Genomic DNA, 59,864 nt, shown 5'->3' with positions numbered 1-59,864 from the left:
TCAAATCTTTGGCAGATAATCTGTCGTCAGATCTGTTGGTGGAATAGGGCCTTAATAGCAACTCGCCACCACTTAACTTGTTTATAGAGCTGCTAAAGAGAGCCCAGCACTGTTGTCTGCTTTCTTCGGTAGCTTCTTAGACAATGGAGTCACAGTCGCTGATTAATTCAGAACAAAGCTGTCAGGCCCTATTCTTGAGATTGCAGGGGGGTCTCAGTGTTCAGATATTCCATCTCCCGTATTAAAAAAGATACTATGGTCCTATTAAATGGAGCGATTATCTGCAGAATTAGGGCAATTCAGGCAGATATCACTCCATGTACAGTAATAAAGACAGTGATCCGTCAAAAAAAACACCATTGGGCGATCGTTGTCTTTCACAAAAAAAAAAACATCATCAGCTGACTGCACATTGCTGCGTGTAAGGGTCCGTTTACACACAAAGATTATCTGACAGATTATCTGCCAAAGATTTGAAGCCAAAGTCAGGAATGGATTTGAAAAGAGGAGAAATCTCAGGCTTTCTTTTATGACCTGATCTCTTCTTATAGTCTGTTTCTGTTTATAATACTGTGGGGCCTGTCACTTCCGAGGCAGGCTCAGAATCTTCAGCAGGGGAAAGGCAGAGGACACTGGGGAGCGTGGAGAGGTAAGTAACATGTTTGTTATTATTTCCTATATAAAGCAAGGGCTGCACAGACCTAGTTAACGCACGCATGATAATTAGAGATTATCTTTTTTTTCCAAAAGCAGTTCGCTCGATCGTGATCCCGGGCGCATAGTTGCGATCCCGGGAATATGCGGACAGGATATTCCAGGGAATCAATCTGGAATATCCTTGCCGCATATTCTCGGGATCGCAACTATGCACCCGGGATCACAGGCATCACGATCGAGCGCAGATGCCGTCGGACCAAAAGTCCAACGTTCGGTGCATCTCTAATGATAATTGAGCCATGTAATACGGACCTTACAACTGGGGAAGCAACCTGTGTCAGCAGCCCTAGAGTCATGGCACAGTGCAGCAGATCAGCACTAGCTCTGCTGCGCTTCAGCGCTAGGAGCACGGCCTGCTTCCCCAACTGTAATGTCTATTATATGCTAACTGCGTAAATTGTGCAGCCCAGCTATTGGTAGCAGCAGAGGAGTTGTGCCACCTATTGCCAGTAAAAAGTATATATTTTATTTACCGCTTTGTTCTGCAGCTAGTTTGGGCCTTAATGACTAAGCTCATTTTTCAAAATCTATCTATTCTCACTTTATGCCTGATGCTTTAATGTAAGCTAGCAATTCAGGGGTTCATGACTTATTCTGCTTTGTAAGTGCCAAATTTATTGTTTTTATTGTGAAAAACATCAAAATATAAAAACTTGGAAAAAGTATCATTCTTTTTTATATTAAACTTATAATATTAAGCCTTAGGTAGAAAATAACATAATAAATGTATTCTCGGGGTCACTACGATTACAGCGATGCCAGATTTGTTATATATAACTATTACCACTCTAGCACTAGAATAGAAACTATCTGCCTGAAAAAAACTTGCCACATTGCAAGTTCCATAGCTTTCTTATATTTTGTGTGACAGTACTGGTTTCAAGCAAATTTTTTTTGTAGGAGGATGTATAGTTTTTATTAATACCAAGTTTTACATATATATTTAGACGGAATCCAAATGGCAAAAAAAGAGATATTGTCCTCGCGCAGACCATAAGTAGATTTCTGGTTTATTGGTACATAAAAATCCCCAGGTAACGCGTTTCGAGAGCCCTCTGCTCTCTTTATCAAACCTCCAGGATGATTCAAACAAAACATAGAACATGGTATATAAATACCCCCACATGTATACACATAGGCCCGCCCACATACTCCAATAACGGAAGTCCGGCTATGATCGGTAACAAAATCGTACCTTTGACCTACTCAATAGGTCAGAGTCCATAGGTCTGCAGGTGTAAATATGAATATACAATGCAAGACTTCATATGATCCTCATTACCTTACTTAGTTGTCACATATTCTCCCGCGGCGTCCTCCCGAGTTGCCGCTTGGAAAACAGGACCTTTGCGCGTGCGCACTCAGATCCTGTTCCCAGGCAACCGGAGACGCCACAGGTCCTAAACGTACCAGTCTCGAGAGAGGAGGGGAGAAAAAGGGGATTAACCCCTCCTACCTCTCGAGGCAGATGGAGATGTACCAGCTTACAATGTGAATGTGTGCAAGCGGAGCAAGATGATGGAAGAGTCAATATGCAGGTAAATAAATATATAAATAAATAAATAAATAAATATGTATGTAAAAAAAAAAAAAAAAAAAAAAAAAAAAATGGAAATAAGTATATAGAAAAAGAGAGAGAGGTGACTACCCTTACAAACTCTCGATATAAAATATGCAAAAATGAAAATACAAAAATAGGTGTGTGCATATACACATATAAGTATATAAAAGGATCACACGTATGTTCCTGGACACTAATACACCAACATATAGGTCTGTTCTAAAACGGATCACTTCCATATATAGATATAAATACATAATTAAATATATAAATATCCAAACATAAAAATAAAATATAAATAATTTATAAATAAATCAAAAATAAAAAATAAACTGGAAAAGAAATATAGGTAGTGCATACCCACACTGACATATATTAGTGCATTGCCCTGATTTTATAGGTTACTCTCAATGGCTTCATTTAGACCCCAGGGGATGAGTGTAGAGATCTTGTATATCCAATACATCTCTCTACGTCTCAAAGTGGCGAAACGGTTGCTTTGTCCAGGGGGGATATGTTCTATCGGCACTATAGAAAAACCATTGAAGGACCCATCTTGGCATGTTATAGCGTGTCTTGACACACTGTGTTTGTCAAATCTATTTATGACATTGGACCTATGTTTGTTTAAACGGGTACGTAGGCTCATTTGTGTTCTACCTACGTATTGTAGCCCGCAGGGGCACTCCAATAAATAGATGACGTATGTGGTGGCACAATTCATAAAAGAATTTATTTTAAAATTGTCGTTACTAGTGTTGCTTTGAAAATCCTGTTGATTGTGTTTGATGGTAGAGCAGCACTTGCATCGCATCGAATTGCATCTATAACTACCCACTGGTTTCATGCCTATCTCGGATTTTGTAAATGAGTTTATAGTTCTCAATTTGCTTGGGGCTACATGATTTTTAAGAGTACGGGCTCTTCTGTATGTAATGCCCGGTTTTTTTGGGATGATATCTTTTAAAAATGGATCATTCTGCAGTATATGCCAGTGCTTGGACAGGATTCTTCTGATGTTTATAGCAGAATGGTTAAAAGTGGTAATAAAATTGTTTTTATAGTTTATATCCTTCTTATTCCTCTGACTGTTTTCTTCTTTCCCCCTTAGACAGACATCCTGGGATATATTAAGAGCTGCCGAATATGCATTATTAATAACGTGTGTGGGGTAGTGTTTTTCTTTGAAACGCCTCACCATTGTTTTACTTTGTGTTTTGTAGTCCTTAATCTCAGTGCAATTTCGCCTAAGTCTTTTAAATTGTCCATAAGGTACTGTTGTTTTCCACTTTTTATAATGTGAGCTCTTAAAATCCAATAGACTATTGCAGTCCACTTTTTTAAAAAAAGTTTTAGTGCAGATGTTGTCATTCTTGGCATATATAATCAAGTCTAAATATTCGATACTAAAATCAGAAATAGTATGTGTAAAACCTAGACCCCAGTCATTTGTATTCAAATATTGCACAAATTCCAACAGGCTATCACGATTTCCATCCCATATAAAAATCAGATCGTCTATGTACCGTTTGTACATGATGATATTATTCGACCACTTATTGGGCATATGTATGAATGTTTTTTCAAACTCGCCCATATAGATGTTAGCAAAGCTGGGTGCAAATCGCGTGCCCATCGCCGTGCCTTGGCATTGGATAAAAAATTGCCCCTCAAAGTTAAAAACATTATGTTTTAAAATAAATCTAATGCCATCTAAAATGAAATTTCTCTGTTTAGTTGACATCGATGGGTCCCCCGAAATATGCTGTTCAGTGGCTAGTACTCCTCTATCGTGTGGAATGTTACTATAGAGTGCCGCCACATCCAGGGTCACCCACAGATAGGTAGGTTGCCATACAATGTTTTTTAGATGTTTAATAAGGCTCGCGGAATCACGCAGATATGAGTCCAGTCTGTGAACATATTTCTGTAATAATAAATCAATATACTGAGACAAATTACTAGTCAATGAATTGATGCCGGCTATAATCGGGCGGCCTGGAGGATTTAAAGTGTCTTTGTGCAATTTCGGAAGATGATAGAAAATAGGGGTTGTAGGGTTCACAATTTTGATAAAATCTTTTTCTTTTTTAGATAAAATCCCTTCCATATAAGCATCATCTATTAATTCATAAAATTCATTTACAAAATCACATGTGGTGTCTTTTTTAAGTGGTTGATAATAGTCACAGTCAGATAGAATACGAAGGGCCTCCTTAACATAATCCCCCCTATTCTGAATCACGACCCCCCCTCCCTTGTCAGCTCCCCGTATAACTATCGTGTTATTTGATGTCAAACCTCGCATAGCTAGCCTTTCGGCTCTCGTGAGGTTGTTACTTTTTACCGCATGGGAGTTAATACCCCTGAAATCTGTGGCCACCAGAGAAAAAAAGGTATCGATGTTGTGGCCCCGTGAGTGTAGTGGGTAGAAAGTAGACTTAGGCTTAAGATCTGTATGGATGATAGGGGGTTCATCAATAGAACCATCATGTCTAGTGGAAGTCACATTGCTATTTGGGGCTCCATTAGCTGTGTCTAGACTACCTTTCATCGAGAAATGTCTACTTAAAGTTAATTTTCTAATGAAATTGTTAAGATCTAAAAATAGACTAAATTCATTGATCTTATCAGTGGGGCAAAAAGATAGCCCTTTTTCTAGGAGACTAGTTTCAGCTCTAGTCAGGGGGTGGGAGGAGAGGTTATAAATTTTTACTTGATTTGTTTGTTTCTTTTTGGAGTTGGCAACGTTTTTGTTTTTTCCTCTTTTTCCTCCTCTGGTTCCTCGTTTGGATCTATGTTTTCGTTGGTAGCTTTCCTTTTCATGCCCATCGGGCTGAAGTACTCCGTCAATTTTACCCGGTGTGATGGTTCTTTGACATGATAGGTGGCCATTGGGGAAATGGCCACCGGCAAATCTAAAAAAGAAGGGGGTTCTTGAATACTAATATCCACAGATCTATGCCTAGGGGTATGGCCTGGTATAGATGGTAAGCTGTGTGGTACGGGACAGGGCATGGGACTATTATGGGTCATATCGTCAGTAGCCACAGTAGTTCCAGGAGTGTTACATATAGTGATCAAGGAGTCATTAAATGGACTATTGGTCGTCCCTGATTCTACACTATCAGTAGATCTAACCCGATCTCGAATGGGTAGTACAGAAGAAAAGGAAGTGGGTGGTAGAGCTAGGGATGATAAATGTTTAGCATCCGCAAAAAACTCCTCGTGAGTGTTCGCAATGGCCCCTACCGCTGTCACATGCGGTGATGGTGGTACAGAGGGATGCTCTTTGGAGAGTGTGTGGGACTGTCTGTTGTTGCCTAATGTGTGACCATGCGGGTGACGATATGCTCTAGAACTGTGCTGCCGACTTTTATTAGTGGTACGGCTATAATTGTTATGATTGTTATAGTGGTTGCTGTAGTTGTTGGATTGTTTCGGTGCCCATTTGGTGTTTCTAAATGTCCGACTAGGCTGATCCTTCCCTCTCTGATGGTATTTAGGGGGAGTCGACCTAGATGACTGGGTAGCAGATGGCTGTTCTGACAATGATTGGATAGATGGTATGGAGTGTCTGGAGGCTAATTCAGATGGTATGGCTCCCCTATCCACCCTCTCCTTAAGCCAAAATTTGACATTGTTGTTACTATAGTCATCCCTATCCCTTTGCAATTTGTGGCCCTTCTTCTCCATAATCTCCTTCTCAATGTTAAAGATTTTTACTGACAGTAGTCTTTCAAATCTCCCAAATTCTTGGTGAGTTCTGAATTTTTCCAAGTCACACAACAGACCATTAACTTTAACACTAAACTCATTAGCTAGGTCAGTTCTTTTGTTGACAAGACGAACTATAAGACCTCTAGCGCACTCATGTAAATAGTCCTCCCAGTCCTTTTTAAAAATCTCATCATTATCAAAAGAGGCTCCACAGCGGGAGCGTAGTCCTCTGGGGATAATGTCCTCCACAAGATAGATGTTCAAAAAACGTTGATCGATGTCATGTCTAACTTCATCTTTCATATATGATTCCAGTTTTACAAACATTTTCCATAACTCATTTGACGAAATATCTGTATCAGTTTTTGGTTCATGACATTTAGTGGTGTATACATCACCTGACCTCTCATTGGGACCACGTGTGTATAGTAGCATAAGATCATCTCTATTCGTCCTCCGGTTATAATAATATTCCATAGTGTTGCTTTAGAGTCGCTTCAATGCCCCCAAATCTCACTGAGCAGCTCGTGTCCAGTGTACAGATTTGTCGCTCCGTCACAGCAAAAAGAAGTACGGATGTTTCTATGAAAATATAGACAAAAAAAGGCACAAGGCAGAGCGCCTCATAGCGTAACACCATAAATAGAAATGGCCATAGGCCTATAGGTAAGTATACAGGTATTTGCTCACCTGATGTAGTTGTGATAAGCCACAACTACTATGTAACGTATCAAGGAGACTGGAAGAAGATGGTCGCTGCTGAGGACTCTCACCCGCAGACTCAAAGTGTGCGTTAGCATAGACGGAATCCAAATGGCAAAAAAAGAGATATTGTCCTCGCGCAGACCATAAGTAGATTTCTGGTTTATTGGTACATAAAAATCCCCAGGTAACGCGTTTCGAGAGCCCTCTGCTCTCTTTATCAAACCTCCAGGATGATTCAAACAAAACATAGAACATGGTATATAAATACCCCCACATGTATACACATAGGCCCGCCCACATACTCCAATAACGGAAGTCCGGCTATGATCGGTAACAAAATCGTACCTTTGACCTACTCAATAGGTCAGAGTCCATAGGTCTGCAGGTGTAAATATGAATATACAATGCAAGACTTCATATGATCCTCATTACCTTACTTAGTTGTCACATATTCTCCCGCGGCGTCCTCCCGAGTTGCCGCTTGGAAAACAGGACCTTTGCGCGTGCGCACTCAGATCCTGTTCCCAGGCAACCGGAGACGCCACAGGTCCTAAACGTACCAGTCCCGAGAGAGGAGGGGAGAAAAAGGGGATTAACCCCTCCTACCTCTCGAGGCAGATGGAGATGTACCAGCTTACAATGTGAATGTGTGCAAGCGGAGCAAGATGATGGAAGAGTCAATATGCAGGTAAATAAATATATAAATAAATAAATAAATAAATATGTATGTAAAAAAAAAAAAAAAAAAAAAAAAAATGGAAATAAGTATATAGAAAAAGAGAGAGAGGTGACTACCCTTACAAACTCTCGATATAAAATATGCAAAAATGAAAATACAAAAATAGGTGTGTGCATATACACATATAAGTATATAAAAGGATCACACGTATGTTCCTGGACACTAATACACCAACATATAGGTCTGTTCTAAAACGGATCACTTCCATATATAGATATAAATACATAATTAAATATATAAATATCCAAACATAAAAATAAAATATAAATAATTTATAAATAAATCAAAAATAAAAAATAAACTGGAAAAGAAATATAGGTAGTGCATACCCACACTGACATATATTAGTGCATTGCCCTGATTTTATAGGTTACTCTCAATGGCTTCATTTAGACCCCAGGGGATGAGTGTAGAGATCTTGTATATCCAATACATCTCTCTACGTCTCAAAGTGGCGAAACGGTTGCTTTGTCCAGGGGGGATATGTTCTATCGGCACTATAGAAAAACCATTGAAGGACCCATCTTGGCATGTTATAGCGTGTCTTGACACACTGTGTTTGTCAAATCTATTTATGACATTGGACCTATGTTTGTTTAAACGGGTACGTAGGCTCATTTGTGTTCTACCTACGTATTGTAGCCCGCAGGGGCACTCCAATAAATAGATGACGTATGTGGTGGCACAATTCATAAAAGAATTTATTTTAAAATTGTCGTTACTAGTGTTGCTTTGAAAATCCTGTTGATTGTGTTTGATGGTAGAGCAGCACTTGCATCGCATCGAATTGCATCTATAACTACCCACTGGTTTCGTGCCTATCTCGGATTTTGTAAATGAGTTTATAGTTCTCAATTTGCTTGGGGCTACATGATTTTTAAGAGTACGGGCTCTTCTGTATGTAATGCCCGGTTTTTTTGGGATGATATCTTTTAAAAATGGATCATTCTGCAGTATATGCCAGTGCTTGGACAGGATTCTTCTGATGTTTATAGCAGAATGGTTAAAAGTGGTAATAAAATTGTTTTTATAGTTTATATCCTTCTTATTCCTCTGACTGTTTTCTTCTTTCCCCCTTAGACAGACATCCTGGGATATATTAAGAGCTGCCGAATATGCATTATTAATAACGTGTGTGGGGTAGTGTTTTTCTTTGAAACGCCTCACCATTGTTTTACTTTGTGTTTTGTAGTCCTTAATCTCAGTGCAATTTCGCCTAAGTCTTTTAAATTGTCCATAAGGTACTGTTGTTTTCCACTTTTTATAATGTGAGCTCTTAAAATCCAATAGACTATTGCAGTCCACTTTTTTAAAAAAAGTTTTAGTGCAGATGTTGTCATTCTTGGCATATATAATCAAGTCTAAATATTCGATACTAAAATCAGAAATAGTATGTGTAAAACCTAGACCCCAGTCATTTGTATTCAAATATTGCACAAATTCCAACAGGCTATCACGATTTCCATCCCATATAAAAATCAGATCGTCTATGTACCGTTTGTACATGATGATATTATTCGACCACTTATTGGGCATATGTATGAATGTTTTTTCAAACTCGCCCATATAGATGTTAGCAAAGCTGGGTGCAAATCGCGTGCCCATCGCCGTGCCTTGGCATTGGATAAAAAATTGCCCCTCAAAGTTAAAAACATTATGTTTTAAAATAAATCTAATGCCATCTAAAATGAAATTTCTCTGTTTAGTTGACATCGATGGGTCCCCCGAAATATGCTGTTCAGTGGCTAGTACTCCTCTATCGTGTGGAATGTTACTATAGAGTGCCGCCACATCCAGGGTCACCCACAGATAGGTAGGTTGCCATACAATGTTTTTTAGATGTTTAATAAGGCTCGCGGAATCACGCAGATATGAGTCCAGTCTGTGAACATATTTCTGTAATAATAAATCAATATACTGAGACAAATTACTAGTCAATGAATTGATGCCGGCTATAATCGGGCGGCCTGGAGGATTTAAAGTGTCTTTGTGCAATTTCGGAAGATGATAGAAAATAGGGGTTGTAGGGTTCACAATTTTGATAAAATCTTTTTCTTTTTTAGATAAAATCCCTTCCATATAAGCATCATCTATTAATTCATAAAATTCATTTACAAAATCACATGTGGTGTCTTTTTTAAGTGGTTGATAATAGTCACAGTCAGATAGAATACGAAGGGCCTCCTTAACATAATCCCCCCTATTCTGAATCACGACCCCCCCTCCCTTGTCAGCTCCCCGTATAACTATCGTGTTATTTGATGTCAAACCTCGCATAGCTAGCCTTTCGGCTCTCGTGAGGTTGTTACTTTTTACCGCATGGGAGTTAATACCCCTGAAATCTGTGGCCACCAGAGAAAAAAAGGTATCGATGTTGTGGCCCCGTGAGTGTAGTGGGTAGAAAGTAGACTTAGGCTTAAGATCTGTATGGATGATAGGGGGTTCATCAATAGAACCATCATGTCTAGTGGAAGTCACATTGCTATTTGGGGCTCCATTAGCTGTGTCTAGACTACCTTTCATCGAGAAATGTCTACTTAAAGTTAATTTTCTAATGAAATTGTTAAGATCTAAAAATAGACTAAATTCATTGATCTTATCAGTGGGGCAAAAAGATAGCCCTTTTTCTAGGAGACTAGTTTCAGCTCTAGTCAGGGGGTGGGAGGAGAGGTTATAAATTTTTACTTGATTTGTTTGTTTCTTTTTGGAGTTGGCAACGTTTTTGTTTTTTCCTCTTTTTCCTCCTCTGGTTCCTCGTTTGGATCTATGTTTTCGTTGGTAGCTTTCCTTTTCATGCCCATCGGGCTGAAGTACTCCGTCAATTTTACCCGGTGTGATGGTTCTTTGACATGATAGGTGGCCATTGGGGAAATGGCCACCGGCAAATCTAAAAAAGAAGGGGGTTCTTGAATACTAATATCCACAGATCTATGCCTAGGGGTATGGCCTGGTATAGATGGTAAGCTGTGTGGTACGGGACAGGGCATGGGACTATTATGGGTCATATCGTCAGTAGCCACAGTAGTTCCAGGAGTGTTACATATAGTGATCAAGGAGTCATTAAATGGACTATTGGTCGTCCCTGATTCTACACTATCAGTAGATCTAACCCGATCTCGAATGGGTAGTACAGAAGAAAAGGAAGTGGGTGGTAGAGCTAGGGATGATAAATGTTTAGCATCCGCAAAAAACTCCTCGTGAGTGTTCGCAATGGCCCCTACCGCTGTCACATGCGGTGATGGTGGTACAGAGGGATGCTCTTTGGAGAGTGTGTGGGACTGTCTGTTGTTGCCTAATGTGTGACCATGCGGGTGACGATATGCTCTAGAACTGTGCTGCCGACTTTTATTAGTGGTACGGCTATAATTGTTATGATTGTTATAGTGGTTGCTGTAGTTGTTGGATTGTTTCGGTGCCCATTTGGTGTTTCTAAATGTCCGACTAGGCTGATCCTTCCCTCTCTGATGGTATTTAGGGGGAGTCGACCTAGATGACTGGGTAGCAGATGGCTGTTCTGACAATGATTGGATAGATGGTATGGAGTGTCTGGAGGCTAATTCAGATGGTATGGCTCCCCTATCCACCCTCTCCTTAAGCCAAAATTTGACATTGTTGTTACTATAGTCATCCCTATCCCTTTGCAATTTGTGGCCCTTCTTCTCCATAATCTCCTTCTCAATGTTAAAGATTTTTACTGACAGTAGTCTTTCAAATCTCCCAAATTCTTGGTGAGTTCTGAATTTTTCCAAGTCACACAACAGACCATTAACTTTAACACTAAACTCATTAGCTAGGTCAGTTCTTTTGTTGACAAGACGAACTATAAGACCTCTAGCGCACTCATGTAAATAGTCCTCCCAGTCCTTTTTAAAAATCTCATCATTATCAAAAGAGGCTCCACAGCGGGAGCGTAGTCCTCTGGGGATAATGTCCTCCACAAGATAGATGTTCAAAAAACGTTGATCGATGTCATGTCTAACTTCATCTTTCATATATGATTCCAGTTTTACAAACATTTTCCATAACTCATTTGACGAAATATCTGTATCAGTTTTTGGTTCATGACATTCAGTGGTGTATACATCACCTGACCTCTCATTGGGACCACGTGTGTATAGTAGCATAAGATCATCTCTATTCGTCCTCCGGTTATAATAATATTCCATAGTGTTGCTTTAGAGTCGCTTCAATGCCCCCAAATCTCACTGAGCAGCTCGTGTCCAGTGTACAGATTTGTCGCTCCGTCACAGCAAAAAGAAGTACGGATGTTTCTATGAAAATATAGACAAAAAAAGGCACAAGGCAGAGCGCCTCATAGCGTAACACCATAAATAGAAATGGCCATAGGCCTATAGGTAAGTATACAGGTATTTGCTCACCTGATGTAGTTGTGATAAGCCACAACTACTATGTAACGTATCAAGGAGACTGGAAGAAGATGGTCGCTGCTGAGGACTCTCACCCGCAGACTCAAAGTGTGCGTTAGCATAGACGGAATCCAAATGGCAAAAAAAGAGATATTGTCCTCGCGCAGACCATAAGTAGATTTCTGGTTTATTGGTACATAAAAATCCCCAGGTAACGCGTTTCGAGAGCCCTCTGCTCTCTTTATCAAACCTCCAGGATGATTCAAACAAAACATAGAACATGGTATATAAATACCCCCACATGTATACACATAGGCCCGCCCACATACTCCAATAACGGAAGTCCGGCTATGATCGGTAACAAAATCGTACCTTTGACCTACTCAATAGGTCAGAGTCCATAGGTCTGCAGGTGTAAATATGAATATACAATGCAAGACTTCATATGATCCTCATTACCTTACTTAGTTGTCACATATTCTCCCGCGGCGTCCTCCCGAGTTGCCGCTTGGAAAACAGGACCTTTGCGCGTGCGCACTCAGATCCTGTTCCCAGGCAACCGGAGACGCCACAGGTCCTAAACGTACCAGTCCCGAGAGAGGAGGGGAGAAAAAGGGGATTAACCCCTCCTACCTCTCGAGGCAGATGGAGATGTACCAGCTTACAATGTGAATGTGTGCAAGCGGAGCAAGATGATGGAAGAGTCAATATGCAGGTAAATAAATATATAAATAAATAAATAAATAAATATGTATGTAAAAAAAAAAAAAAAAAAAAAAAAAAAAAAAAATGGAAATAAGTATATAGAAAAAGAGAGAGAGGTGACTACCCTTACAAACTCTCGATATAAAATATGCAAAAATGAAAATACAAAAATAGGTGTGTGCATATACACATATAAGTATATAAAAGGATCACACGTATGTTCCTGGACACTAATACACCAACATATAGGTCTGTTCTAAAACGGATCACTTCCATATATAGATATAAATACATAATTAAATATATAAATATCCAAACATAAAAATAAAATATAAATAATTTATAAATAAATCAAAAATAAAAAATAAACTGGAAAAGAAATATAGGTAGTGCATACCCACACTGACATATATTAGTGCATTGCCCTGATTTTATAGGTTACTCTCAATGGCTTCATTTAGACCCCAGGGGATGAGTGTAGAGATCTTGTATATCCAATACATCTCTCTACGTCTCAAAGTGGCGAAACGGTTGCTTTGTCCAGGGGGGATATGTTCTATCGGCACTATAGAAAAACCATTGAAGGACCCATCTTGGCATGTTATAGCGTGTCTTGACACACTGTGTTTGTCAAATCTATTTATGACATTGGACCTATGTTTGTTTAAACGGGTACGTAGGCTCATTTGTGTTCTACCTACGTATTGTAGCCCGCAGGGGCACTCCAATAAATAGATGACGTATGTGGTGGCACAATTCATAAAAGAATTTATTTTAAAATTGTCGTTACTAGTGTTGCTTTGAAAATCCTGTTGATTGTGTTTGATGGTAGAGCAGCACTTGCATCGCATCGAATTGCATCTATAACTACCCACTGGTTTCGTGCCTATCTCGGATTTTGTAAATGAGTTTATAGTTCTCAATTTGCTTGGGGCTACATGATTTTTAAGAGTACGGGCTCTTCTGTATGTAATGCCCGGTTTTTTTGGGATGATATCTTTTAAAAATGGATCATTCTGCAGTATATGCCAGTGCTTGGACAGGATTCTTCTGATGTTTATAGCAGAATGGTTAAAAGTGGTAATAAAATTGTTTTTATAGTTTATATCCTTCTTATTCCTCTGACTGTTTTCTTCTTTCCCCCTTAGACAGACATCCTGGGATATATTAAGAGCTGCCGAATATGCATTATTAATAACGTGTGTGGGGTAGTGTTTTTCTTTGAAACGCCTCACCATTGTTTTACTTTGTGTTTTGTAGTCCTTAATCTCAGTGCAATTTCGCCTAAGTCTTTTAAATTGTCCATAAGGTACTGTTGTTTTCCACTTTTTATAATGTGAGCTCTTAAAATCCAATAGACTATTGCAGTCCACTTTTTTAAAAAAAGTTTTAGTGCAGATGTTGTCATTCTTGGCATATATAATCAAGTCTAAATATTCGATACTAAAATCAGAAATAGTATGTGTAAAACCTAGACCCCAGTCATTTGTATTCAAATATTGCACAAATTCCAACAGGCTATCACGATTTCCATCCCATATAAAAATCAGATCGTCTATGTACCGTTTGTACATGATGATATTATTCGACCACTTATTGGGCATATGTATGAATGTTTTTTCAAACTCGCCCATATAGATGTTAGCAAAGCTGGGTGCAAATCGCGTGCCCATCGCCGTGCCTTGGCATTGGATAAAAAATTGCCCCTCAAAGTTAAAAACATTATGTTTTAAAATAAATCTAATGCCATCTAAAATGAAATTTCTCTGTTTAGTTGACATCGATGGGTCCCCCGAAATATGCTGTTCAGTGGCTAGTACTCCTCTATCGTGTGGAATGTTACTATAGAGTGCCGCCACATCCAGGGTCACCCACAGATAGGTAGGTTGCCATACAATGTTTTTTAGATGTTTAATAAGGCTCGCGGAATCACGCAGATATGAGTCCAGTCTGTGAACATATTTCTGTAATAATAAATCAATATACTGAGACAAATTACTAGTCAATGAATTGATGCCGGCTATAATCGGGCGGCCTGGAGGATTTAAAGTGTCTTTGTGCAATTTCGGAAGATGATAGAAAATAGGGGTTGTAGGGTTCACAATTTTGATAAAATCTTTTTCTTTTTTAGATAAAATCCCTTCCATATAAGCATCATCTATTAATTCATAAAATTCATTTACAAAATCACATGTGGTGTCTTTTTTAAGTGGTTGATAATAGTCACAGTCAGATAGAATACGAAGGGCCTCCTTAACATAATCCCCCCTATTCTGAATCACGACCCCCCCTCCCTTGTCAGCTCCCCGTATAACTATCGTGTTATTTGATGTCAAACCTCGCATAGCTAGCCTTTCGGCTCTCGTGAGGTTGTTACTTTTTACCGCATGGGAGTTAATACCCCTGAAATCTGTGGCCACCAGAGAAAAAAAGGTATCGATGTTGTGGCCCCGTGAGTGTAGTGGGTAGAAAGTAGACTTAGGCTTAAGATCTGTATGGATGATAGGGGGTTCATCAATAGAACCATCATGTCTAGTGGAAGTCACATTGCTATTTGGGGCTCCATTAGCTGTGTCTAGACTACCTTTCATCGAGAAATGTCTACTTAAAGTTAATTTTCTAATGAAATTGTTAAGATCTAAAAATAGACTAAATTCATTGATCTTATCAGTGGGGCAAAAAGATAGCCCTTTTTCTAGGAGACTAGTTTCAGCTCTAGTCAGGGGGTGGGAGGAGAGGTTATAAATTTTTACTTGATTTGTTTGTTTCTTTTTGGAGTTGGCAACGTTTTTGTTTTTTCCTCTTTTTCCTCCTCTGGTTCCTCGTTTGGATCTATGTTTTCGTTGGTAGCTTTCCTTTTCATGCCCATCGGGCTGAAGTACTCCGTCAATTTTACCCGGTGTGATGGTTCTTTGACATGATAGGTGGCCATTGGGGAAATGGCCACCGGCAAATCTAAAAAAGAAGGGGGTTCTTGAATACTAATATCCACAGATCTATGCCTAGGGGTATGGCCTGGTATAGATGGTAAGCTGTGTGGTACGGGACAGGGCATGGGACTATTATGGGTCATATCGTCAGTAGCCACAGTAGTTCCAGGAGTGTTACATATAGTGATCAAGGAGTCATTAAATGGACTATTGGTCGTCCCTGATTCTACACTATCAGTAGATCTAACCCGATCTCGAATGGGTAGTACAGAAGAAAAGGAAGTGGGTGGTAGAGCTAGGGATGATAAATGTTTAGCATCCGCAAAAAACTCCTCGTGAGTGTTCGCAATGGCCCCTACCGCTGTCACATGCGGTGATGGTGGTACAGAGGGATGCTCTTTGGAGAGTGTGTGGGACTGTCTGTTGTTGCCTAATGTGTGACCATGCGGGTGACGATATGCTCTAGAACTGTGCTGCCGACTTTTATTAGTGGTACGGCTATAATTGTTATGATTGTTATAGTGGTTGCTGTAGTTGTTGGATTGTTTCGGTGCCCATTTGGTGTTTCTAAATGTCCGACTAGGCTGATCCTTCCCTCTCTGATGGTATTTAGGGGGAGTCGACCTAGATGACTGGGTAGCAGATGGCTGTTCTGACAATGATTGGATAGATGGTATGGAGTGTCTGGAGGCTAATTCAGATGGTATGGCTCCCCTATCCACCCTCTCCTTAAGCCAAAATTTGACATTGTTGTTACTATAGTCATCCCTATCCCTTTGCAATTTGTGGCCCTTCTTCTCCATAATCTCCTTCTCAATGTTAAAGATTTTTACTGACAGTAGTCTTTCAAATCTCCCAAATTCTTGGTGAGTTCTGAATTTTTCCAAGTCACACAACAGACCATTAACTTTAACACTAAACTCATTAGCTAGGTCAGTTCTTTTGTTGACAAGACGAACTATAAGACCTCTAGCGCACTCATGTAAATAGTCCTCCCAGTCCTTTTTAAAAATCTCCAATTTTATTACCACTTTTAACCATTCTGCTATAAACATCAGAAGAATCCTGTCCAAGCAATGGCATATACTGCAGAATGATCCATTTTTAAAAGATATCATCCCAAAAAAACCGGGCATTACATACAGAAGAGCCCGTACTCTTAAAAATCATGTAGCCCCAAGCAAATTGAGAACTATAAACTCATTTACAAAATCCGAGATAGGCACGAAACCAGTGGGTAGTTATAGATGCAATTCGATGCGATGCAAGTGCTGCTCTACCATCAAACACAATCAACAGGATTTTCAAAGCAACACTAGTAACGACAATTTTAAAATAAATTCTTTTATGAATTGTGCCACCACATACGTCATCTATTTATTGGAGTGCCCCTGCGGGCTACAATACGTAGGTAGAACACAAATGAGCCTACGTACCCGTTTAAACAAACATAGGTCCAATGTCATAAATAGATTTGACAAACACAGTGTGTCAAGACACGCTATAACATGCCAAGATGGGTCCTTCAATGGTTTTTCTATAGTGCCGATAGAACATATCCCCCCTGGACAAAGCAACCGTTTCGCCACTTTGAGACGTAGAGAGATGTATTGGATATACAAGATCTCTACACTCATCCCCTGGGGTCTAAATGAAGCCATTGAGAGTAACCTATAAAATCAGGGCAATGCACTAATATATGTCAGTGTGGGTATGCACTACCTATATTTCTTTTCCAGTTTATTTTTTATTTTTGATTTATTTATAAATTATTTATATTTTATTTTTATGTTTGGATATTTATATATTTAATTATGTATTTATATCTATATATGGAAGTGATCCGTTTTAGAACAGACCTATATGTTGGTGTATTAGTGTCCAGGAACATACGTGTGATCCTTTTATATACTTATATGTGTATATGCACACACCTATTTTTGTATTTTCATTTTTGCATATTTTATATCGAGAGTTTGTAAGGGTAGTCACCTCTCTCTCTTTTTCTATATACTTATTTCCATTTTTTTTTTTTTTTTTTTTTTTTTTTTTTTTTTACATACATATTTATTTATTTATTTATTTATATATTTATTTACCTGCATATTGACTCTTCCATCATCTTGCTCCGCTTGCACACATTCACATTGTAAGCTGGTACATCTCCATCTGCCTCGAGAGGTAGGAGGGGTTAATCCCCTTTTTCTCCCCTCCTCTCTCGGGACTGGTACGTTTAGGACCTGTGGCGTCTCCGGTTGCCTGGGAACAGGATCTGAGTGCGCACGCGCAAAGGTCCTGTTTTCCAAGCGGCAACTCGGGAGGACGCCGCGGGAGAATATGTGACAACTAAGTAAGGTAATGAGGATCATATGAAGTCTTGCATTGTATATTCATATTTACACCTGCAGACCTATGGACTCTGACCTATTGAGTAGGTCAAAGGTACGATTTTGTTACCGATCATAGCCGGACTTCCGTTATTGGAGTATGTGGGCGGGCCTATGTGTATACATGTGGGGGTATTTATATACCATGTTCTATGTTTTGTTTGAATCATCCTGGAGGTTTGATAAAGAGAGCAGAGGGCTCTCGAAACGCGTTACCTGGGGATTTTTATGTACCAATAAACCAGAAATCTACTTATGGTCTGCGCGAGGACAATATCTCTTTTTTTGCCATTTGGATTCCGTCTATGCTAACGCACACTTTGAGTCTGCGGGTGAGAGTCCTCAGCAGCGACCATCTTCTTCCAGTCTCCTTGATACGTTACATAGTAGTTGTGGCTTATCACAACTACATCAGGTGAGCAAATACCTGTATACTTACCTATAGGCCTATGGCCATTTCTATTTATGGTGTTACGCTATGAGGCGCTCTGCCTTGTGCCTTTTTTTGTCTATATTTTCATAGAAACATCCGTACTTCTTTTTGCTGTGACGGAGCGACAAATCTGTACACTGGACACGAGCTGCTCAGTGAGATTTGGGGGCATTGAAGCGACTCTAAAGCAACACTATGGAATATTATTATAACCGGAGGACGAATAGAGATGATCTTATGCTACTATACACACGTGGTCCCAATGAGAGGTCAGGTGATGTATACACCACTGAATGTCATGAACCAAAAACTGATACAGATATTTCGTCAAATGAGTTATGGAAAATGTTTGTAAAACTGGAATCATATATGAAAGATGAAGTTAGACATGACATCGATCAACGTTTTTTGAACATCTATCTTGTGGAGGACATTATCCCCAGAGGACTACGCTCCCGCTGTGGAGCCTCTTTTGATAATGATGAGATTTTTAAAAAGGACTGGGAGGACTATTTACATGAGTGCGCTAGAGGTCTTATAGTTCGTCTTGTCAACAAAAGAACTGACCTAGCTAATGAGTTTAGTGTTAAAGTTAATGGTCTGTTGTGTGACTTGGAAAAATTCAGAACTCACCAAGAATTTGGGAGATTTGAAAGACTACTGTCAGTAAAAATCTTTAACATTGAGAAGGAGATTATGGAGAAGAAGGGCCACAAATTGCAAAGGGATAGGGATGACTATAGTAACAACAATGTCAAATTTTGGCTTAAGGAGAGGGTGGATAGGGGAGCCATACCATCTGAATTAGCCTCCAGACACTCCATACCATCTATCCAATCATTGTCAGAACAGCCATCTGCTACCCAGTCATCTAGGTCGACTCCCCCTAAATACCATCAGAGAGGGAAGGATCAGCCTAGTCGGACATTTAGAAACACCAAATGGGCACCGAAACAATCCAACAACTACAGCAACCACTATAACAATCATAACAATTATAGCCGTACCACTAATAAAAGTCGGCAGCACAGTTCTAGAGCATATCGTCACCCGCATGGTCACACATTAGGCAACAACAGACAGTCCCACACACTCTCCAAAGAGCATCCCTCTGTACCACCATCACCGCATGTGACAGCGGTAGGGGCCATTGCGAACACTCACGAGGAGTTTTTTGCGGATGCTAAACATTTATCATCCCTAGCTCTACCACCCACTTCCTTTTCTTCTGTACTACCCATTCGAGATCGGGTTAGATCTACTGATAGTGTAGAATCAGGGACGACCAATAGTCCATTTAATGACTCCTTGATCACTATATGTAACACTCCTGGAACTACTGTGGCTACTGACGATATGACCCATAATAGTCCCATGCCCTGTCCCGTACCACACAGCTTACCATCTATACCAGGCCATACCCCTAGGCATAGATCTGTGGATATTAGTATTCAAGAACCCCCTTCTTTTTTAGATTTGCCGGTGGCCATTTCCCCAATGGCCACCTATCATGTCAAAGAACCATCACACCGGGTAAAATTGACGGAGTACTTCAGCCCGATGGGCATGAAAAGGAAAGCTACCAACGAAAACATAGATCCAAACGAGGAACCAGAGGAGGAAAAAGAGGAAAAAACAAAAACGTTGCCAACTCCAAAAAGAAACAAACAAATCAAGTAAAAATTTATAACCTCTCCTCCCACCCCCTGACTAGAGCTGAAACTAGTCTCCTAGAAAAAGGGCTATCTTTTTGCCCCACTGATAAGATCAATGAATTTAGTCTATTTTTAGATCTTAACAATTTCATTAGAAAATTAACTTTAAGTAGACATTTCTCGATGAAAGGTAGTCTAGACACAGCTAATGGAGCCCCAAATAGCAATGTGACTTCCACTAGACATGATGGTTCTATTGATGAACCCCCTATCATCCATACAGATCTTAAGCCTAAGTCTACTTTCTACCCACTACACTCACGGGGCCACAACATCGATACCTTTTTTTCTCTGGTGGCCACAGATTTCAGGGGTATTAACTCCCATGCGGTAAAAAGTAACAACCTCACGAGAGCCGAAAGGCTAGCTATGCGAGGTTTGACATCAAATAACACGATAGTTATACGGGGAGCTGACAAGGGAGGGGGGGTCGTGATTCAGAATAGGGGGGATTATGTTAAGGAGGCCCTTCGTATTCTATCTGACTGTGACTATTATCAACCACTTAAAAAAGACACCACATGTGATTTTGTAAATGAATTTTATGAATTAATAGATGATGCTTATATGGAAGGGATTTTATCTAAAAAAGAAAAAGATTTTATCAAAATTGTGAACCCTACAACCCCTATTTTCTATCATCTTCCGAAATTGCACAAAGACACTTTAAATCCTCCAGGCCGCCCGATTATAGCCGGCATCAATTCATTGACTAGTAATTTGTCTCAGTATATTGATTTATTATTACAGAAATATGTTCACAGACTGGACTCATATCTGCGTGATTCCGCGAGCCTTATTAAACATCTAAAAAACATTGTATGGCAACCTACCTATCTGTGGGTGACCCTGGATGTGGCGGCACTCTATAGTAACATTCCACACGATAGAGGAGTACTAGCCACTGAACAGCATATTTCGGGGGACCCATCGATGTCAACTAAACAGAGAAATTTCATTTTAGATGGCATTAGATTTATTTTAAAACATAATGTTTTTAACTTTGAGGGGCAATTTTTTATCCAATGCCAAGGCACGGCGATGGGCACGCGATTTGCACCCAGCTTTGCTAACATCTATATGGGCGAGTTTGAAAAAACATTCATACATATGCCCAATAAGTGGTCGAATAATATCATCATGTACAAACGGTACATAGACGATCTGATTTTTATATGGGATGGAAATCGTGATAGCCTGTTGGAATTTGTGCAATATTTGAATACAAATGACTGGGGTCTAGGTTTTACACATACTATTTCTGATTTTAGTATCGAATATTTAGACTTGATTATATATGCCAAGAATGACAACATCTGCACTAAAACTTTTTTTAAAAAAGTGGACTGCAATAGTCTATTGGATTTTAAGAGCTCACATTATAAAAAGTGGAAAACAACAGTACCTTATGGACAATTTAAAAGACTTAGGCGAAATTGCACTGAGATTAAGGACTACAAAACACAAAGTAAAACAATGGTGAGGCGTTTCAAAGAAAAACACTACCCCACACACGTTATTAATAATGCATATTCGGCAGCTCTTAATATATCCCAGGATGTCTGTCTAAGGGGGAAAGAAGAAAACAGTCAGAGGAATAAGAAGGATATAAACTATAAAAACAATTTTATTACCACTTTTAACCATTCTGCTATAAACATCAGAAGAATCCTGTCCAAGCACTGGCATATACTGCAGAATGATCCATTTTTAAAAGATATCATCCCAAAAAAACCGGGCATTACATACAGAAGAGCCCGTACTCTTAAAAATCATGTAGCCCCAAGCAAATTGAGAACTATAAACTCATTTACAAAATCCGAGATAGGCACGAAACCAGTGGGTAGTTATAGATGCAATTCGATGCGATGCAAGTGCTGCTCTACCATCAAACACAATCAACAGGATTTTCAAAGCAACACTAGTAACGACAATTTTAAAATAAATTCTTTTATGAATTGTGCCACCACATACGTCATCTATTTATTGGAGTGCCCCTGCGGGCTACAATACGTAGGTAGAACACAAATGAGCCTACGTACCCGTTTAAACAAACATAGGTCCAATGTCATAAATAGATTTGACAAACACAGTGTGTCAAGACACGCTATAACATGCCAAGATGGGTCCTTCAATGGTTTTTCTATAGTGCCGATAGAACATATCCCCCCTGGACAAAGCAACCGTTTCGCCACTTTGAGACGTAGAGAGATGTATTGGATATACAAGATCTCTACACTCATCCCCTGGGGTCTAAATGAAGCCATTGAGAGTAACCTATAAAATCAGGGCAATGCACTAATATATGTCAGTGTGGGTATGCACTACCTATATTTCTTTTCCAGTTTATTTTTTATTTTTGATTTATTTATAAATTATTTATATTTTATTTTTATGTTTGGATATTTATATATTTAATTATGTATTTATATCTATATATGGAAGTGATCCGTTTTAGAACAGACCTATATGTTGGTGTATTAGTGTCCAGGAACATACGTGTGATCCTTTTATATACTTATATGTGTATATGCACACACCTATTTTTGTATTTTCATTTTTGCATATTTTATATCGAGAGTTTGTAAGGGTAGTCACCTCTCTCTCTTTTTCTATATACTTATTTCCATTTTTTTTTTTTTTTTTTTTTTTTTTACATACATATTTATTTATTTATTTATTTATATATTTATTTACCTGCATATTGACTCTTCCATCATCTTGCTCCGCTTGCACACATTCACATTGTAAGCTGGTACATCTCCATCTGCCTCGAGAGGTAGGAGGGGTTAATCCCCTTTTTCTCCCCTCCTCTCTCGGGACTGGTACGTTTAGGACCTGTGGCGTCTCCGGTTGCCTGGGAACAGGATCTGAGTGCGCACGCGCAAAGGTCCTGTTTTCCAAGCGGCAACTCGGGAGGACGCCGCGGGAGAATATGTGACAACTAAGTAAGGTAATGAGGATCATATGAAGTCTTGCATTGTATATTCATATTTACACCTGCAGACCTATGGACTCTGACCTATTGAGTAGGTCAAAGGTACGATTTTGTTACCGATCATAGCCGGACTTCCGTTATTGGAGTATGTGGGCGGGCCTATGTGTATACATGTGGGGGTATTTATATACCATGTTCTATGTTTTGTTTGAATCATCCTGGAGGTTTGATAAAGAGAGCAGAGGGCTCTCGAAACGCGTTACCTGGGGATTTTTATGTACCAATAAACCAGAAATCTACTTATGGTCTGCGCGAGGACAATATCTCTTTTTTTGCCATTTGGATTCCGTCTATGCTAACGCACACTTTGAGTCTGCGGGTGAGAGTCCTCAGCAGCGACCATCTTCTTCCAGTCTCCTTGATACGTTACATAGTAGTTGTGGCTTATCACAACTACATCAGGTGAGCAAATACCTGTATACTTACCTATAGGCCTATGGCCATTTCTATTTATGGTGTTACGCTATGAGGCGCTCTGCCTTGTGCCTTTTTTTGTCTATATTTACATATATATTTGACTTTTTCATCTCTTTTATGACATTTTTTATGGATTGACAAAATACAGCAATTCTGGTACTTTTATAGTGTGCACCGTGCAGTAAAAATAATGGTATTGTTTTATAGCTTAGGGTCATTACAGACATAGCGATACTAAACATGCATAGAGTTGTTTTTTTTAGGTTTTTTTGTAACAGTTTATTTTTTTATGGGGAACACAATGTACTTTTATTATTTGGAATTTATTTTATTACACAGTTTTTATTTTCTGCTTTCGCACTAGTGTAGATTACCGTACATTAGTGTATATTAACCAGTAATCTTCTAAACACTGTAACAATACTGAACCAATACTGATCGGAAGGCTGGACCTCGTAGCTGGACGCCCAATCGGTATTAATCGCTTACACCACTGAAACCCATTACATGCCGCTGTCATGATTTGACAGTGGCATGTAAAGGGTTAAACTACCCGGAACAAAGGATTCTCCGATTCGGGTAGTTACAGCAGGAGATCAGCTGTCATACTGACAGCAATGCCAGTGCAGGAGCGCAGCAAATCCTTATGTCATATTATATAATGGTAATTTATGTAATTAAAAAATATATTTATTGATATACAACTTTATAGGGATATTCCAACATTCCCCTAAAAAAAATAAAATGCACAAAAAGCATATAGGTGCACTCACCAATTGTTTAACACCATCTCTGCTTCTCTTTGCTGCTCTTAGCCCCAGATTCAAACCTTTACAAATGATCCCAGTTTTACATCATGGCACCTGGCTGCGAAACTACATGCATCTCCCAGCATGCATTGCCACTAGAGTCAACTGGCTGATGCCCACCCACCACTGGCTTGTTCTGCTTCTGCTTAGGTTGGGGGATCACTAGTAGGAGTTAGGTTAGGTTGCCTGGCCCACAGAAGGGATAGAGATCACATGTCCTTTGTCTCGGAAGGAAGAGGGACAACAGAAGTTGAGACAGAGTGGACCAGGCAATGAAGGATTTTAAGCAGCGTCAGAGAGTGAGTCGGCATGTCATATACATGACCCGCCCAATTTATAAAATAGAAGCCTATTACAAACAAGATTATGGACAGGGATTACCAGGGTTAACCTTTTTCTAATCAGAGTACCCCTTTAAGCTTACACAGGTTGGATGTCAGTTGAATGCTCCTTTGGCATACAGTTATTTGTTCTGCATATGAACATGCATGCCCTAAAGATTCTTTTATGGTTTTGCCATTTGCAAGTGTTTTTGGAAACTACTGTTTTTGACCAGATTTTCCTAAAATTACAGCCTTACCTTTACTGTGTAGCATCTACAGATTTATTTACAACCAAAACTAAATGTTTTCCTGTTGGACTGAACAAACCGGTAGGTGTCCCCCTCTCTCTTTGGATATCTGAAACCTTGAGAACAGTCAACAGTGTGTGTAAGCATTAGTGATAGAATCATGTTAGTAGCTCCGCTTACTGCTCCTCCTAATTTACAATCTGTTTGATATAATGTAGTATTTTATTTCCCACATTAATTCCCATTTACTGTCTGGTAATGTACTATGGTATATTCACCAGCTGTCTAAACATTACTGCACTTGTCCAGCAGAGGAATATGTTGAGAGGATTCTCTGTTCTCAAATTGATAAATATAATATATTAATATTAATTGGAAGCCTCTGTGTAGTCATACATTGATGTCTGTCACCCTTAGGTTAACATAGAACAATATACATATAATATAATATGAGGTATATATTATTTTATTCAGCACCTCACACCTAATTCTTGCAGCTTCCCTTTTCCATGTTGATCCTCTAAATTGCTTTGAAAATTGTTACAATGTTTTAAATACCCATACCACTGAGTTGTATAATATGTACAATAGTTGAGGCATTAAAGGGGAACTCAAGGCAGAAGTTTTTTTTAAAAAATGAAACTTCTGCAGAAGCATATAGCATTACTTATCTATCCAGTTTTGAAACTACCAAAAATCTATTTGTTTTGTGGGGTTTTGTTCTGTATTGTGTTTCTGTACTTCCTGGTTAAGCAGTTCCCAGAATGCAGTACTGGTTCCAGAATGCATTGCTTTCCCTCAGCTGTTCATCACAGTCCTCCACCCTGCCCAAATCCCCATTCCCCGTCCAAATCTGTTGCAGAACATCTAGGCTGTGTTCACACATTGCAGTTTCATTGTGTTACTGAATTATTTGCAGTACTTTATCATTTCATTGTTGTCCCACCCACACAGCGCACTGTTACTATCTGTAACACCACACAGCACGCTGTATACGCACGCTGTATACTCTACCTGTAACACCACACAGCACGCTGTATTCTCTACCTGTAACACCAAGCAGCACGCTGTATACTCTACCTGTAACACCACACAGCACACTGTATACTCTACCTGTAACACCACACAGCACACTGTATTCTCTATCTGTAACACCACACAGCACGCTGTATTCTGTAACTGTAACACCACACAGCACGCTGTATTCTCTACCTGTAACACCACACAGCACGCTGTATTCTCTACCTGTAACACCACACAGCACACTGTATTCTCCACCTGTAACGCTGATATTGTAATAAAGTAAAGAACTTTTTGAATTAACTTTTTTTTTCTCTTTTCATTTCCACGCACTTATTATGATCAAGCATCTTTTATCTTTGAAGTTGAGCCCCACAATAAAGAGTTTATCCAATACTATCTTACATGGGATATACTGTTTATGCCGTGTTTTTTCTCCAGGTAGTATTGGCAGTGCCGGCTCTGATCCTCTCTGCCGTTTAGCATAATTTATTTGTGTAACTGCATCATTTTTGTGAATACGCTGCAGTACTGCAATGACACTCCAACATGTGTGAACACAGCCCTAATTTCACTGCAGTGAAATCAGTGCAGCAGCTACTTTTGGCCGGTCAGTGATGATGAATAACTCAGGGGATTGGGGGATCCAGCCAAGCCTCCTGTGACATCACGCCCTGCCCCCTGTCATCAGGCTGTATCATCAGCCTGATCTCAGCAAACACACACAATGTGAGACAGAGGCATGGAAGATTTGTCTCCTAAGGGGGGATAACAGAAGGAGCAGGAGACAATGTGAATTGGCTAAGGGGCCATTTTTCTTCACTTCCTGGATTTATATCAGCTACGGTAATACATTGTATAGACACATCTATATAACTTTTAATGTACTTTTGATAGAAAAAAAAATTCTTTATGTGGAGTTCCCCTTTAACACAATTTTCTACCTACTGTTAGTGGGAGGTTACACCAAGTTAATATTTTGTTGCTAAATGTATCCATTATGATATCAAGTTTGACAAGATAAAGCTACTCAGTTCAGTTTGTATTATATTCACAGTATATCCACTGTATCATCTATCGACATAAGAACTGATTTCCCCCAGTTTATCTGTAAGCTTAAAATTTTTTCCAAATGTTTGAATTATTTGCATTGTTTGGGTCAATGATTTATCATCTGCATAGACTGACACTGTTTCTTCTAATGATTCATACTTTTAAAGTGATACTGTCACCCCAGTTTCTCTGTGTTTTTATTATTGTTGCACAGTGTCACTATGGTGGGGCTAAGCATTCTTTGAACTGCCTCTACCTGCCTCATCACAGGGGAGTGTGGCTAACAGCACTGGACCAAAGTAGGGAGAGGGGGGCTCTACAAATGCTAAGCCCCTCCTAGGTGACACTGTCAATAAAGGTATATACAGATTGTTCAGCATCTAAATTTGTGGATGGTGCAGTGAACTGCACATAGAGTAAGGGTGGGTGAAAGTATCACTTTAACCTCTAACTGATAATAATAATCTTAAAGTGGTTGTTCAGCCCCCCCAAAAAAATTCTTTCAAATCAACTGATGCCAGAGATTTGTTATTTACTTCTATAAAGCAAATCTCAAGTCTTTCAGTACTTATAAGCTACTGTATGTCCTGCAGGAAGTGGTCTATTCTCTCCAGTGTGACACAGTGCTCTCTGCTGCCACCTCTGTCCATGTTAGGAACTGTCCAGAGCAAAAGCAAATCCCCATAGAATACCTCTCCTGCTCTCCGAACTGAAAAGAATTCCACTTCCTGCAGGACATACAGAAGTTGATAAGTATCGGAACACTTGAAATTTTTTAATAGATTACAAATCTCTGGCGCTTTCTGGCACCAGTTTATTTGAAGGAAAAAGAAATTTGGTGAACAACCCCTTTAACCTTACTGCTGATGGCTCTATTGCTAGTTCAAATAGTAGTGGTGACAGGGGACACCCCTGTCTTGTCTTTCCTTTATGAACTGCCCTCTATTTATAATCCAATGCCTTCTGACAACTCTAGTGAAGCATCCAATTTTATTCTTTGTTTTTCTGTAACAGATGTGAGATTCATTTCTTCCAAATAGGATTTAATTTCTTTATCTGTTTTGTCTATTTCAGATAAATAAAGAATTTTATGAAATTGAAAAAAATTTGTTAAAATTTCTTAGGCGTTCCACGTGAGCTCCCCTTTTGATGTCAATGTGGACCTAACAGAGCTGCTTGCGCCTTAATTTTTTTAGCCAATAGATGTCCAGCCCCCTCACCTTCTGTATTGTTATATAAATAATTTCTGAGATTCAGCTTGACTTTGAATGTATTTGTTTAATATCCACAGACTGGTTTTATATATATTTCTTACTCACCAACATTTAAAGTATTTTTTAATTTTCCATTTTCAGCTCTAGACATAAAGATATATTTTAAAAATTAATGAAGGCAGATTCCATTGCCTTGATGTTAAAGGAGAAGTCCAGCAAAAAAATGTATTAAAGTATTGTATTGCCCCCAAAAGTTATACAAATCACCAATATACACTTATTACGGGAAATGCACATAAAGGGCTTTTTTCCCTGCACTTACTACTGCATCAAGGCTTCACTTCCTGGATAACATGGTGATGTCACGACCCGATTCCCAGAGCTGTGCGGGCTGTGGCTGCTGGAGAGGATGATGGCAGAGTGTCCCTCCAGTGTCCTGTGCTTCTCCTTTAAGTTTTCTTTCTTCAGTATTTAGAAATATCCAGGGATTGGAGAAAGTTCTAACAGCTCTTAATCCTATTTCAGCTAAAGAATAAGGGGAACGCAGCACCCCCCTCGGTGGACCAGGCAAGTGTATCACTTCTCTCAGGATTGGGGCTCATTCTATGTGTTTTGTAGCCACTTCTTGGGCAGAAAAGGCCTCTGCTTTAATTAATTAAATATTTAGGGCAGCCGCATGGAGTTCTTCTTATATGTCCTTTAGGTATTATAGGCTGCAGCTTCCTGCCAGTGAGGAGTTGTAGGAACATACTACAGGCAGAGGCCTCTCCCTAGTTAGGCCTAGTCTACATCTCCATGGGTGCTGGCATGGGGTGATTAGAAAGAAGAGGGACTTACCTTTACTAAACTGTCAAAAGGTTATTTTCCGCATAGGAATCTGTGTTCTCTGTGTAGCTCTGTGCTACTTGCTTACAACTGGGGCTAATAGGAAGGTTCGTCCCTTTTATGTAAAATCCTGGATGCTCTCCATAGTAGCTGGCATGGGCTCAAGGAAATACTATTAGCCATGAGTATAATTTCAGTCTTTTGGTTCTAGTGGTAGAATTAGAGAGCTGTACAGTCTTACAACAACATCATACATACTCTACTAACAAAGACAGTAACATGAATCCATGTATGTGACAGTGTCAGTGTGTGGTGAGACTAGACAATGTCCAGTTAAAGAAATGTTAGTAAAGGGGGGTGTAACAGGTTGTGATAAGGGCAGCACTGCCATTTATAGCCAGTGACAGGAGCTCTGCCAGCCATAGACTGACACTAAAGTTAGATCTAGTACTTGCCAAACAAAAGAGAAGTCCCTTCATCATGGAGAAATATACAGCTGCTATGCTCCTGTCTGCTGTGGGGGATTCATTGGGATATAGAAACTTTAGCTGGGAAATCTGTTCTTCAGGTGTAAAGATTCTCGAGGAGTTAAAAGAATTAGGAGGTTTGGAAAAGTTGGTGCTATCAGCAGACAAATGGCCGGTAAGCCACAACACACTGATGCATGTGGCTACTGCAGAAGCTCTGGTGACAGGTAAGATATTCACATCTAATGCAACTGTACCTGTATGACAGCCCTAAACCAGCAATGTGGCCAGGGAGGCAGCTTAGAATTGTTAGAATTTTCAGAGAAGTTGTACCCAGTATATTACAAAGACAATCATTTCTGTGGCAGATAAATGTATAAAAGTAATATCTGATAAACTAGGGTAGTAAAGATTTATATTGGTAAACATGTAAGTAGTCCCATGGCTGATGCCTGTCATGCCCGCCTATGGAATTAAAGAGGTTAATGATTGAATTCCAGATCCTCTAGGGTTGTAGTAAGTTTGACAGTCCTGGTAGTCTAATTTTAAAATTTTTACCACACCACACCTGGATCCAGCAGTCACAGCTAAGCGTTTGTAGCTAATGGCGGAAATTAGAGCAGGAACGTATGAAAAAAAACACAGTGTGAACCCAGCCTTATGGAAACATCCTATGCAGCAGTGAGTCCAGTGCGTGAGCCCTCTTCTAACTTAATAGGGCTTGCACATGTGTTCTTGGTCTGTTTTATTCTCACATACTGTTTTACTGTAATGCCTGCACTCTAGGGAGAGGTCATCAATGGTGCTGCTTTTAGTGCCCCTTCCGCACAGTAATGGTGCTCCTGCATTCCTGTCAGGAGGTGTGATGCAGTGATCATGCTACCTGTGCTAGGCTGATGGCATCCTTAGGTGCCTTACAGTGTCTTGTAGGCCACAGGAATAAACCAACCTGTGCCTTATAAGTAAAGTATAGGCCAGGGAGCCAATGGCTCTTCAGCTAACCATAGTTTTACTCAGTATAAATAAAGCTCTTTATGACTACTGGAACTACAGTGGAGCAGACACCTAACAGTATTCTCAGGTGTCCTGGGAAATGACCCTGGTGGGGCATAAATGCTTGGGATACACAGATAATAATATAGGAGATATATGAGACGGCACTGCTTAGGCCAGTACCTCTCATAAATATAGACCTGCATACAACACTCTTCCTCTTTCACCACAACTGCCTTTGTGGCCAAGTGAAATGATTCCAAATATCAATCCAAGAGCATATAAGCTATAAAAGCTGCTTGCCTGCTCTACGATGACCTCTGTTTCCATGAATGTAGTAAGCAGAGCAGTTGTTATGCTGACCATCCGTATATTGTTACATACTCTATTCACTCCACTTGTAGAACATAGGAGGGCATAAACAGTGCTCAGTCTGTTGACAGCTATTAACATCTTATTACCTTTACCTGAATCATTCCTCAATGGGATTAATTCACAATATATTCACTATGGGGGACATTTATTAAGTCCGAGGTTTTTTACGCCGGACTTAAAAATGTCCGATACGGAGATTTATGTAGAGGCGGACTGCCTCCACATAAATCCCGTGCGCTCCGGTGCACACAGCCGAAAACCTACGCCAGCTAAGGACTGGAGTAAGTTTTCGGCGTATCTTTCAGAGAAAAAAATAGTGAATCGCGCGGACTATGAGTTCGCGCCCCCCGTTCCGCCCCAACCACACCCCCTCCCGGCCCCCAGCGTAAAGAACCGGTTTGCAAATATTTTATTCACCATTTTGCGAATAAAATACTACTGCGAACGACCGAACGACGTCTTAAGGCTTTAGTTTCCATATGACTTACAAGAAAGAAGCAAATATGAGCAATCTAGGTGGATCAGTATGTTATATGTGTAAACATGCTCATCGTTGAATTGTAGATTCTAAAAGAATGAAATATCTATTCAATAATATCGGAGAGACTCATAAAAACTAATCTAAATGCAAAGTGGGGCATACTGTGTTGCAGGTGGAGATGAGCGAAACAGCTGAAAATTCGTTTAGCGAGGTTTGTGAAAGTCGGGTCAGATTCGAAAATATTCACGAATCAAGTAAAAACAAATCTTATTAACCTCTTTAAAAAAACCTCTTTAAAAAAAAAGTGTTCTTATTAGTAAAAAGCCCCCTCCCCTAATAAAAGTTTGAATCACCCCCCTTTTCCCAGGTTTTAAATAAAAGTAAATAAATAAATAAATGAACATGTATCGCCGTGTGCGTAATCGCCCGAACTATTAATCACATTCCTGATCTCGCACGTTAAACGGCGTAAGCACAAAAAAATCCCAGAGTGCTAAATTGTGCATTTTTGGTTGCATCAAATCCAGGAAAATTGTAATAAAAAGTGATCAAAAAGTTGCATATGCGCAATCAAGGTACCGATAGAAAGAACACATCATGGCGCAAAAAATGACACCTCATACAGCCCCATAGACCAAAGGATAAAAGCGCTATAAGCCTGGGAATGGAGTGATTTTAACCCTTAGGGGACACAGCCAGTTTTCATTTTTGCGTTTTCGTTTTTCCCTCCTCGTGTATATAAGGCCATAGCGCCTGCATTTTTCCACCTAGAGACCCAAATGAGCCCTTATTTTTTGCGCAACTAATTGTACTTTGCTAAGGCAGATGTAATTTTTGCCTAAAATGTGCCGGGAAACCAGAAAAAAATTATATGTGTGGTGAAATTGAAAAAAAAAAACGCATTTCTTTTATTTGGGGGAAATGTGTTTTTACGCCATTCGCCCTGGGGTAAAACTGACTTGTTATGCATGTTCCTCAAGTCGTTACGATTAAAACGATATGTAACATGTATAACTTATATTGTATCTGATGGCCTGTATAAAATTCAAACCGTTGTTAACCAATATACGTTCCTTAAAATCGCTCCATTCCCGGGCTTATAGCGCTTTTATCCTTTGGTCTATGGGTCTGTGTGAGGTGTCATTTTTTGCGCCATGATGTGATCTTTCTATCGGTACCTTGATTGCGCATATATGACTTTTTGATCGCTTTTTATTACAATTATTCTGGATTTGATGCGACCAAAAATGCGCAATTTTGCACTTTGGGATTTTTTTTGCGCTGACGCCGTTTACCGTGTGAGATCAGGAATGTGATTAATTAATAGTTCGGGCGATTACGCACGCGGCGATAGCAAACATGTTTGTTTATTAATTAATTTATTTATTTTTATTTATAAAATGGGGAAAGGGGGGTGATTCAGACTTTTATTAGGGGAGGGGATTTTGTGTTATTAAAAATACTTTTTTCTTTTACTTTAGACATATACTAGAAGCCCCCCTGGGGGACTTCTAGTATATGCACTCTGATCTCTCATAGAGATCCATGCAGTATAGTTATACTGCATGAATCCATGAGATCGGTGTTCTATTACTTTTGGCTGCTGCAGCCAAAAGCAATAGAATGCCGAGCCGGGATCAGCGCCATTACGGAGCAGACCCCGGCCCGGTATGGATGCAGGGATCGCCCCCCCGCAATCGCGCCGCAGGGGGGCGATCCCCCCACTAGACCACCAGGGATGTATAACCGCAAGTATTTAGAAGCAGCTGTCAACTTTGACAGCTGCTTCTAAGTACTTAATTAGCGGGCACGGCGATCGGACCGTGCCCGCTAATAGCCGCGAGCCCGGGCTACACGCGGCACCCGGGATCGCGGCAGTTCAGAGGGTGGTCGCCGCGCGACCCCCCTCTGAACTCCCATAGCGGCACGAGGACGTTAAATAACGTCCTGGTGCAGCTATGGGTTAAGGAACATATATTTGTTAACAATGGTTTAAATTTTTTACAGGCCATCAGATAAAAGAATAGTTATACATGTTATATATCGTTGTAATTGTAACGACTTGAGGAATATGCATAACAAGTCAGTCTTACCCCAGGGAGAATGGCTTAAAAACAAATAACCCCCAAATAAAAGAAATGTGGCTTTTTTTTGTTCAATTTCACCACACATTGAATTTTTTCCTGGTTTTGCAGTGTACTTAATGCAAAAATTCAGCCTGTCATTGCAAAGTACAATTAGTGACGCAAAAAATAAGGGCTCATGTGGGTTTCTAGGTGGTAAAATGCAAGTGCTATGACCTTTTATGCACAAGGAGGAAAAAACAAAAACGAAAATTGCCTCCGTCCTTAGGGGTTAAAACAGTCAAACTGTAGTAGCTACAATAGTGGTAATATAACATAGTATAAAGTAGCTACAATAGTGGTACTATCACATAGTATAAAGTAGCTACAATAGTGGTACTATAACATAGTATAAAGTAGCTACAATAGTGGGACTATTACATAGTATAAAGTAGCTACAATAGTGGGACTATTACATAGTATGAAGTAGCTACAATAGTGGTACTATAACATGGTATAAAGTAGCTACAATAGTGGGACTATTACATAGTATAAAGTAGCTACAATAGTGGTACTATAACATGGTATAAAGTAGCTACAATAGTGGGACTATTACATAGTATAAAGTAGCTACAATAGTGGGACTATAACATAGTATAAAGTAGCTACAATAGTGGGACTATTACATAGTATAAAGTAGCTACAATAGTGGGACTATAACATAGTATAAAGTAGCTACAATAGTGGGACTATTACATAGTATAAAGTAGCTACAATAGTGGGACTATTACATAGTATAAAGTAGCTACAATAGTGGGACTATAACATAGTATAACGTAGCTACAATAGTGGGACTATAACATAGTATAAAGTAGCTACAATAGTGGTACTATAACATGGTATAAAGTAGCTACAATAGTGGGACTATTACATAGTATAAAGTAGCTACAATAGTGGGACTATTACATAGTATAAAGTAGCTACAATAGTGGGACTATAACATAGTATAAAGTAGCTACAATAGTGGGACTATAACATGGTATAAAGTAGCTACAATAGTGGGACTATTACATAGTATAAAGTAGCTACAATAGTGGGACTATTACATAGTATAAAGTAGCTACAATAGTGGGACTATAACATAGTATAAAGTAGCTAGAATAGTGGGACTATTACATAGTATAAAGTAGCTACAATAGTGGGACTATAACATGGTATAAAGTAGCTACAATAGTGGGACTATTACATAGTATAAAGTAGCTACAATAGTGGGACTATTACATAGTATAAAGTAGCTACAATAGTGGGACTATAACATAGTATAAAGTAGCTACAATAGTGGGACTATTACATAGTATAAAGTAGCCACAATAGTGGGACTATTACATAGTATAAAGTAGCTACAATAGTGGGACTATTACATAGTATAAAGTAGCTACAATAGTGGGACTATTACATAGTATAAAGTAGCTACAATAGTGGGACTATAACATAGTATAAAGTAGCTCTAATAGTACACATTGTATTAGAGAGTAGCGATTTTTTTTTATAGATGTTGGTACAGTGTCAAAAATTGGGCATGAAAATTAAAAGAAAAGTCAATTAGCCAGTCAGTCATTCAATTTCCGCCATGGTCAGCAGTGGACCTTGGTGGTTCAATGGCGTAATATCAATTTTCTCCCAGGACAGCAGTGGATATTGGTAAATGAGCAGCGTAAAATGACACTTTCTCCTAGGACAGCGGTGGACAATGGACACTGTTCACTGCTCCCATTGAATTGGTATATATACACAGTGCCCAGTGAGTTAATAATATGGACTTTTACAGAGGGGCTTGTAGGTGATTGGACAGGCTCAAGGTATTATGGATAATCCCTTGCTTCCACCAAGTGACAGTGCTGTAAGCTAACATGTGCGGCTGCCATGTTTGGCAAATTTGTTAATAAATTGTTGTGAATTCGCTTTGCTCATCTCTAGTTGCAGGTGTTACAGGAATTTCTATGACTGTCTAATTCTTACAAATAGAGCTTGTATAAATCCACAAGCTTGCCGCTGAAGCAACCTCATTTAGAAAAGAGAAAGAGATTTTCGTGTTTTTTTAATAAATAATACATTTATTATAATAATAAATTTACAGCTTTATAAAAAAAAAATCAATCTATAAAATCTATATAATAGTGTTAAAAAGGGGCAAATGGCTTGGAATCACCTACAGCCTACTCGTTACTTTACAATATTAAATTAAAGGCTATACATCCACCATACTTTTAGAATGAGGGTGGGAGCACAGGGTGAAAGTGGACAGATGTAAGGACAACGAGGGAGGAAGAGGAACTTCTGGTTTGGGCTTACAAATACCGACAGAAAGTGCTGATCCACATATCACTGTGTGAACCCAGCCTAAGTCTGGTTAGCTGAGACACCTAGCATTCATACTGAGCACTAAATATCAACCTGAGCACAGGAACCAAAATGTAGTTTCTACTCATACACAGAGGTATTATATACACCCTGCAGTGATGTCTGTATAAGAAGGCCACCATTAGCTGTCAGGGTGAATTAGCTGTATATGCTGTAGTATGAGGCTGACCACAAGAGCTGTATGTAGCTGCCATCATCTTGTCTCTCTAAATCTGAATATATATAGATCCTGGAATGTTCTCTGTCTTTTGTTTGATAAGTCAGACTCTTGTTTTAATGCCACTGTCTAATCTTCAGCCAAGAGGGCCCTAAATTTAGTTTCAATGTTCACGCAGGGGGAATGTTATTTATCCGAAAATAAACTGACCCAAGGCTCGGAAGATAAGTGTTTTCAGTGTCTCGTACAATACAAGAGCCTGAAATCTGTCCAGTGGATGGATATATATATATATATATATATATATATATATATATTTGTGAGACAGGTTAAGGGTGACTCAATAAAGTCTTGGTAGGTAGGCACAGGTATTTGGAGCCATGCTCACTGCAGTGCACCCCAAAGCTGCTGGAGGGCAAGTGGGGGAGGGGGGATCCACACAGCAAACACAATGAGTAAGGCAGTCCGTTTCTGAGATGCTAAGTTGGGTTTAAATCTGGGGAATTAGGGGATCAAGATAGTAAATTAAAAAAAACTTGATATGCACAAGCCAAACTGTGTGGTTGTACAGTGCTGACACACTAAATATACCATAATAAAGCCATATAAAAAAGAAAGTTTAAGTAAAAATATGCAGCTGGCACAGCAGACATAATATTAACATAGTTTATTAATCACATGATAAATATACAAAGACAAAATGCCTCTTACCAAAGATAAAAACGCCTAACAAAAAAACAACTCGATTTGTTTTTTTTTTTTATATCATATGTTTATATATGTTTGTATATGTTTATACATGAACAGACCGGCTCGGTGGCGGGGATGCCGGTGGCATAGTACCTTTTCTTGAACCACTGCCCAGTTCCTGTGCACAGCACTGGTCAATTCCTAAGCATCGGCCCGCCCTGGAGCACTGGGGGCAGACCCGCCGGCCCCCAGTGTCATAATCTCCCTTCTGTAACGTGGCTCTATTGATTCTAAAGTAGCCGCATTAATGTGGAGAGGGGGCTTTGTCACACTCAGGCAGGCGGGCCTGCCCCCTGTGCTCTGGGGCGGGCCAATGCTTAGGAATAGACCGGTGCTGTGCGCGGGAACTGGGCAGCGGTTCAAAAAAGGACTGCCCACCAGGGCTCCAAGCTGGGCCAGTGTTTGGGAATAGACCGGCACCGTCCACAGAAATCGGGTAGCGGTTCTAAAAAAGAACCACGCCACCGGCATGCCAGATGGCCAAATGGTGCATTTGTCTTGTGGTTTGTTACTTCTATACTGTATACAGAACATGGGAATAAGGAAAAATCCTTGTAAGCATAGATAAGATGCTGTATGATATTGTTAATAGAAAGTCTGCTGGATTACTGTACCTCCATGCGGATTATACCTCTGTATTGTAATTGAGCAGGAGCTCTCAGCACTGGGTACAGGCTGCTTTGTAATAACTGCTTGAATGATTTCTATGTTTAATGAATGAAGTGATTATTAATGTAGGACGGGAGCACTGCTTGCACTCTTCCTCGGCAGCTCTCATACTATGAAACAGGATGTGTTAAAAAAAATAAATGTCGCCTTTTCACCTCTGCCTTATACTGGTAAATTTATGTAACTGCAACGTGCCAGTGATTTATAAAATAAGGTTACAGTGAATGGAGTCACATTGTGAACTACAAGGTTCTGCAAACCAGCAGTGGCAAAAAATCCATCCTCAATGGACTGTATGGAACTGCAGGGCCCCAGCTGCGGCTGCCTGTGGGTCATAACGCAACCCATTTCACTTGTATGGGTGAAGGGGCCGCATGACCAATTGCTGTGTAGCCCCAGCCTCAAAGTGTTAGTTCTGTAATTATTGATGCATTCTAATACATAACATGTTTACTACATTATTCTTGATGATTTTGTGGCAGATTTCTGGTGCCTAGAAGATCTCTACCGTGACATGGTGAAACAATATGTTGATGTTGTTTATAAGCTACAAGAACGGAGACCAGATCCAGCAACAATTGAAGGCTGTTCCCACCTTAAACCAGATAACTATTTGCTTGCATGGCATACTCCATTTAATGAAAAAGGTAGAGAATTTCTCTCTCTTCTTCAGCATTGTAAATTAGAACGATTTATAAAGCGTAGTTGTGACTTAAGAAAGGTTACCCAATATATGTGTGTGTTGTCCCACTGTCCAAGGAGTCGAGCCTTCTTCACTCAAGCCTTTGTTCTCTAGTTCTATGTTCTACAGTTTTTGCAGTAGTATTTGCATGTAGGAAAACATATCTACACGTCACCAGTACTGTATTCCCATCAGCAGGGTAAGATTTGAAGAATCATGACTTGGAAGCCACACTGCACTAGGCTTTGCTGGAAGCCCTCCTTGATCCTAGTATGTAGCTATGGAGCCCTTGTTCAACTACTCCCCCCATTCTTAACACTTTCCTTCTGCCTCTCCTCTCCTGTGCTCAGGTTAGGGCTAGATTAGAATAGTGCCCTGGACAAAATCCTTTACAGGAGCAAACTTTACCCCAAGCTGTTGTGGATTAATCTCTACTTAGAACCACTTACATGGGGAGAGGATGGCACTATACTAACACATAGTTGGGGAGGCTACACTCAACTCCATAAACTTTCTCTTCTTATTACAAGAGAGTTCAAATCTCGGCACTCACCATTTTCATGCTTCCAGAAATCTTTATTTTAGAAAATTCATCAGATTTTTACAGCGGTAAAAAGAGGACATTTCGGCGTCAAGCCTTCCTCAACTGTTGAAACGTCCTGTTTTTACCACTGTAAAAATCTGATGAATTTTAAAATAAAGATTTCTGGAAGCATGAAAATGGTGAGTGCCGAGATTTGAACTTTCATGATGCTATAGAATTTTTTTCCTACTAAGAGTACCACCCTCGACACAGACGTGCCATCCAAAAAGAATTTCTTGGACTTATTACAAGAGAGGCAGGATCATAGCAAGCTCCTCCCTCCCTTCTGGAAGGGTCATAGCTGTGTGTACAGGGGCGGATTAACTTTACCATAGGCCCCAGGCTGTTCACAAAGCCTGGGCCCCCCCACCCCACTGTAACTATGGCAGCACCAACGTGGTGTTCATAGTACAGGATCATCATGCCCTGATTTGTGCAAAATTGCTGTAAAAACAGGCAAATTATGGCAGAATTGTAGCCAGGAGACAATACACTGATAAGTCTGATTGGGTGGTCATGGGCCTCCCAGGAGCTCAGGGCCCTGGCCTACCGCCCAAAACGGACCTATTGTGATCCGCTACTGTGTGTGTAGCCTAACCCTTACAGTGGTCTCAGTCTTGCCTGGTACCTTACAGTTACTATGGCATAACAATATAAAACATTACATGTTTGTCCTAACAGAACAGTACAAAAAAGTTTAAAAACATTAAATATACTATTACCTCTGTAGGGGCACAGTGATCCTGTACTAAACCCAGCCCACTATCGCTGACTACTCAGGTGATCTTCCCTAAGAGGCAGCCCCCAACTGGGTAATGTTTCCTACTCTAGCTAGGTGTGGGGCTTGTCAGGGGTACAGAATAGTCAACAGTCTGTATCAGCCTGGTACAGATACAGCCAGGTACAGTGTATTAGGGCCCTAATTTACAAAGCATATACCAAAAGAAGTCTAATAACAGGGGTCAGAACCAAGAAAGCGATAGTAGAATTCAGAAGCAAGAAAATACCAGTAACTGAGCTGAGATGAAACACAGACAGTAGCCAGGTACTAAACCAGGATAAGGGACGAAGTCATAAAAATAAGCCATGACCACAGTCAATACTCAGGAAACACTAGTGATGAACAGGGATGAGCGAACCGTCGGACTTTTGGTCCGACGGCATTTTCGCTCAATTACTATGCCTGCGATCCCGGGTGCATAGTTGCGATCCCGGGAATCTGCGGGCAGGATCTTCCAGGAAATTCAAGATACATTCCCTGGATTTCCGTCCGAAAGTTCCACTCATCTCTAGTGACGAAGGGCAATTCCCAAACGATCACTTGTGATTGGCCTGGCACTCTAGCTTCACTGTTCGGCCTTACGGGCTATTGCATTACTCGGCTAGTCAGCCTAACACACCACTGGACTGTGATTGGGGCAGCGGAGCTTCGCCTTCCTTGGTGTGTAGGAGGCAAACCGAGCCTTGTGGGAGTGTGGCCAGGTGAGCTTATAATATATTGTAAAGACAGTCATCAAAAGGGCATAAAATTAAAAAATTTAAGAAAACAAGAAGAAGGCAACAAGAAGCAAGAGGCAAATACTGGTTGTGTACTGCATGTGATAGCAATCTCCTGTATTCTTCATATTTCTGAACTGTGGGATATCGTGACAAGATGGAACTCTTTCCTTACAAAGAAATACATCCAAGCTGAGCTATGTTTTGCCTAAAGCTACATCAAGTATGTCGAAAGCATATGGGAAAATGTGTTACGATTGATGGTTTAGAACAGATGTGTTAAACTCAGGCCCTCCAGCTGTTGTAAAACTACAATAACCATCATGCCTGGACAGCCAAAGCTAAAGCTTTGGCTGTCCAGGTATGATGGGACTTGTGGTTTTACAACAGCTGGAGGGACTGAGTTTGACATTCCTGGTTAAGAATCTAAAGGTCTTGTGATACAACTCACAGTCCTTCATCCATGGTAAGGGACCACTTTTAATATTGATGTTCCTCAGCTTTTCAAGTATTAGCCCATCAAGTGTGAGCTGCAACCCCTAGGCATGTCTACCACTTTTGTGAAATGAAACCATTAGACTGGAAACACACACAGCAGTTTCTTCACCCAAAAAACTGTCATTGCAGTTTTTGTGCCAAAACCAGATGTAGATTTAAATGGGATAGACAATATAAAGGGAGGACTTGTTCTTCTCTTTCCTGTTAGATCCTCTACTGGTTTTGGTGCAAAAACTGCAGTGACAGTTTCACAAAAAAAACTGCTGTGTGTGTGTTTCCAGCAGGGGCATAACTAGAAATAGCTGGGCCCCATAGCAAACTTTTGATTGGGCCCCCTCCCCGACTGACCACTAAACGGTCAAGTGAAGTCATAACTACATAACTGCTAGCTCTGGTCAGGAGTGCTTGAAGTTAAAGGGACATTTGCAAAACCCAGGAGACCAGCAGGGCCACCCAGTGCTGCAAATGATGACGGCTCAGGGGGCCCAGTGTATTGCAGGAGCAGGCCATGGGGCCCCCTGATGCGGCGGGCCCCATAGCAGCCGCTATGGCTGCTATAGTGGTAGTTACGCCCCTGGTTTCCAGCCTTAAAGTAGCTTCACACACACACACACACACACCGTATCGCAGCATATTTTATGCTGTGGATCTTCAGCGCATCAGCAGCAGATCTGCAGGAGATTTACTCTAAATAACTGAACCCAGCATAAAATCTGCACCATCAAATTTGCTGCAGATCTGCTGCGTACGTGTGAATGCACCCTTAAAGGACAACTCCCACAAAAAATTTTTTTTGCTCATTTAACACACATTACAAAGTTATATAACTTTGTAATGTGGTTAAATACCCGGCCTGGCCCCCTTCCCCCACTTTCGGACCCCCGACCCCCCACCCCGGAAGTTAAGGAATGTATACATTACCTATTACGATCGTCACGGTCCTCTTCTCCGGGGCGGCATCTGGTGACGACGACGTCAGAGCCGAGGGGCGGTCCGGGTCTTCTTCCTCCTCGGCGTCTTCATGCAAAGTGAATGGGGATGAAAAGGCTGCTGGTGCACATGCGCACCAGCAGCCTTTTCATTGGCTGGAGCGCATCACATGGCTTCCAGCTTGCTCAGCCCTGATTGGCTGAGCTTGCTGGAAGCCATGTGATGCGCTCCAGCCAATGAAAAGGCTGCCGGTGCGCAAGCGCACTGGCAGCCTTTTCCATCCCCTGGACCCGGAAGTTGGAGACATCGCTGGATGGCGGAAGGCGGCGACGGAGAGGCGGACGGCGGGCGAATCGAGTGGCGATCGTCACCGGAGAGATGGTGAGTATGGTGTCTGTGTTTTTTTTTTTTTTTGGGGTCCCGCGGGAGTTGTCCTTTAAGCATTCTATGGCTCTCTGTGGGGAACAAAATAAAGCTATTTCTTTGTTCAAAAAGTTCAGTGCCACTCCAGCAGGGGGCAATCCCCTAACAAACCAACATGCCATGGGAACAGCTGGGATACCAATCCCACTAATCCCAAAAATATTGCTAACATACTGTACATGTATCCTAAAACTCATACTTTAAGGGTATGTACACACTACGGAATCCCAATAGAAAATCCTTTGCGAATTCCGCAGCTTGCACCCGTTTGCGGACTTCATTGTTTGGACGGACACAGGAATCCACCCGTGCATAGAATGGAGTCTATGGCACAGGCGGAGATGCGCACAGCTGCCAAAGTCTGCAAGTGGGTATGAACTGCAGAATCGGCAACAGATGTTCCGTCAGGATTCCGTAGTGTGCACATACACTAAGCGAGGAAATACTAAAAAGCCAGACTAGATGGACCAAGTGGTCTTTTTCTACCGACAATCTTCTATATGTCTATGTTTAAAAAAAAACTCATACTGCTATGTCATAATATTTAATTTTTATTTTGAAGCAGTACAACTTTATCTGGAAAGGTGTAGATGCCCTTTAGCTAAGTTAATGACTGGTTTTAACATACATGTTGTGTCCTTATTATTTGAATTTTGTAAAATAAAAAACTTCATCTGAGTGGACAATTGTTTAATATGCTATAAAGAAGTTAATAGAGATATTAATTGCTGTGTAATGGCAATGTCATTTTCCCTACGCTCTAGGTTCTGGATTTGGAGCTGCCACAAAAGCAATGTCTATTGGTATGAGATACTGGCAACCTGAGAGGCTGGAGACTTTGATTGAAGTCAGCATTGAATGTGGGAGGATGACACATAATCATCCAACAGGCAAGATATTTACTAAAACTGGGTCACACTGTAAGGAATACCTCTACTGTTTGTATAAAAATTGACTATGGTGCAGCACACCATTTTGAATTTGAACTGGAATAGCTTTTTCCTTGCCGCATATACGAGGGGGTGCTGATAGGTCCTTGACTTCACCCAGAAAGAAACCAGATAGGAAGAGGAAACTTTACATTTATTCCACATACTCTCCACTGATGTCAACACACTTCTTACATCAGTATTCCAAGTTTTTTAAACTTTGCAAAAAGAAGGATTTCGGTTGTCCAGTTGTCATATTTGTGATTTGCTGTGATGTAAAAAAAAAATGCTACATGAACATACTTTAAGCATGGTGATTCCATAATTATTGCCATGTAGTTGTACCTCACCTTGCCCTTCAAAATAAAAAAGAAATTACAGTCTGCTATGGTCATAAATAGAGATGAGTGAACCTAACCCATCAAAGTTTCAGGGTTAGGACTTCAGGGTACAGTTTATTTTTCTATCCAGGAAAACTGTCTTTTGTCTTTACATTCCGAGGCTGAGATTCATCTTAAACAAACTGCTGGATTTGAAGTCCAGGCTAACAGAGAAGGATATAATGCAGCTTTTGGCTATGTTCACACATCGTTTAACACAGTCCGTTGCATAGCAATGGACGCTGTTAAACAGCCAGCCGCCGGGCTGCACTCAGCCCGTTCCTGCAGCCGATACCTCTGTATCGGCTGCAAGAAAGTTCTTTTTCCACAATTCGGGTGTGCCTGCAAATCAATTAGCCATTCACTTTAATGCAATGTTCGGCCGCCGCTGCACATTGCGCTGTGTGAACAGCTAATTAACAGCCACATTATTCTAACGTCCATTCTAAAGATTGGACGTTAAAATAACGATGTATGAACACAGCAGGCGGCATTGCATTGACTTCAATGCAATGCCGCCCCTGCAGTAAAGAACAAACGCTGATGCTATTGCAATCAGCATTCATTCTTTACTAAAATAAAACGATGTGTGAACCTAGCCTATAGCACATGTGGGATTATCAACAGAGGTGCAAACAAAGTTAGTTATAGAAATATTAGAGTTGGGCGTCTGTCAGTTGCTTTTATTATGATGGTCTGTTGTGCAATTGTGTGTTATAAAAAGTTAAAAGCATTCAGAGGTATAATTTTGGCTCTGTAGCTATTTTTGGTGCTCTAATATGGCTCTGTCCAAATGTGAACTTGTATGAAGCTTTAAAGGGGTTATCCAGCGCTACAAAAACATGGCCACTTTTGCCCCGCTCTTTTCTCCAGATTGGGTGGGGTTTGTTCCATTGAAGTAAATGGAGCTTGATTGCAAACCACACCTGACCTGGAGACAAGAGAGGGGGAAAAGAGGCCATGTTTTTGCATGATATATGTATTTTCAATAAGAAATTCAGATTCCTACCATTTAGATCTAGAAATTCCCTCCTTCTCTTGCATTTGTAATTTAGAAAATTTCCTGGAGGGAACTGTATCTATTTATCCACAGAAAAGACGAACCGCAGCACTCCAAGTTATTTACTGTTTTCTTCATTGATGCTTGGAGTGCTGCGTTTTGTCTAATCTGTATATCAAGTTTGGCCTTGGGTCTGGACCTAGAGCTGCGTGTGCCACATTTAGGGTGCCTTCACACCTACCGTATCGCAGTAGAAAATCCGCTGCGGATCCGCAGCAGATTTAACTAAATGAATGAATACAGCATTAAATACGCACTGTCAAATCCGCTGCGGATCCGCAGCAGATTTGTAAGTGCGTATTTAATGCTGTGTTCATTCATTTAGTTAAATCTGCTGCGGATCTGCTGCGGATCCGCAGCGGATTTTCTACTGCGATACGGTAGGTGTGAAGGCACCCTGACTCTGTTTTGGACTGCAGTGCTGCTGGTATCTGTTTTATATCTATCTATATAAACAGCCCTATATGCACTGATCATGTTGGCCCTACATGTAGGCAAATCGTGAAAGTAAAATAACATTATAAACAGAAAACGTAATAAAAAAAGAATTGTTGGATCTGTTTGTCTAGCACCTCTTCATGGTGCTAAATTTCAAGTCATATAAAATACAGTGTTGATAGCAGGGTATCTCCTTCCAGTAACAACTCCTGGCTTATTAAATCATGTACTAAATCCAGAGCAAGACACAATATCACAGAGCTGAAGCAGACGATAAATAAATCACCAAAAAAACGAGCTGAGACTGTTGATAAGACTTCTTTGAGAACTGGCAGCCAACAAAATATAGGATGTATATTAAAATGTTCTGGTTCTTAACAAAATGCTTGAAGTCAGTAATAACGATAAAAACTATGATGGAAAAAAAAGAAAATACAAGCTACTATCCTTCTCATTTGTATGCTTGGCATATCTCCATATGTTCAAGTAAGCATGTATTTTACACATTATTGGGCTTTTCTATTCATATTGGTATTACTTAAATAGATAAATAGCTTATACACATGCATTTATCTATATTTGTATATAGCTTTTAGATTTGCAATCTCACATCAGGAAAATATGTGTTTGTAACCAAACTGGCACTTGGTGTTTCATTGGCTCTGTACCATCTTTTATTCATACATGCAGGATTCCTGGGTTCCCTCTGCACTGCATTGTTTGCCTCTTACGCAATACAAGGAAAGCCCCTGGTGCAGTGGGGAAGAGATATGCTGATGGTAATTCCAATGGCTGAAGAATATTGTAAGAAAACCATTCGCCATATGGCAGGTAAGATTTTTTACTTGGCAAATTGGCTAATGGGGCTGATAAAAATAAATTGATAACTGTTTACTAAGGCTCTGTTCACACTGAGATTTGGCATATCTGCAGACTTTAATGTCACTGTGTGGCATAAAGTAGTACATCAAATACACTCTACGGCAGGGTTTCTCAACACCTAGAAGGAAAAGTTGTGGAGTACTGGAAATTACACTGCGTGGCATAAAGGAGTATATCAAATACACTCTACAGGATTGAAATTGCAACACCAAGAAGGAAAAGTTGTGGAATAGTGGAAATTACATGCTAATAGACATGTTAAGGGAGAACTCTGGCCAAAATAAAATTTTTAATATGTTATTACAAAGGCAAAGTTAGACAAAATCCTGAGATACACTAATTATGGGAAATGCACATATACTGCTATTTCCCTCAATTCAGTAGATCAGATTAATTTTCTAAAAAAAAAAAAAAAAAACATTAGGTCACGAACCATGTGTATATATATATATATATATCTAATGTGTCAAGCAGGGGGTGCAGTATAGTGTAGAAATTACATTTAAAATATAAGGGAGTGGGGGATGGGGGCAAAAACATTTATGGCTGGAGAGGTGCTGGAGGCCCAGTGAACTGCCATGAGGGATATTTGGAGATGCGGCGGGGCTGGGAAGGGAGGTGTTAATGCAGCAGGAGCAGGCACAGAGTCTCCTGTCAGGAGATCTACTAGTGGAGAGTTAGTTAGGGGAGCCAGAACCCGGGCAGCGAGGGAGTGACCAGGTAGGAGCCCCTGTATGCCGGCCCAGCATAGAGATGCAGCCCTGCAAGCTTGTGTGATTGCATAATAGTGGAGCCCGGAGGTCCAGGAGCGGCTGCAGGAGTTGCCGCTAGCATGGTGCGTTCTCTAGAGCAGATCAGACTGCTGTATGTCTATTCCCCACCTGACCCGGCCTGAACAGAGCAGCAGAGAGCGCCTTGTTTTCTGCATCTGTTATTAGGGCATGAATTGGTCAGGAAGATCTTGAAAACATTATAAGGCTGCGTTCACACTACGTATATTTCAGTCAGTATATGTATATTTCAGTCAGTATTGTGGTCCTCATATTGCAACCAAAACCAGGAGTGGATTAAAAACACAGAAAGGATCTGTTCACACAATGTTGAAATTGAGTGGATGGCCGCCATTTAATGGCAAATATTTGCTGTTATTTTAGAACAACGGCCGTTATATTGAAATAATGGAAGTTATTTACTGTTATATGGCGGCCATCCACTCAATTTCATCATTGTGTGAACAGATCCTTTCTGTGTTTTTAATCCACTCCTGGTTTTGGTTGCAATACTGACTGAAATATACTGACTGAAATATACGTAGTGTGAACGCAGCCTAAGAGGAGAAAGTGTTGGTGTGGCCTAAAAACCTGGTTGTAAGAGCAGTCATTGTGACCCTATAATTAAACCACTGTCAATTACAAAAACAATTGTAGCATAAGCCAGGCATATTTATATTATTCACTATGTGGTTTTATTTTCTATAGAATACCAAGAGCACTGGTTTTACTTTGAAGCGAAATGGCAATTTTATCTGGAAGAAAGAGAAATAGAAGAAGACAATATGAATAAGCCCAATTTTCCTGATAAGTATGATGCGGATGAGAGAGACAAGGTATTGCTTGGCTGCATATTTTATAATAATTCCCTGAAAAGCAGGACAAAAGTGAGAAGTTTTTATGAAACAACTGTCCATCATGCACACTGCCGTCCCGTACAGCTCTATGGGAATTATGTTATGACTCATTAATAGAGATGAGCGAACCTGCCGAGGTTCGGGTTCATATGAACCTGAACTCTCGGCTTCTGATTCCCGCTGTCTGCAGCCTCTGTGAAGAGGGTGGATACAGCTGGAGGACCACCTGGAAAACTGGGATACAGCTATAGCCATAGGCGGGCAGACAGCGGGAATCAGACGCAGGGAGTTCAAGTTCATACGAACCTGAACCTCGGCAGGTTCGCTCATCTCAACTCATTAACCCTTTCTGCATTGATTTTTAACGTCATAACAAAAAGGTAAAAACAATGACATGGCAGTGCTCATACTAAAAAAGTTTTGTAAATTGAATGCAAAGATATAGTAACCCAAAAGCAATTCTTAAAAAATTAGTGGGACAAGTAGTCCATTTTATTGGTGCCCTTTATTTTATCATATATTTGAAAAAAAAAAATTTGAAAGGCAAAACTGAGAAAAAAAAATGCAATCATGCAAATGTGTGGGATATACAAAATTTATTGTACATGTCATTTCAGCATGAATACAATGATACCAAACTTCAATATTTTTTGTTTTGCTATATAAAAAAATATATAGATTTTTCATTTGATTGCTTATAAAAGATCAGTGTAAAACATTTGCATTACACATTTTATTTTAATTCTTTAGTTTAGTAATTATTGGACAAAGTTAACAAAAAAACAGCCGTCACTCTGATAACACTTAGTATTACTACTTTCACATAAATTTCCAAACAATAATTCCATGCTATGCATAAATATTAAGCTATACTAAGCTCTGAATGAACTATTAACATTTCTTTCATATCTCCATGTCGGAAGTCTCCTGACCCCATCCAACCACCCACTAAAATACATAAATAAATTGCACGAATCATGCTTGGGGAAAGGAACAACACTCATCACAAGACATAAGATATAAAAACAAAACACACACACCAAAAAAAAAATCTCTGATGTTGGTCATAAAAGGGATTCTGTCACTAGGTTTATGCTGCCTTAAATGAGAGCAGTGTATTACTTACATCATTCTGTTCAGCCATTCTCCTAATATGCAGGAGAATATGGTTTATACCACACCCCTCCCCCCACCCTCCAGTTGCTGATTAACAATTGATTGCCTATACACAGCATGGATAGATAACTGCCAATCAGCATCTGGTGGGTGGAGTTTTCAGTTTCTCATGAATATCCAGGACTACTGGGCTCATGCACATAATGGAGAGGACTACCTATTGTCCATGTTATTCAGGAGTATATCTCCGCATTAGTTGCACAGAACAATGTAAGTTATACATCATTGTGTTCAGCTTTTCTGTCACTAGTTTATGCTACTCTTAGATAGGACAGCATAAACCTACTGGCACAGTCTCTTTAACGACCGGTAACCCATTATACTCCCTCACCATAATGGGTAGAGGTAAATGAAATATGAAGTTAATTCATGAAGATGTTATATTGCATATTTTGTATCCCAGCCAATGTGAGAAGTCTAATATGTACTAACATTTAATATTTAGACATATAAGAAATGGAGCTCAGAAGGTCGTGGAGGAAGGAGAGGACATGATGCACCAATGATTGCATACGATGCACTTTTAGGAGCGGGTGCAGACTGGAGTGAACTCTGCAGTCGAGCCATGTTCCATGGAGGTAAGTGTTTCTGTAGGAATTAATATGAATTTTATATATCTTTTATATATTCCTTGCTTCCTTTTTTTTCAGGAAATGTAGAAAAATTAAAAGCAATGTTTAGTGTCAATGGCCAAGGAAAATATAATAGAACACTGTCGCACAATTTTAATAGCACACATCAGTTAGATTCTGAGGAAGGGTGCACAAGGTGGCCATATGCTTCCCTCATTTATATTAGACACCCTAACCCCTACAAATACAGACCGCAAACCAGACACCATAAATCCTAATAGAGAACCCATACTAGACTCCCCCAAAAATATAAACCTCACAACAAACCTCCCTTACTAGCTCCGTACCAGATCCACCTTATTACCATCTCCCAGAAAGACCTTTTTAAAGTCATAGTTACCCCCCATCCCCACACACACTCACTTAAATCTATGTGCAGTTTTTGGCACCATCCACAAGCTTAGATGCTGCACATGTGATATATACCTTTATAACACTTGTGTGTCTTCTTTCCGTTGTAAAAGCACTTCATTTTATCGATGGACAGTGTCATCTAGGCAGGGCTTCACAGCAGTTGGGTCTGATATTTGGTAGAAGAGTCCTTCAGGCCATAATCCCCCGCAGGCAGTCAGTTATCCCTAGTCTAATCTCCAGGAGTGCCACCATAGGGCGAGGAGAGAAAAGCTGAATTACTTACCGGTAATTTCTTTTCTTTGAGCTCATGACAGCACCCTGCCTATAAACCGCCCTTATCGGTTGAATTATTAGTCCCCGATTTCTTTTAGTTATTTGGGTATTCATATTTTGTATATACAAAAAAAAAAAAAAAAAAAAGAGAGAGAGAAAAAAAAATAGAGCATATTATTTCTTATAGGTAGATATAGATCTACATTAGGGATGGTCCGAACCCTCCGAGGTTCGGGTTCGTATGAACCCAAACGCTCGGCATCAGATTCCCGCTGTCTGCCCGCTCTGTGGAGCGGGTGGATACAGCGGGAGGACTGCCTGGAAAACTGGGATACAGCCTATGGCTATGGCTGTATCCCAGTTTTCTAGGCGGTCCTCCCACTGGATCTGCCCGCTGCATGGAGCGGGCAGACAGCGGGAATCATTACCGAGAGTTCGGGTTCGTATGATCCCGAACCAAACTCTGTTCGGACCATTCCTAATCTACATCTTTGTGTGGTATGTCTTTTGTCTCTTTTTTTGTAAGCTATTCTCCTAGGTCCTTGCTAAGAACTGGTGTAGTAGGGATGTTTGCTTCTTTTTGAAGATTCAGGGATCCTGTTCCCTGTCCAATGGGAGTAGAAGGTGGGAGGCACACTAAAGAAGGAAGGGGGATGGGGGGGTGTTCAGCAAGATTGGGCTGAAATCAGGCTTTTCCCATCATAGATTTCTCAGCACGGTTGGATTGTGACAATGATTTGTATGAGAGGTATGTGTAATGTGTGTAACTACAGTATGTAGTTGTAATGTGTGTAAGTTTGTACTATTATATATCTGTGTGCATTATGTATGGGTGCAGTAAGGCTATACTATCTATCTCTTGTATAGTAGTACTATGTACTACCATATTTGCAGTATAGTAGTACTATTTATGTTTGTGTACTGCTATATATGTATTATTGACTATTTAAATTGTAGCTTTAGTCCTGCCACTACCATTTTTAACATATTGTTAAGAAAAGCCTAGCTATAGTTTTGAAGTGAAATGATTATTTAAAGTATTTAAAAATTAGCTTTCTAAAACAGACAACCTCTTTAAAGGGAAACTATCAGCAGGTTAGAAGCGTCTAACTTACTGAAAAGTCCCTATAAGGCACAGAGTGCCGAAAATGAAGGTAACTTGGCTACCTTCATCCTCTGCACCATTTTTGGGATATTAGCAATTTATTTATTATGCTAATCAGGCATTTCGTTGCACTGGGGGCAGACTTACCAGTGATCCACCCCAGGTGTCCTGTTCCTCCTAATGACTATCGGGATGGTGCTCCATTAATATTAGTTAAGAGGGAGGCAATCTAGGGTGGATTGGTGAGCTGAGAAACTTACCTCCATCCTCAGCGCCCTGTGCCCTATAGGGACAAAGCAAATTAGATGCTTTTACTTTAACAACCAAAATGTTCTGCCCACATGAAGGGCAGAAATATATCCACTCTATGTATGTATGTGGCTGCTTTCCCAATGCCAAGCTGACTTTTTGTAGTCTATCGTGCATCTTGTAGACATTTGCTTACAGTATTCACCATTACCTTTTTGTTGCAGGAGAAAGTGCTGCTACTGGATCTATTGCTGGGTGTCTCTTTGGTTTGCTGTATGGTATAAACAACATACCAAAGGGTCTATACCAGGAAATTGAACTAAAGGAGAGGCTCCAGTACTTAGGGGAGAAGCTCTATCAAGTATCTTCAAAAGAAAAGTAAAGCTACTATTTTCAATCTATTAATGCTGAAAACGGAACTATAAATTAGCAGTGTTTTAGTGTGCACCTGTGTGTGTGTTAAAGGGGGTACATTTTATATGTTGCCATGTTGGTGTTATATGTAGTTATTATATTCATTCAGTTATCCTACCTCAGTTATAAGTCAAGTAGTACTGAATTGTATGCATGTAGAAAAATATATCTGTTGCATGTGCTGCTGTGTAACTACCGTAGATGTAACTTACATTGGGAGTCGTCGTTGACCACATGATGCATCATTTTTGCATATGCATATGACACGGTACACAGATGGATTTAGTTTGTTCTCATTTTCATTTGGTGGGACTCAAGCTCCCAAAATTTCACAATATTTCAACATTACATAGCTTTTCTCTTGTCTACAAAATAGCATGTATTGTGGTTGCATGGAGCTTTATATAAGATTTGCACTGAAAATATTTTTGATTGTTCAAATTCACATGTGTACCTATGTGTCTTGGTCAGTTACACAAACAATATATAGAGCTTTGTTCACATTTGTGTTAGAGGTTTAGTCTGGAGCCTCTGTCCCAAATTCTTTTTAGTGGCATACTTCCTGTTAAGATGACAGAAAACTTAATGGAACCCAACACACCCATAATAAGACAATATATAAGAGTAGGGATCTACACAAACAACAGTTTTGACTAAGTTATGATAATAGACAAGGTGTATTCTTTTTTAGAATAAAGTTTTAAATACACTCGTTACATTGTATCTATTCCATAAATTCTTTTGTAGACTTCACAACCAACACATCATCGTCCCCTTGAGTTCTTTGAAAAAAAAAACATTTTCTTCTCGAAATCAGTATTTTGCTTGAGTTCTCTCGTCCAGAACTTGAATACCGGTGGATGAAGTAGTTGGATGCAGCCATAGGGAGTCCTGGAAAACCATAGGCTGTATCCATGTTTTCCCAAACTCCATAGGGCTGCATCCAACTTCTTCAGCCACCGGTATTTACATGCTGAACGAGAGGACTCGAGCGTGCTCCAGTTGTGCTTATCTCTAATGATTATAGATGAATGATTAATTTTGCACAAAATAGAAACCAAATGACAGGTGAGAATGGAGTTAGTCAATAATGAGGTGGATTTCATGCCCTTTATATTTACTTATTGTAACTAGTCAGAATCTTATACAACATAATTAAAAACATTTGAATATACATGACTTAATATAAAGAGGGTACTGAAGTGCTACATCCCAGTGTCTAGGATTTCTGCAAACGCTTGAAGGAAAATATTAGGCCTAAGGCCCCGTTCCCACTGAGCAAAGCTAGCGGAATTCCGCGACGGAATTGTCCGCCGCGGAATGCCGTTAGCCTCCCGCTCATAATGGGAGTCTATGGGAGGCGCGCGCTCCTGCCCTGTCCGCGCTGAAGAATGAACATGTTCATTCTTCAGCGCGTACAGAGCAGCAGCGCGCGCCTCCCATAGACTCCCATTATGAGCGGGAGGCTAACGGCATTCCGCGGCGGACAATTCCGTCGTGGAATTCCGCTAGCTTTGCTCAGTGGGAACGGGGCCTTAATCTGCTTTCTGCTGAACATTCAGTAAAATGTATATCTGTGTATAATAAATCCTACCACAATTTCTTTTTCTAAGCTAAATCTATGAAATCACTGATACACATATATACAAGCGTGTCAATGACAAAGCGTGTATGACCTCATTGTTCGGACACTTGTTGAGTATGCATAAACTATGCAATAATAATCCTCTGATGTTGGTGGATGGAATGATGCATACATAATCCTCCAATTTGAGCAATGATCTGCATTCAGAGGCATGTACTGTATATGTAAAAAGATTAATTAAACAGCACTGACCTTAATGTTTCTAGGAAATGCTTTTCCACTACTGCTTTACATGTCTGTGAATAAACTATGCTTTTATTTCTGTAATTTCTGTTTTGCTGTACGGGGGTAAGTAATATGTTAAACACCTTGTTAAAGAGAACATATTGGCAGGTTAGATTAATCGAACCTGCTGATAGCTCCATGTAGCACTGATAATAAAAGTATGTCTCCTACCTTCATCCTCGGCATAGTTTCCATGCACTTTGTAGTTTAATCCAGCATCTAGTAAGGCCATTGGGAGCACTGGGGTTGGGGGTATTGCCCCCAGAGAACCAATCTGCCATCAGTGCTCCAAGCAGTTTTACAAAACACTGGATTAAACTACAAACAGCATGGAAGCAGTGTCAAGGATAAAGGTAAGAGACCTACCTTCATCCTCAGTGCCCAGTGCGTAATAGGGAGGACCGCCTGGAAAACTGGGGTATAGCCATAGGTTGTATTCCAGTTTTCCAGGCGTTACTCCCGCTGGATCCGCCCGCTCCACGGAGCGGCCAGACAGCGGGAATCTGACCATGGTTCGGACCATCCCTAATAGTAACCAACCATAGTTTTGTAAAGGAAAAATAAAGGTTCAGCAAGTTAGTTTATATACATGAGACTCTGTTGCCATCTTGGAAAAGTTTTTAACATCGTAATGTTAGTTATGAACAAATCCTTCTTTTAACACGTGGGATAGTCTCAGACTATTTCTAGAAGACTTCATAGACCACTCTGGCTACACTGGTTTAATTTTATCCAATTGGCCACAAACAACATGTTCAGTTGCATTACAAATGTTTCCAAAATGCTTATACTTAAAGGGAACCAATCCGCACGACTGTGAAGATATGGTTCCCAGCTGCACACTAAAGATCTACTGGGGAGTTGCACAGTACATCTATACTGTGCTGCTGGGAACCATATCAGCACAATCATACTACAGGTTGAAGTTGTAACAGGACCCTGGTGCCTGAGGAGCCCAAAGACCACTTTGCCAAAAAGGGTGTAGTATGGTCGGCGTTCTAGCGGTTGGACCCCACTGACTAGACAGTTGTCACCTATGCTGAGGATAGATGATAAGTTTAAATATTATTATAGACACATTTTATAATTAACAAAATATAAGTACCCCAAAAGGGTTCCTTTACAATCTACAACGCATCCTGTAAAAGCCATCACAGAGCTATGTTTATGGGATTATAAGAAATTTATAGGGCAAAAGAATAATTAAACAGAGACTAGAATTAAGATCACAGCTTGTGATGCTGGTAATACTGACTGGCTCGATTTTTCATTGGAAAACATTATGTACATGGAGCAAAGAAAGCACAAGGTCGGCACTGCATGCATATATGTGAGGTATGGGTTGGTGATTCTTAGGGGTAGCAGGGTGGTGTAGCAGGGTGGTGGTTACTTTACATTCAGTGCTTCAATCAGAATAATAAAAAAAACAGTGGCTGTACCCACCTTTGGATGCCTTCATGGACTTTTTTATTTTAATGCAAAAATACACATATCAAGGTGTGGGTTGTTTCGGCAAAAACCCATAAGGTGCAGGTAACAGTCTGTTTCGCACTAACAAGCGTTTCTATAGAGCACCAGGACTACAGTTCGTAGAAGTGCTCGTTAGCGCAAAACAGACTGAGTTACCTGCACCTTATGGGTGTCTGCTGAAACAACCCACACCTTGAATGTGACTTTTTGCACTAAAATTAAAAAGTTCATGAACGCATTTAATGCATGTGAATGCAGCCACCGTTTTTATTGTTCTGATTGGAAAACATGATATACTCTGCAATTAACAATATCAAAACCTCTGACCTCTGAAGAACATATCTGATATCCCAAATACCTTCCATTGTGGTGGAGAGAGCGGCCTAATCACCATGGTACAATCTGCAAATATATAAAAATGTCTTTAAAATACATTAGTCATGGAACGATTGCATGGAATCATTCATCATGCATGTAAGATTTGTAGAGTTAGTTAACGCTTGCTCCATTTTGTGCATGGTGGTTTTTATTAGCATGAAGCTCTTTTATGTATGATACACAAAACATAATTTCGTTAGAAACAAAGTGAATGATCTATTATTTATCTATCTATTTTAAAATAATCCATTATAAGTATATTTTCATCTTTAGCTATGCTTGTGACTAATAGAAAACCATTCCTCATGTCATGTCATGATATGCTAGATCTAGAATTAAATATGCTAATCATCACTCACTTAACAAAGTGAAACAGATTTATACAATAAGTATAGTACATGTGTTAAGTCACTATTTATAATGATTACAAAGTCAATTCATTTTCTTTTACGCAGCATTATAAAAGGTCCTGGAGGTAGGATATCAATAGATCTGCTGCTTCTGAAGAAAAAGGTCAATAAAATTGGGAACCCAGGTGTACAGGCTATTCTCAGTAGTCTACTGGCATACATCAGTAACCAAAATGATTCTGATGACACAAAATCAATAAAAAACGAGACGACCTCTAGGCTTCAAAGAGACAAAACTCAACTCAAAAAGCAAGAACATAATAACAGTAAAAGTGTCTTAAGACCGTCCAGATTTCAGCTATTACAGTCCAAGTTTATGAATCCAAACCATGAACCTCCAAAGAAGAAGCCAAAAGAAGTTGGCAAGTTAACGTGCAAGGAAAATCCAAGTACAATTAGGGTGTCCAAGGGCAGAATTGTAAAAAAATTAGACCCTTCCAAATTAAAACTAAGCAAAGATGAAAAGGCAGAAAAAGACCTACACTTTCATAATGATAGAAATCAAGGGAATAAAAGCATTGGGAAAGGCAGAGTAAAAGCCATTTTGGCTAAATTTACAAATGTAGAAGAAAAAGAAAATAAAACAAAGCCAGAAAGTTTAAAAAATAATGCACCTAAAATTCTAAACAAAGGTACAGTTATTTCTGCCCTAAAAGAGAAGTTTGAACAAAACTGTACATTCTGCTCAGTAAAGGGAGCAAAGTCTTCACTGGTTCCCAAAGAACATACAGTGAGACGCTCTGCAAGTACTAAATGTATTAAAGAAGCAAAGGCTCTGGTGTTACATAACACAGTAATGACTCCAACATACATTCAACTTCCACTAATAGAATGTGCAGCTGTAACGGAACAGGCTATCCCATTTGCCCAGGCTAAGACAGTAAATATGGAACTATACAGCCCAAAGACTTTCACCCTAAACTCAACATGGATGGTTTCCCAGAAACAAATGTCTAGAAATGATAAAAAGGACAATGCTTTAGTATATGACGGAAGGCAAAACACTAAATCCACTAACATGGAAAATGTCACACAAGATAGTAGAGCTCCAGAGGCCGATGAGAGAAACAATGTCACAGACATGGAGGACAATGTACAGAAAATAAATCACATGGAAAGAAGCAAAGAAAATCCATGTATTAAAGAACATGAGACAGGAGTCTTATACAAAAATGAAAAAATATACTCAGAAGACATGGCAGACACAAGACCAGTAAACAGCAATTACTTAGATATTATTAATGTTCTTGGTAATTTAGACACTAAGTTCGTAGCTGATGATCAGTTCTGGGATAAAAGTGGACAAAATTCCCAAAAATCTGATTTAGGTAAACAAAATTATGTAAAAAGTCAGCATGACAAAAGGACAAATGATAGCAGTAATAAGGATATCAACTTAAGTATAATGGAAAATGAGCTGAACAAAAGCGAGAAGGTCGCAAAACATATTAGTGGCTATTCTTCAGATAACAGCCAGAAGATGGAAAGTAGCAAGAATGTTATAGCATACAATTTAAATGAAGGTATACCTAATAATGATCCTCTTGATCTGAACATAGCTAAACACAAGTTATGTACTAATGACAATGCTCTTTACAAGGAGATAAAAAGTACCGACCAAGGAGCAGAAAATGAATGTAATTATCTCGATATTCATAGATCTAACAATGTTCTTTACAATGAGAATAAAAATAGACAGCAAAGTGACTGCAATGATATGGAGTGCAATGATTCCCATAGTAGTTTCGACATGTCCACAAGTGTGGAACCAGAAGATACTGAACAGAGGACCATTTGTAGGATGGAAAAGGAAAATGAGCTAAGAGAAAGGATTTATTTGGGTGCCCAGCTTAGTAAAGAACTTAAAGTACTTCAAGTAGAAAATACTATGGGTGCCCAAAATAACAGAAATGTCACTGAAAGCCCAGCAATCAAAAACGTCTTAAGTAGAAACAAAGTAGCCAATAAACAAGAAACTAAATATGGCGATATCTGTCAATGGTATGCACCAGAGCGGACTCTAGAGAAGATTCCTTCAGTTCTTACAGAGAGAGCAATTTGCAACAGAGAGCCAAATGTTCAATATCAAATGGCTTTGATAACAAAAGTCTACCGAAACACTTGGAGTGTAAAAGAAGAAGCTAAGAACACTAGAAATGAACTATCGAGATTTGTTAAAAACCCAGTAGAACATTGTATAGAAAAAATCACAGACACCTCTAAAGTAAAACTACATTCACCTACATTGTCCCATGGAAAAAAGAGTCAGTCGGATAATACAGCCACCATGGAGTCTCAAGGCTATTTAGATGTAAAGCAATGTGCAACGGATGAAAAAGTGGACTCCAAAAATGAAACACTATTAGGCAGGGACCTCTCCAGAGCACAGGATTCTGTAGCAGGTAGTTTACAGAGCAAAAATGACACACCAGAGGTTCTGCATCATTTGGGACAAGAGGGCATTATTTCAAAAGAGAGTAGCCATAATATGGGAAAACAAGTAACATCTAAATATAAGACACCATCAACAAAGGACCTTTCTGGTGAACATAGCTTCATGTCAACAAACACTGCCACCATCAATGACACACTAGAGGTTATGCACTATTTGAGACGAGGCGACAGTTTAGAGGACATGTCTTCACCAATGATGAAACATGATGATAACCAAGTAGAAAAATGTAGTGAGCCATTACCTGCAACATGTGAAAAGCAAAAACTAGAGGATATGAAAGATTTCCCATGTCATGATAAGAGGAAGAGGATAGATCTTATGCCCTGCACCAAGTCAACAAATAGTTCAAAAGAGGTCAACCATAAAATTGGAAAACAAGTAACATCTAAATATCAACTACCACCAACAAAGCAGCTTTCTGATGAACATAGCTTCATGTCAGACTCAACAAACAATGCCCCCATCAATGATACATTGGAGGCCATCCCTCATTTAAGGCAAGGAGATAGTTTAAAGGACATGTCTTTCCACAAGATGAAACATGGTCAAAAACAAGTAAAAAGGAGTAGTGATCAATTATCTGCAACATGTCAAGAGCGTGAACTACAGGAGACCAAAAAATTCTCATGTCACGGAAAGGCAAAAAGGCTAGATCCAAAATCCTCCACTGAGCCAATGAATAGTCTAAATGTGGGCGACCCTAAGACAGGCAAACAAGTAACATCTAAGTATCAAATACCATCAACAATGCATCTTTCTAGTGAACTTAACCTTATATCAAACACAACAGACAATGCCACCATTACTGACACATTGGAGGTTATGCATCATATGAGACAAGGAGACACTTTAGAAGACATGCCGTCACATATGATGAAACGTGATCATAAACAAGTGGAAAAGAGTAGTGAGCCACTATGTGGAACCCATAAAGTGAGTGATCCAGAGGAAAAAAAACATTTCTCATGTCATGAAAAGACAAAAAGGCTAGATCCAAAATCTTCTACGGAGTCAATGAATAGCTCGAAAGAAGGCAACCATAAGACCGGCAAACAAGTATCATCTAAATACCAAATACCATCAACAAAGCAGCTTTCCGGTGAACATGGCTTTATGTCAAACACAACAAACAGAGCCACCATCACTGATATATCCAAATATAAAGTGAAAAGTTACAAGGACACTGAAATCCCCTCAAAACAATCATTTAAGCCCCTGACCATAAGAGCCTGTGACACTTTTAAGCGTAACACCTAATTTTTTTTTTTTTTCCTTCTTCTCCCAGTGCAAGACTTTTCATTGCTTTTACAGAGTTATGAGGCATACTGTGATTTCTTCTGCGTCTGTCAGCACAAAACCTGTTTCAGGTCATATGGTTTTAATCGCCAAACGACAGGAAAAAAAATCAGCCATAGGAACCAGTAGTATATGTCAGCAAATGGCGGGGTTACAAATTGATATATGTATTGCTGGAGTGAGTAGCATAACAAAATAGTTGAGCACAGGCTAATGCTGGCTGTTTTTTTTTACTTCAAGCCCACCTTCATCATAATCATCTTCATCATCAATCTAATTTTTTCATCATTTTAGTATTCAAGTTGTCTCATTTCTATGATTACTGTTTGCAGATTGGTCATAAATCTTTTTATCAGTAGTGATCTAAAGATGTGGGTATACAATAGATACTTCCCAAAAGACCTCAAGAGTTGTTATAGTAGCTCTCTATAATAAATTACAATAAATATGTATATAAATACATTGAATGTAAGTAATTCAATCTAGCAAAGCTTTAAAAGGAGCCAGTTGATAGATTTTAAGGCCATGAGCACACATCGTAAGCGACCGGCCTTTCAGTGACCCGGACGGGTCACGGAAACGGACGGTCTC

General features: G+C 39.8%; 1 protein-coding gene across 1 annotated transcript; it reads left to right on the top strand.

Moving 5' to 3' along the window:
* The first annotated feature begins 29,358 nt into the window (after window positions 1–29,358).
* On the top strand, window positions 29,359–52,164 carry ADPRHL1 (ADP-ribosylhydrolase like 1). The gene is made up of 7 exons (XM_069972375.1): window positions 29,359–29,580; window positions 37,745–37,909; window positions 42,640–42,765; window positions 45,373–45,513; window positions 47,043–47,170; window positions 48,813–48,945; window positions 51,205–52,164. Exons 1-7 carry the CDS (start codon window positions 29,367–29,369, stop codon window positions 51,360–51,362), a joined length of 1,065 nt encoding a protein of 354 aa, XP_069828476.1. The 5' UTR covers window positions 29,359–29,366; the 3' UTR covers window positions 51,363–52,164.
* The last annotated feature ends 7,700 nt before the right edge of the window (window positions 52,165–59,864 follow it).

This window comes from Dendropsophus ebraccatus, chromosome 5 (assembly GCF_027789765.1).
Source record: "Dendropsophus ebraccatus isolate aDenEbr1 chromosome 5, aDenEbr1.pat, whole genome shotgun sequence".
NCBI classification, from domain to species: Eukaryota; Metazoa; Chordata; class Amphibia; order Anura; family Hylidae; genus Dendropsophus; species Dendropsophus ebraccatus.
Note: the sequence above shows the minus strand (reverse complement) of the source record. Positions and strands in the feature narration are given on the sequence as shown.

Bases quoted from the DNA above. Each gene is read 5' to 3' on its own strand.
- ADPRHL1 (XM_069972375.1), top strand. From the start codon at position 29,367: ATGGAGAAATATACAGCTGCTATGCTCCTGTCTGCTGTGGGGGATTCA. The intron at 29,581-37,744 runs GTAAGATATTCA...ATTTTGTGGCAG, and splicing joins TGCAGAAGCTCTGGTGACAG to ATTTCTGGTGCCTAGAAGAT. The intron at 47,171-48,812 runs GTATTGCTTGGC...TTTAATATTTAG, and splicing joins ATGCGGATGAGAGAGACAAG to ACATATAAGAAATGGAGCTC.